The sequence below is a fragment of the Phyllostomus hastatus genome, unplaced genomic scaffold (genome assembly GCF_019186645.2).
Source record: "Phyllostomus hastatus isolate PE091 unplaced genomic scaffold, TTU_PhHast_1.1 phas_contig_1633, whole genome shotgun sequence".
Classification (NCBI taxonomy): domain Eukaryota; kingdom Metazoa; phylum Chordata; class Mammalia; order Chiroptera; family Phyllostomidae; genus Phyllostomus; species Phyllostomus hastatus.
This window is the reverse complement of record NW_025333652.1, coordinates 11,098-83,186: the sequence shown is the minus strand read 5'-3', so window position 1 is coordinate 83,186 and position 72,089 is coordinate 11,098. Positions and strand designations below refer to the sequence as shown.

General features: G+C 41.5%; 1 protein-coding gene and 1 long non-coding RNA gene across 2 annotated transcripts; both read left to right on the top strand.

The window, feature by feature from the left end:
• Positions 1–14,383: 14,383 nt before the first annotated feature.
• On the top strand, positions 14,384–42,773 carry LOC123814638 (nuclear autoantigen Sp-100-like). Its single transcript, XM_045832563.1, has 9 exons — positions 14,384–14,547; positions 15,386–15,469; positions 16,761–16,823; positions 18,587–18,730; positions 19,594–19,740; positions 20,410–20,493; positions 28,871–28,924; positions 40,783–40,887; positions 42,712–42,773. Exons 1-9 carry the CDS (start codon positions 14,400–14,402, stop codon positions 42,771–42,773), a joined length of 891 nt encoding a protein of 296 aa, XP_045688519.1. The 5' UTR covers positions 14,384–14,399.
• A 7,614-nt stretch (positions 42,774–50,387) lies between these two features.
• On the top strand, positions 50,388–52,034 carry LOC123814641. Its single transcript, XR_006784971.1, has 4 exons — positions 50,388–50,592; positions 51,285–51,390; positions 51,692–51,769; positions 51,992–52,034. It is a non-coding gene; the product is annotated as an uncharacterized LOC123814641 (long non-coding RNA).
• Positions 52,035–72,089: the final 20,055 nt, after the last annotated feature.

Here is a 72,089-nt window from a genome sequence, read left to right as displayed (position 1 = left end):
GAAAGTCACAGAGAAAAACAAAATTCTGTGCATAAACTTGCCCCAAGTATCCTGACATGTGTTCTAAAACAACTGACAGGCAGAGGTGATACAGATGGAAGTAAAAATACCAGCATTCTTCCTGATAAAAGCTGGATCAAAGGATGTGCCTTAGATGTGTGCCAAAAATAACCCCTAAACCTGAACCCTAGGAGTTGATTTATTCACAAGCCCAGCTGCTGAATCTACCACTCTTTACCCCTCACACACCCTACAGACCACTGTCCCTGTGCACTTGAGCTTGGAGGAACACAAAGCCCAGGCCTCTCCAGCAGGATGAGCCCAGAGAGACCCACCAAGGACCACACTCACCTTTCACAGAACTCCCAGTCTGAGCGTCTCCCCAGAAAGATGGGAGGGCAGGGGGGCCAGCAGTCCTGCTGGTTGATAGGCCACCTCTGAGAAGGGGACACTGGTGCAAGGCCTGAGTGTTCCTTCTGAGGTCAAGGTGCCACCGTGTCCATTCCTACATCCACAGAGGTGCTGCAGGACTCCATCCTCAGCACAGTGGCTGCTGTTGCTGCTGCTTTCTTCCTCCTGCCTGTGAATTCTCAGGTCTGGATTCCCTGCCACATCTCAGGGATAAGCTTCTGTCCCCTGAGGGTCTCCCAGGCTGGAGACTCAGCCCATTTTTTATGTGTGTTTGGAAGCTGCCCCTGGTGAACAAGAGAAGCCCATTTCCTCACTATGTCTTCTGCCCCGTGACCCTTCTTTGCTGTTTCTCCTGCTTTCCAGGTTTCTAGGCCACGTAGCTCAATGTCCTTGAAAACAGGAATCATCCCTGTTGTCATTGCTCTTTGCCACCGTGGAAAATGGAGAGAAAATGCTCTTCTCTCCTTCAAGTCAGCCAAGCAGGACTATTAGGAGTCCACTTGCTCCTGAAGATGGTCTTCTCTGATTCCCAACCTGGGTGGCTCTGACCTTGTTTCCTGGATCAAAAATGTTTGCATCTCCACAGGGGACTCCTGATCCCATAGAAACCACTGCTGTTCACTGAGTAGCATGTGTGCCCAGCTTTCTGTGGTCCCAGGAAAGAGACCCCTTTCTTTGAGCCAGGGCAGCCCCAGTATGGGAGTGTCTTCCCAGGAGGTGGGCAGCTGTGGATTTCTGTGGAGAGCAACAACAATAAAATGGCATTGGTACTATTAAGATAACATAAAATATATTAAACCAAGTGGAGTCACTTATGTTAACTAAAATGGCTGTCAGTCAGTCATGACACTTTGGTTCCAGAGGAAAATTCCCTAAGTCAGAGTAAACGCATCTGGCAAGGAGACAGGTCTGCCCATGTGGTGAGAGAAATGTGTAGCAAGGAGACATACCTACAATATCTACACACATGTTCAAAGAGCTATGTCAGCGCAGTGAGACCACCCACAGCTAGGCTCCTGGGAAATTCCACACTTGGCATTAGGAGTGCCAAGACATTTACCGAAAAGACTCAGAAGGGTGGGGTACAACATTTTCAAGGTATAACTGAGGCAGGTTCCATTCCATTGCTGAGATAGCTGAGCTCCACACACCAGAGTGCTGCTCCCCGCCACGCCGATCTCCCTTGGCAACAGTCACTGGAGGCTCTACCGTTCTGGACTGAGTACTTCTCCTGCCCTGCTGCCCTCCTGACTCTGGACATTTTTTCCTTGCAAGACAATGGCAACTCCCTTGCCCACTGTGCTGTCTCTCAGACCTGCAGACTGCGACTCTGGACTCGGGATTGTTATCCCCCTATTGATTGCCGTGTGTGTGGGTTCTATTACTCTCAGGCTGTTAGCGTGTAAGTAGGATATTAATGTATGCTGATGGTCTACTTTGAGTGAATCTGCATTCAATCAAAGATGGGTAAATAGCATAGTTACTGTGTGTGGCTCTTGTCTATTCCTTGGTGCCAGGCTGCTCAGCAGGCAGCTAATCAAACAGTTGCCTGGCTGCCTTATAGGAAAGACTACATCATGAACAAGGCGCTCATGACATTTTCCCACGCACCCAACTGCTATCTGCCTGTCATTCACATGGTGATTTGGTGACTCTAAGCAGACTCAGGGAAAAGCTGGCACAGTTATGCCAACACCCAGTGTGATGCTTGCCTAGTCTGCCTGCTGCCTGGGGACAGAGGAGAGAGAGAGGAGGGACACTGGAAACTCAGGAGTCCTCTGTGTCAGACTATGTCTGGGCCATGAGTCCCATGCAGGTTGGGAGCACAGGGCAGCTGTGTCCTCCAGAGGCTCAGCTTACCAGTCTGGAGGGTGGGGCAGATCCCTGTGTGTGCAGCACCTGAGACACATTGAGACCTTGCCCACTAATACAGAAACCATCCTCATTGTCCTGGAATCTGTCCCAGTATGATCAATATTCACTCCTTTGGGGGAAAGAAAGAACATTCATGAAGAGAGGGTAGAACCTTCCCTGTGTCTTAAATTCAGCTGGGCCAGAACCCTTAGTCCCAGCCAGAGGAAGTGAGACTCAGGGACCAAATGTGGGAAACCATTGCTCTAAGGTTGGTGCTTCTCCAGCCCTGTGTCCAAACACTGGGACTAGTGCAATTGGCTCCAGGCTCTCCAAGGGTCTGAGTGAAGATCTGAAGTTTCTGTCTTTCCCTCTCTCCCAACAGCCACCTCCACATGGACAAGGGGAACATGGGTTCATTCCCATCCATGTAAGCCCTGCACCCTCTTAGAAGGTTGGGGCAGCTGGGGACAGTGGGTTCACAGGTTGTTTTTGTGTCTTTGCACACACAAGGGGGACTACAGAGGACTGGTTCTGCACCCTCTGGCAGACCGCCTCTTTGGCCTTCCACACCCTGGTTGTCCCTCTTTGTCCTGCATTCCTCCTGCCACTGTCCTGATGGCTGAGGACCTCTATCAATACTCTATGGGGCTATAGAAGGGGAAAGGCAGCCTAGGGCAGCACAGGGGTACTTAGTTTCACTTCTCTTTTCCTCATTTGGGTGGAGTGCATTCAGGGTGAGTCTGTTACACATTTCCTGCTCAGAGCTGGGCAGTCTCACTGAAACCAGGCAGGAGAAACCAGAGGGATCAGAGGTCCTGGCAGGATCAAGGGCAGGACGATGGCCACCAAGGGCAGTGACCTCAGCACCAGGTCAGTTTCTGTCTGCCTTCCTTTAACTTTCTCTCTGGCTATGGTGCTGCTTTAGTACCTATTATTTATTAGACACTCCTCTAAACCCTGACCTTAACCTTGTTTATAGGAACACTCACGTGCAGTGTAATGGAATGCAGGAATATGCACTGAGGGAAGCGGATCTTTAAACAGCAGGGGGGGACAGCTGCAGGTGTGAGTGCAGCTGCCACAGTCCACAGGACACTTGTCTTACACCTACTGCTCTGCTGTGGAGTCATTTCGACACGGTTGTGCTTCCTGAGGTTTTGAGGCAGTGATTTGTTATTTTCTCATGACCTTTGTGCCCTCTCTTTTCCCTCAGGCCTCCTCTACTTTCACATTGGTCATTTCAAGAGGGTACTTTAGAAAATATAAAAATTCAGGTTAAACATCTGACTTTTCAATGGGTGCCATGGTCCCCTACCGGACCTGCATTGGGTCAGCACCAGGCCTACTCTGGTCTCAGGCTGGGGGTCTGGTTCTTCCTCCAGGGATCTTGGTAAGGGAGTCAAAAGAAGAGAAAGGACCAAGATACCAAAGACTAGTGCAGGTTAAGTGTTCCATTTGTACTTTCATTTTCTGCTCCCGAGAGGTTTACACATTTGGCAAAGAAAAGGCTAGAAATCCTTTCACATTAATCATCACATGGATCCATCTCATTGTTTTTAATGGCCACAAGCTACTGCATGGAATCCATGCACCATAATTCTTTACCAACGAGCTCTGAAATATAATTTTATATGTCTTCATGTTTTTTGCATATACCCCAGTGTTTGTGTAGTTTCAAAAACCGAAATGTGAAATTGTTGAGGGTAATAACACTCACTTGTTTATACTGCAGATCCTGCTAAGTTGCCTTTTTTTTTCCTATGGCTGAACCGCTGTATTCTCCCAGCACTGGCTGATGAGACATCTGTCCACACCCAGACTTCACAAAGGAGCTGGGTTAAGGGATATAGCCTGCTAATTTGCATTCTCTGATTACATGGGAAGTTGAACAGGTTTTCCTGTCTATTGTCTATTTAAATTGCCTCTTCTCTGAACTGTTGGTTTATTTTTGGCCAGTGTTATTAGTTGAGCTGATTGTCCTTCCTTTAATGACAAGGTAGAGTTTGCTGCTTAGTTTGAACTTTACAAATATACTTTTCTTGTCTTTAATTTTGTTTCTGGTGACTTCTATCATATTAAAGCTTGAAATTTGGAGTATCTACTTGTAGTATTAATTTAATAAAATGGATACACCTTGGTTATTATAAATAAATAAAAGCAATACCAAAAGTTACTGGTAAATTCCATACAGCTCTACTTAAACACAGTCCTTGTGTTCTTTAAGGTGGCAGATTCAATTTCACCTCTATTTCAGAGATGCTTCCTTCTCCAATATGGTGTAAAACTTTATTTTTCAAATTTTGTGCAAAATTATTCTTTCATTGATGCAAATTGAGCTCTCACAGCTTTATATGCCCCCTAAACTTTTATTCTTTAGTTTTTTACTTTGTGTTCATAATGGTTCTCTCAAATTTTTCTTCTGAGACAATTATTTTACTTTTAGCTCTTTCTTTGGTTTTGTATAATTTCTAATTTGAAAGAGTTAATTCTGTTTGTTTTCGAGAGTGGTCTCAATTTCCTTCCATAGCTCTGCAAGCTCAACTTTAAACCACATTTTGTTACTAAATCAAGAAATCTGCACACTGTTGCTTTATTTATATAGGTGTTTGTGTGACATTAAGTGTTTTTGGATGTCTTCCTTGACTGCTGAGTCTTCCTGAAAGTGAGCCCTGTCTGTAGCTTGGTGTCTGTGTTCCTTCACTTTCTTTCTCTCCTGCCTGCCATGGTTGTATAGCCTACCTCACTCATGTTTGACTTTTGCACCATTCTCATCTGGATGAATTTTTAAAAATATTTTCTGTCTTATCTGAGACTGAATTTCTTGGCATCTAATATACAGTTTGAAGGACTTATCATTTTTCTTGTCATTTTCTCTGAGACACCACATTTGGTTAACCATCCTGTTGCCCTCTGCTCTACTGCCCTTTTCATTACCCAGTGGCCACATGTGCAGGGTCTGCTCTGTGCTCCTCTTCCCTGTCATTGGCGTGTAATATCCTCTCCTAGTGCCACAATGACTGTCAGAGTACAACAACTTCATAAGAACTTTGACATCTGGCAGAGTGCATCTTCCTATCTTCTTTTCCTTTTCAAAATGCCTCATCCTTTTGCATATCCAAACCAGCTAGTCAAAATCTTGTTGAGATTTATATTGGGATTGTAATGAATTTGTGGAACAACTGAAGAGAATTGACATCATTATGATATTGATTTTGTATCTCATTAATATGGTATATGCATACTATTAATTTAAAAAATATTCTCTAGAAATTTCCAGCCAAGATGGAATTGTTGGTATATCACACTGTGCCTCTTCCCACAACCAAAAGGACAAGAAAAAAAACTTAAAAAAGAAAAAAGCATGCAGAACTGCCAGAAAATCAAACTATATGGAAGTTGGACAACCAAAGACTTAAAGAAATATTCATCCAGACTGGTAGGAATGGAGGAGATGGGCAGGTGGGGCAGAGAGGACTCATGGCATGGCAGTGCCTAGAGGGACTGGGGAGGGCAAGGTGGCATCTTGTGGACCAGGTGAGGTGGTAGCTGGCAGAGTGGGTGGTCTCACGTTTTCGTGCAGGTAAACCGGGAGGAACAATGGGGGAGTGAGACAGATCAAGCAAACTAGTGTTCCAGCGTGGAAAAATAAGGCATCGAAACCCCTGATGAAAAATGTTGTGGGTTTTGTTTCAGCATGGGAAGCTCCCAACTCACAGGAGAGTTCGTTCGAGAGACCCACAGGGTTCTAGAATATACACAAACCCCACCCACCTGGAAATCAGCACCAGAAGGGTCCAATTTCCTAGTAGGTAGTGGAGGAAGTGACTGAAAACCAGCCAAGAGCCCAGCAAGCCACATTGTTCCTTCTTGGACCCCCATCCCCATATTGCACCAAAATGCAGAAACATGGGTTGTCCTGCCCTGGTGAATACCTAAGGCTCCATGCCTTACTAAGTAACAGGCATGCCAACACAAAAAAGTGGCCCAAATGGAAGAACAGATCAAAGTTCTAGAAAAAATGAGCACGCAATGAAGTGATAGCTAATATATCAGATTCACCGTCCAAACACTGGTATCAAGATTCTCACAGAAATAGTTGAGTACGGTCTCAAAATAGAGGAAAGAATGCACAGGGAACTTAACAGTGATGGGATGGAAACTGGAACTCAAACCAACAGTTTGGACCAGAAGGAAGAAATGAACATTCAACAAGAACAGAATGAAAAAACAAGAATTCAAAAATGAGGACAGTCTTAGAAACCTCTGAGATAACTTTAAATGTTCCAACATTTGAATCATAGGGGTGCCAGAAGGAGAAGAGGAAGAGCAAGAAATTGAAAACTTATTTGAGAAAATAATGGAGAACTTCCCCAATCTGACCAAGGTAATAGCCTCCCAGGAAGTCCATGAAGCTCAGAGAATCCCATAGAAGTTAGACCCAAGGAAGCACACAGCAAGACACATCATAATTACATCACCCAAAATTAAAGAGAAGGAGGTGGATATAATCTTAAAAGCAGCAAGAGAAAAAAAAAGAGTTACCTACAAAGAGTTCCCATAAGACTATCTGCTGATTTCTCAAAAGAAACCTTACAGGCAAGAAGGGGCTGGAAAGAAGTATTCAAAGCCATGAAAAGATAGGACCTACATCCAAGATTTCTCTCTCCAGCAAAGCTCTCATTTAGAATGAAAGGGCAGATAAAATGCTTCCCAGGTAAGGTCAAGTTCAAGGAGTTCATCAGCACCAAGCCCTTATTATACAAAATGTTAAAGGGACTTATCTGAATAAAAGAAGATCCAAAACTATGAGCAGTAAAATGACAGCAAACTCACAACTATCAACAACCGAACCTTAAAAAACAAACACAAACTAAGTAAACAATTAGAAGAGGAACAGAATCATATAAATGGAAATAACATGGAGGGTTATAAACAGGGGAGGGGGAGGAGGGAGAATGTGGGAAAAGGTACAGAGAATAAGAAGCATAATTGGTAGGTACAAAGTAGACAGTGGAAGGTTAAGAATAGTATAGGAAATGTAGAAGCCAAAGAAGTTATATGTATGACCCATGGGCAGGAACTAAATGGAGGGGGGGAAAGCATGTTGGAGGAGGGGTAGAAGGCAGAAGGGAATAAAGGGAGGGGAATGGTACAACTGTAATAGTATAATCAATAAAATATATTTAAAATATTTTCTAATAAAATTTATAGCTTTGACTCTAGATGTTTTATACTCATTCTGCTACATTTATTTGTCCATACCTTTTTTTCTTAAATCTGCATAATTTCACATCAGCTTTCTAGCTGCCTGCTACTAAGATATAAAAATAAATTAATTTTTGCCACTTTCTAATTTAGTAACTTATATGGTGATATATATGAACTTATATAATGTATACCTAGTGACAATTTTGTTTCTTTATAATCTTTACACTTATTTTATTTTCTTTGCTTATTGTGTTGGCCAGGACTTCCAAGATTATGGTGAGCACAAGTAATGCTAGTAATCATCTGCAAATTGAGCCCAGGTCCAAAGAGAAAGCTTTTCTCATTGCCCCATTATGGTTGATGTTAGCTGTACGTTTCCTTTCTTAATATGGAAACTTGCACAGATTTTTAAAAAAGTATATCTAATGTTTTTAGTGTATGAGGTGTTTCTGGCCCTGTTTTCTACATTTTCTGCTGTTCTCACTTCCAAAGATTATTTAAATAAATTTTTTGGGGGGAATAATTTTATATTTCTGGAAAAGTTGTAAAGATACTCAAGAAATTTCTGTACACTTCACACCTAGTTTCACATCCTGTGATATTATGCTCTTACACTGCTGTGATACACTTATCAAAACAGAAAAACCCACATTGCTACATCCGTGTCACTGAACCTGCAGACTTTTTAAATTTTAATGGTTCTTCCATTAAAGTCCTTGTTGAGTTCCAGGATTGACTCCAGGATACCACGTTGCCCTCAGTCATCCTGTCACCTATTCTATGGTCTGTGACAGTTCCTCAGTTTCTCCTTGTTTTTCATGACCCTGGGGTTTGGAAAGTACTATTCAGGCATTTTGTTAAGTATTCCTCAGTTTTGGTTAATCTTGATTCTTTCAGTCTGGTGTTACGGGTTTCAGGAAAGAACTCCCTGAGGAGAAGTGCCCTTCTCATCCCTTCTGTCAGGGGAGATGTCAGCCTGACTTATCACCAGGGTTGTTCACCTTGATCACTTGGTTAAGGTGGTGATCGCCAGGCTTCTTTTGCAAACTTGTTATGTTTTCCTCTCCACACTTATTCACAGAGATCCTTTTGCTGGTCGATTTTGGCTGTATCCTCAATTGTACTTGAAAAACTTACTTATGGGTAAAATTTAGGCCTGCAGTGAAGGCATGAGCCTTTGGGCAGGATTTCTTTTGCTACATCAAGGTACCTGAGGGCACAAGCCCAAGCCCTCCATTCATTTCATCTGGATTCCCATTGGACTCTCCATCCTGTGTGGCCTGGACTTTGTTTCTGTCCCTCACATACTAAGGTTGTCAAACCCAAGGATCTGGTTCTCTAGGATCAAGAAATGCCTTGAAGTCAAATGTGGCTTCTGTGATAACTCCCTGGTTTCTCCTTCCCCTTCACCAAAGTAATAAATCCTTATACTGTTTTCATTTCCTAAATGATTAATAACATTTAAATGCTTTTGCCAACTTTCAGGTTTTATCAGCAGAAAGTGATATAGCACATGCAAGTGGAGGGTATTGAGATTTTTTAAAAACTCTCCCTACTGCACCAGCAACCTATAGTCATTGATCGATGGGGTCATTGATTTGCTCTCATTTCTCAGATTATGGCTTTATTTTTAAGTATATTTTATTGATTATGTTATTCAGTTGTCCCATTTTTTTCTTTCACTTTATTTGCCTCCAATCTGCACACCACATCTGCCTAGATTCCCACCCCTCCTTATTTAATGTCCATGGGTTGTACATATAAATTCTTTGGCTTCTCTATTTCCTATACTATTCTTAACCTTCCCCTGTATATTTTGTGCCTACCATTTATGCTTCTTATTTCCTGTACCTTTTCCCCCCTGCATTCCCTCCCCTGTCCCACTGATAATCCTCCATGTGATCTCCATTTCTGTGATTCTCTTCCTGTTCTAGTTGTTTGTTTAGTTTCTTGTTTTTGTTTTTTTTCATGTTAAGTTGTTGATAGTTGTGAATTTGCTGTCATTTTTCCTGTTCATAGTTTTGATTATCTTTTTCTTAGACAAGTCCCTTTAACATTTCATATAATGCTTGGTGATGATGAACTCCTTGAACTTGACCTTATCTAGGAAGCACTTTATCTGCCCTTCCATTCTAAATGATAGCTTTGCTGGATAGAGTAATCTAGGTGGTAGTCCTTGCGTTTCATGACTTTGAATACTTCTTTCGAGACCCTTCTAGCTTGCAAGGTTTCTTTCGAGAAATCAGCAGATAGTCTTAAGGGAACTCCTTTGTGTGTGTCTCCTTTTCTCTTGCTGCTTTTAAGATTCTCTCCTTATCTTTGATCTTGAGTGATGTAATTATGATGTGCCTTGCTTTGTGCTTCCTTGAGTCCAACTTCTTTGGGACTCTCTCAGATTCCTGGATTTCCTGGGAGTCTATTTCCTTTGCCAGATTAGGGAAGTTCTTCTTCCTTATGTTTACAAGTAAGTTTTCAATTTTTTGCTTTTCCTTTTCTCTTTCTGGCATCCACCTGATTTGGATGTTGGAGCACTTAATATTGTCCCATAGGTTCCTAAGCCTCTCCTCGTAGTTTTAAATTCTTCTGACTTTATTCTGTTCTAGTTGAATGTTTATTGCTTCCTTCTGGTAAGAACCATTGATTTGAGTTCCACTTTCCTTCCCTTCACTGTTGGTTCTCTGTACATTTACCTTTAATTCACTTTTCATAGCCTTCACTTTTTCCTCTATTATGTGACTATACTCAACAATTTCTGTGAGCATCCTGATTATCAGTGTTTTGAACTCTGCATCTGACAGGTTGTCTACCTCTTCTTTGCTTAGTTGTATTTTTTTCTGGAGCTTTGATCTCTTCTTTCATTTGAGCCATATTTTTTGTCTCAGTGTACCTGTTACTTTATAAGGGGTGGAACCTCAGGTATTTGTCAGGTCAGGGCAACCTACATCATTGTGTTGTGGCTCTGTATATGGAAGTCTCTGACTGAAGAAACCTGTGGGGGCCCTGGTTGGTGTATCTCAGTGGATTGAGCTTGGGCCTGTGAACCAAGGAATCACCAGTTCAGTTCCTAGTCAGGGCACATGCCTGGGTTGCAGACCAGATCCCCAGTAGGGGCCAATCAGGAGGCAACCACACATGGATGCTTTGCTCCCTCTCTTTCTCTTCCCCTTGCCCCCCCCAAAGTCAATAAATACAAATTTAAAAAGAATATTGAGTTTTCCAATCTAAAATATTTAATGTCTCTATTTATTTAGACGTTTAATTTTTCTGTACAATGTTTTATACTTTTCTGTGCAAGTCTTGCATTCCATTTGTTTGATTCTTTCTAAGAATTTAATTCTTTTGCCTTACTTTATTTTCAATTTGAGAACCCAATTCTTAAAATTTTATGTTTCCTGGTTGTTTTATAAAAACAATATTATTTTATAAGCTGTGAGGTATTAAATATGCTTAAAGTCTTGTTATGTTGGACCTATTATTTCTATTTCTACTGATGTTGCCAAAAAAAAGTTGAAAGAAGGTTTTGAAGGGTCCTGGGTGGAACCTGACACTTGTCACTAAGCCAGTGTTAACAGCCTTGAATGTGACATTCCACACATTTTCTAACATTTGTTTCAAAGTTTACCCATAAGATTTTAGTACTTTGATTTATATAAAAATGAGGCCATAATATATTAATCTGAACTTGATATTTTTGTTCATCTATAAAACTATGATCTTCTCCTTGATCTCACTTTTAAGTGGAATCTAATCCACAAAATGAACAAGCAAGCAAAATATAACCAGAGACATTAAAATCAAGAACAATCTGACTATAACCAGAGGGGAGGTGAAAGAGGATGATGGGAGGGGGAGGGGGATGAGATTTCAGGAACAGTTATTCCTGAAGGTGAGGAACACATGGAGAAAACCAAGGGTGGGTGGAATCAGGGGAGGGAGGTAGGGCTGCCTGGTGTGGGAGAGAGGGATGGGGGAAAAACACAGACAACTGTACTTGAACAACAATAAAATTTAAAAAAAAAGAAGTAAAAAAGGTAAGGGTGAACTATTTGAGAGTTGTTTCAGGCAGCTAACTTGTACAAATCTATGTTACTTTCAGATGTTATGGTTATAGTATTTGCCTGATTTTTAAGAATTTATAAGTTGTTGTAACTTATTATTCAAAATAAATGTTTACTCTTGTAATCAATTTTGTAAAAAAAAACCCCCATGATATCCCATCCAAATTACTAAAAGGAAATAGGTATGTAATACTCCACTAGTATGTATTTATTATAATATATTAAACCATTTATCTGAAGGAAAATCATATTGTTTTCAGGTTTGGTGGTCATATTAAGTTTTTATTGTTGGTTTTTGCTATTGAAACAATGCTTCAATAAATGCTTTTGTACCTACAGGTATCTGATAAAAAATATTTACTTGTGATATATGTGTCTAGTACTCAAGAAAATCAATGGACAAAACAAATGAAAATCTCTGTCTTAATGGCATATGTATACTTAGGAGGAAGAGTGACAGTAAGAAAATAAATTTTAAATAAAATACAGAAGTAATTAATTTAATATGTTAGGGAAGGCTAAGACATGGTAGAGAAAAAAAGAAAACGGAAGGAGCTAAATTAGGAATTGGGACTATAAGGTCAGGGTGAAGGAGCTGAAGTTTTTATTTCAAATAAATTGGTCAAAGCAGGTCCCATTGAGAAGGTGACATGGAACAAGGACCTTAAGGAGATGAGGCAGTTAGTTCACTAAATGGGTATCTGAACAAAGAACACTCTATGCAGGGGAGACAGCACTAAGTTTCTAGGGCTCACGTGTGCCTGGTGTAGTCAAGGAACAGCAGAGAGGCAGGTTTGGCCAGAGGAAGTGAGCTAGGGGACAGGGGAGAAGAGCTGGACTATTTCGGGCCCCTTGAGTACTGTAAGAACTTGTCTTTCTTCTGAGGGGGAAATAAGGTACCACTGAAAGTTCTGGAACTCTAGTTTCTGTAAGTTGCAAACTGGTGTTTTTTATTTCCATAGGCTAGGTTCCCAAAGTGGGGTGACTACTGGACCAATATGGACTCTATCTTTGAATTTATTGCAATATGTTTTCAGTAAAGTCTTTAGCAATTTCTGCTCATACCAGCAATGAACATCTGCTTCTCTGAATCTTCTCCATCGCTGCTTTGTCACTTATGAAGTTGTGTTTGCCAATTTAGTAGGCAAAAAGGGATGTTTATCTTGTATGAATACTTATGTTTATTGGACATTTTAGTTTTCCCTAAGTTGCCTGTTCAGGTCCATTTTCTTTGGCATCATAAGTCATACTTTATGAACTAACAAGCAAAAAAGATAAAGGACAGGTTGACAGCTGTTGGGTGTATGTGGCTGGGTGGAGGGTGGAGGGATTGAGCAAAAAAAGAAAAAAAAAGAGGAAGAACTCATGCCAGGGGAAGGGGGGGGGGTGGGTTATGGGGGGGGGGATGAATGGTGATGGACAGAGGCTTGACTAGGGTCGTTAACACACAATACCATGTACGGATGATGTGTTGCAGAAATGTACACCTGAATTAGGTCCAGGGGATGTAACTAATAAAACTCTCAGCTGATTTCTCAAAAAAAACCTTTTGAGGCTAGAAGGGATTGCCAAGAAATATTCAAAGTTGTGAAAAGTGGGGACCTACAGCCAAAGATTGCTCTACCATTTTGTCATGGTATCCTTTCTCTCCAGAATGTCTGCAGAGGACCAGGACATATATAACAGTGTCAAGGAGACTGCAGGCAAGCTCTTCAAAAGGCATAAGGTGGAAATTTCAACTGCAATAGAAAGACCATTTCCTTTCTTTGAAATGCTCCGGGACCATGAATTTATCACTAATGAAAAAATATAACGTAAGTGAGGTTTACTTTGTCACAATCTGGCACACAGCGCTAAACTTTGTTTTGTTCTGATATATTTGAAGTCAAATGTCAGAGAACAATCAGACAACTGAGGAGTCTCCTGTGAGTGGGGACCTTCTCATGTAGTGCTGTAAGTGTTCCTAGAGTTAAGAAGGGAGAAGAGAAACAGGCATTACTGGAAACAGTCCTGCTCCTAACTGAAGGGAATAGTGCCCTGTGGTGCCCCCAGAGTTTGGTGAATAGCCCTGGAGACAGGTTGGATCCACACATGAATAATGCCTTGTAGGATTTATGTATATAATATAGCACAAATTAGGAAAAACAGTAATTTTAATGAATGGAGGAATAAGCTTAATGATTTCATTTAATGAAATAATAATTGTCACAACATTTCATTTCAATAAATATCAATTTAAATATTTAGATTGAGAACATTAAAATCCCCAGAGAATAAATGTCTGGTGACATTTTTTCCTATTTTTTCCTTTTCTGTTGGTATTTCTGGAGTATCAGAATTCTGTTAATTTTAGCAAAAAACTTAAGCATAAATGCAGAGTACAAGTTTTGTCTTTCCCTATGAATATGCTTACTTTATGGCAAAGTTCACAGGAAGGAAAAGATCATCAGCTGGCTTGCTTGAGCCCTTCTAGGCTGAGTCTGTCCTGGGGAAGGGACAAGTGTTTTCCAGTCAAAGGAACAGCGGCACATCACCTGCTAAATCGATTCCTAAAATATTTGGCTGGGCTCTGCAAGGGATACACATCACTTAACATGAACCTATTTTTGTTCTACAAAATTGTTCCTCCTTCTATCTACTATAAATGAGGATAAGGAGATTAAATTCACAAACAGATGTTTTCTAGGGAGACAGATTTAGTTGTTCCACTTAGTAGTCATACAAACATATACAAATTCTAAACTTTTACATCAGAAGATACTATCTAGGGAAATTGTCATACATTAACAATAAAATCACTATCTGGGGGCTGTTCTGTATTTATATTTTCCGCATTCACTATTTTTTAAGGAGTATCAAGCAAAGCTTATGCGAATTTCTGCAACAGCAGCTGTATATGATATTCTTACTGAACTGCAGGAGACATTTGACTTTCCCCTTCTGCGTGATTTGTTCAGCAATACCATCATGAAGAACTATCCTGATTTACGTCGCAGTTACACAATCTTCAAAAGAGGTAATTAGGTTTATTACTAACTTTTTTGATGTCCATGGCCAATTTTTTTTCCACAAGTATATACTGAGTTCCTACCATGTGCCAAACACTGTGCTAGGTGGTGGAGCTACAGCAGTTAAGAAGCAGACATAGCATGAGCCTCTCAAAGCTTATAACATAATGGACACAGTTAAACACCCACCAGGTGGTCTGTTTAACTAGGCATTTAGACTCACAGGACATGCAGAGACACAGTGGCATCAGATTTACTTGGAAGAACAAATGACAAGAAAAATAACATCCCTAAAGGGTGGTGTCAGTCACTGCTCTTCTGTGAGACCCTTTGTAGTGGTCCACACAGCAGTCCATCAAGTGGCGTACTACCTGCCTCGAGTGACAGCTTAGGTATGAGTGTAGGGATCCACCATGTCCTAGCCACACCATGTCCATGGGAGTCGGTGTCTCATGTAACAACTCTACAATCATAACTTACCGCAACCCCAAAGGAAAGAGCTAACTTACAAGAGTCATGACATTGGAGGAAGACCAAATATGGCTTAGAGTTCATACCTAGTCCCTCCCAGGTCACAGGCAATCTCCCTACATACTGTCACTGCTCGTTTTTTACCCTAAACCCAGTGTTGGCTTAGTAACACAGAGGGAGGCCACCTTCATCAGGTTTCCAGAGTAATGAGCAAGAACATTAACTCAAAGTCAAACTTGCTTTTAAAGAAGGGGAAAAGGTTTTATTATCACATTCTCCACAACACACGTGGAAATTCTGAAACATGCAATTTGAGGTGATGTCACTATTCTGGATGGAGATCTCTAACTGTCTTCTTCTCTTGCCTTCTCTCAGAGATATCAAACATAAGCAATTACCTGGAATATGATGCAGAAGAAAATGAGGGGAGATCTGGTATTCAACTAAGCCTTGAACAAGGTGATTGCAACCAGATAAAAACCGATTCTCATCTGCTTAGAGGAAAGGAGAAAGGGAGGTGGGCTCTGAGGCCAGAGTACGGTTTGGGAATCTGGGGAGAACCATAGAGGAACCTGGAGAAGACAGCGGTGGGTATATGTGCGAGCATCGGCCCAGAGGTCAGTCTTGTAGAAGTAGCTGTGACAGGAGACCATGAGCCCAATAATCAAGACAGGAACCCAGAGTGTCAGGAAACCAGATTTAACAAGAATACTGACCTGGAAGTAATTGCAATTTAGAAAAACCCTGTAAGAGAAGATCAGTGTGAAGCTGTGGAGGACTAGGAACTGTGGGCACAAGGTCAACACCACATAGGAGATCCTTGGTGAAGACAGAAAATGGGACTGATTTAAATATAGGGGATGCTGTTCAAGAGCAGGAATGTTCAAGGACATAGGCAGGCATATGAGGAAAGAAGAGGGGAAGTGGTAAGATGTGGAGGAGAAGATGGTTATAATTTGAGGGAGAGAGAGAAGGAAGAGAAATGAAAGACAGGAAAAGGAGGTAAAGGACACAATAAAACAACCTTATTTTTAAGAGCTTACTTATTGAGCATTTACCCATGCAGTCGTGGGCTTAGTGCTCACACCTGCCCTTGGGGAGCAGTCTCACTATCTGCCCATTTCTGAAAAGGACTGAAATCTAGAGAGACTGTGTATGCAGTTGGCTTGGGGTCAAATAGGCAAGATAAACCTAGATATTCTGGACCCCGAGCCTGTGTTCCTAACCCTGTACACACCAGATAGTCTCATGGAAAAGACAGACGCCTGAGTTAAAAACAGGAAACATAAGTAGAAGGAAACACAGAAAGAAGAATACCAGGAGCTGGAGGAAGTGCAGGAAATCAGACACGGAATCTCATGAAAACGTCCAACAGTTACAGAAAAACAGGCATGCAGAGTCATGGTGTGGTGTGAAGGGAAGTGGGGAAGAGAGAACAAGATTTTGTAGAGAGTAAGGGCACCAGTCAAAGGCAGCTCTAAAAGTTCATGGTGACTTTGGGTGACATGAAAAGCCATCTACAGTTACTGAGTGGCTTGTGAGCAATCTCAGTAAGATGGCCTGGCTGAGGCCAGCAGTGTAGTGGATGGCTAGAGTCACAGGGGAACCCCGAGGTCCAGATGAGACCTTTATTAATACCTGGGGGAGGTGATCATCAAGTCTTACCTTGTAAAGGTTTACATGGGACTAGAGGAAAACAGCACAGCTCACACTTCAATTTCTGAAATAAATTTCTACTTTCTTCCCCCAGGAACTGATAGAAACTCATATCCAAACATGCCTTGGAGTGGCCCACATCCCCTGAATAATGCTGGTGTGTTTCTAGTAACTGTTTTATGATCATTTGCTATTCTTGTCTTATTCTGGCATGTGCTATGGGGGTGGGGGTAGGGCTGATTCTTTTTAGTGCTGATTGTCCAGAATAGTCATTCTTTACATCTGCATTTTCCCCAAAGATTTAGATAACAGAGTCTTCCTTTTCCTGGTTTTTGGGAGGGCTGGCTCTTCCCGTACCTCCTGCATGTGCTGCCAGCTCCTGCCATCCTTGGCCTGGACCTATTGCCCATGCACCTGGTTTCACAAGACTTCTGCCTCTGTCTCGCTTAACACTGGCTGCAGCCTTGCTTTGATGTCACACCCAGCAGTGGCCAGCACTGCCGTGAGAAGAGTGGGGTAGGGATAATGAGTGTTCCTCCTGGGCCAGGATCTCTCATGCGTTGGGTCCCTTGCACAGGACCACGGACACCATGTGAATCTGTGCAAACCCTCTCCCTTCAACTCCAGGGCTGCAGGCCTGGAGCTGCTCTAAAACACCCTGGAAGGCATATTATGTAGCCTCCACTGGGATGTGTTATTCAAGAAAGGATGTTTTAAATTAATAAGACATTTTTATTAAAAACAATTTTCAGAATGATTTTTCAGAGCACCTTTATACTTTTCACAAGTCATGTTTACTCAAAAAGTAAGTGTTTGAGAGTATAGAACATCCAACATGCATCAATCCATAGTTTAGTACTTTATCTACCAGTGAGCTGGTGGTAAGAGGAGGGGCGAGAGGAAGGAACAGTGGTGAGTAATGGGCAGAAAAGGGTTTCACTGTGTGTGTGTGTGTGTGTGTGTGTGTGTGTAGGGGGGTGTGGTGGGGAGGGAGTAATGACCCAAATATTGCAAACAAACCACCAATAAATGTGTCCAAGAGTCTGACTCATCTAGGAAGGTTGACTGTGACAAGCACAGGGCCGGAAAGGGCTGTGTCTTGTGCCCCTCCTTCCAGAGGGGGCTCCAAAGAACTATGGATATTGCATTAGAATGCACCAGGGCCCAAGTTCTATGTTAAAATTGTGAGAATTAATTTAGTAAATAATATTTTTTATAAATTACTTTGCTTAGAAAAATAGTTCTAAATGAGAAAAACCAAGCTGCAATGAAAGTAATGTTTATCCATTCATACACAATTGGGGTTGGTGGGAAGAGAGTGGGATGGGCCAATGGAGTCAATAATGCACAGAGGAGGTTCACTGTGGGGAAGGGGGTGTGCAGGTCCTGGGAGGTTTACTCAGATTCATTCCTTATCTTTTCCTGCTCTGCTCTGCCCTCTAACTCTGGCCACAGACCCCTGCAGACTTGCTTGCCAGCTCCATTGTACTGCGTCCAGCTGAGTTCCTGACCTGGTAGACAGTAGCAAGACATTAGAGGATGGGAGCAAGGGAGAAGCCGGTATATATTGCTGTCACTTTCTCGGGCCTCAAGTCTGGCAGTAGCTGCATCTTCCCCGTGACACCACTTCCCACCAAGCAGGCCAGCCATAGTCCAGCTTGTCCCTACCCAGTGACCTTGGGATATGACCTTGGCACAGACCTCAGCCTTAGTGCTTCACATACCTTGCTCTTGACCATTTTGAGAGCTGCCACATTCTTCCATTTGGGCTTCTTGGCTCTTCCATCAGCTGTATAACTAATCATCTGGACTAAATTCCCTCTGCTCTAAAGTTTAGACAGCTTCTTATTGTATTTTCTTGCTGAACCCTGATTGATGCAGGAAACAAATTAAATATCTATGAATCAAAATGTTGTCTAGGTACAGCCACATCTGATAATGGACTCTCAAATGACATGTCTGAAGAAGAGATAAGTGTGATTGTTGATACAACCACTGGCAACAACGATGCCCTAGAAAGCCGACAAGCAAATGAACAATGTGCCCAGCAGTCTGAACCAGCAGGTAAGACTGAATGTTTGGGTTGGATGAGTGTGAAGGGGAACAGGCAGGTGGAGGGACTCAGTGTGGTGGATACAGTCACAAGAGTAGAACTTCACTAATGATGAGAGTGCTTAAGATGGAGAAAACATAAAGACAAAATTGCTATAAAAAGGGCATTCACAGGTCACAAAAACAATTAAGAAATACAGTAGGAGAAAGTAAGAAACATTGTAGAGAATGGATAAACTGAAGGTTCACATAGGGCACAGCAAGGTCAGGTCTAGGGTGAGGCAGGAACCCAGAGGCTTGTGAAGAGGATCTCACTCTCAGCACCTCCTGTCCTGTAGACGACTACTTTGCTTCACCCTGGACCCTGCTGGGCCCTGGTGCACAATGATAAAATAAATATAGAGAAATAAGTATGAATAGAAGAAGATATAGAGGGAAGTAAATATCAATAAATAGTAAAAATCAGGAGACAACAACAGCACTATGTCGAGAATGAGTAAAGGAGAATGAATGGAGAACTGGTAGAGAGAGGACCAAGCTTTGTCTGATTGGAGGAGACAGTCTCCAGAAAGAAGGCACAAGGGACTGATCCTAATTCCACTGAGAAGGTAAGGTGTCCACACTGATGAAAATGGCCTGAGAACCTTCTTAGGTAAAAATAGGTCTCTCCTCTGAAAAGTAGAATCAAAAGTAAAAATAAAAAAACCAGAGTTAACAGAGGCACAAAGGAAGGACAGAGCTGAGCAGCAGGAAAGGAGAGGGTGGGGGAGCTCTCCCTGCAGTGGGATTACAGGGAGAAGGGCTTAATTGTAGTGAGGGTGCTCACTCTCTCTGCAGAAACAAGTGAAATTCTTCATTTTTGCAATTTGGTCCAGGAGCAGATCTACCAAACCATGGAATCCCAGTGAGTTCCAGCTCTATAGCTCCAATGAACATAAAGAAGGAAAAGCCATATTTTAATTCAGGAGTTGAATGGGAAGCCCAAGGAAGGAGTGACTGTAACCAGGCATCTGACATAATAGGCAAGGCTGACTGAAAGAGTGTGTGATGTGAACCACAGCACTGGGCAAGGGTCTGGGACATGTCAGAGGGCCCGTGGAGGCAGTCCTGGTGACCTGGGTTAGAGGTAGGAAGGGGAGGGAACCAGCGCCTTATGCAGCAAGTTCAGCAGAAAAGTGTCCGCAGTCGTTGGAAAAATATCAGAACAGAAATGGTTGACTTAAGCAATGATATCACACTGTTTCTATGCAAGAGAAGAAAGTGACAGATGGAGGAGTTGAGGAAAAATCAAAGAACCAAGATACTCGTTACAGGACAGAAAACGGAACACATGAAGACGACGAGAGTTTAAAGACATGCCATCGCCAGGCATGATTAGTGGAAACTGAGCCAATAGGGAAGTGGAGAATTAAAGTGAGAATGAAAGAAGAGGTAGAGTGTGGGTGGAGGTGGGACACAGGGTGACTGTGGGGTAAGAAGAGCTGCAGGATGGGCACAGCTGCCCTCTGAGCCCGAATCTCACCACCTCTTGTGTAGGACCTAGAGCAACCTGCCAGGCCCACGCTTTAGGGCACAGACCAGTGGGACCTGAGCGGGTTAACTTAGCTCCTCAGTCTTCCTAGTGCTCTTGTCATGGGTTTTCCTGTCCATGGGCTCCTTGGGCCACTAAGGGGTTTTTGTTCTCTGTACAGACATCAGCAGTGAGGACTTCGTGGAACGCAGAAACAGAGAAGAGGCCCCAGAACCTTCCACCTCAACAGTGAAAAGGAAATCTGGTAAGGAGGTGGGAGTTCAAGGCTTAGGGCTGCAGGAAGCTGAATTAACAGGTATTGTTTCCTGAGGCATTCATTCTGAGTTGATTCTGCACTAAGGATGCAGTTTATCCTGGAATCCCATTCTCTGCATTTTACTTGACCACTTTGGGATGTGCAAGACAATAAGAAATCATTTTATTTATATTTTTGAAGATGAGGCTATATATTGATGAGTCCTATTAATATATGCATGTATAAATTGATTATATAGTAGAAATAGGCTGGCAAAGTGATGAGCTTTTTTTAAAATTAATGGATATGACTATAAAGTGTTGGATTTATACAATTATTTCTAAAGAGAAGAGAAAAACAAATATTTCTTAATTGGAAGATCACATTCCCCCAGCTATCTAGTGTTAGCAGAAATGCATAAGGCATTTTGAAACCCAGAGTATGTTTTCTACAGAGTTCTTCAGCAAGTCATGAATATATAGTGACTTTTTTCAAAGGACCTTGGCAAATAGTATCTTACTTTTTCTCTTACATCTTACCCTGAGGGGTAAGCATGATGGACAGTGTTACTCTTGTTTCTAGATGAGGAAACACAATCACATAAATGTTTTTAGGTCTTCCACAAAGTCTCCTGGAGATAATAGCTTCCTGGATTCTACATTGTTTCCTTTGTAAAACTGCAGTTGAAAAATGTTACAAAAATTTTTCCCTCATCCTTGGGAAGCATGAGTGGTCATAAGCTGTGCAGCTCTTTGGTGTACAGACTGATGGTTGGTTTCCCTTCTTGCGTTCTCAGAGGATATTGGAAGCATGCTATTTAGGAAAACATGCTAGGAAAAGACCTAAAAACAAATAAAAACGTTACCTGGTCTTTAGGTTACAAATGTACAATATTTAAATCATATATTTATTGTAATACCTCACTATGACTATCCATGAAAAATGTAAGTTTGCTTCAGTTTTTAGAGAGTGCATATTCTGACTTGTGTCTTATAGTAGGCAACCTGCTCCAAATGGTGGTTTTGTAGTAGGTCCATGGCTCAGACACAAGAGACTACTGCTGAGATTTGGAAACAGTTCAAGGGGCACTTGGGGAAAGGAAGCCTTCTACGTGCGACACAAGATTTCCAAGTTCTCCCCACATGAGAAACAGCAGATGAAGAAAAAGACAGTGTAAAATGACAATAGAAGGGGTGAGAGGAGGAAGACCCATGTATCCATGCCTCTGTTTCCACTTTGTTCATCAGTTTATTTTGTTCATTAGATTCTACATGTAAGTGAGTTTATGTGGTATTTGTCTTTCTCTGACTGGCTTATTTACTTAGCAAAGTAATGTGCAGGTCCATCCATGCTGTCACAAGAGTTAAGATTTCCTTCTTTATCTGGTTTTGGAGTGTGGATAATGCCGGCTTTGTAAAGAACTTGGAAGCCTTCTCTCTTTAATTTTTTGGAATAGTTTGAGGAGGATATATGTTAGTTCTTTGAATGTTTGGCAAAATTTGCCTGTGAAGTCATCTGGTTCCAGACTTTTTTTTGCTGAAAAAAATGTTAAATTTTTTATTGTGTTTTTCCATTACCATTTAACCAACCCCCTTACCCCTCCCTCCATACCTCAATCACCACACTGTTGTCCATGTCCATGAATTGTTTTCCATTTTTGCCTGATCTCTTCACTCCCTAATCCCCCCATAACTGTCATCCTGCTTTCTGTTTATGAGTCTGTCTTTATTTTGCTTGTTAGTTCAGTCTGTTCATTAGATTCCACATGAGTGAAATCATATGGTATTTGTCTTTCTCTGACTGGCTTATTTCACTTAGCATAATGTTCTCCAGTTCCATCCATGCTGTCAAAAGGGTAAAATTTTCTTTATTTATGACTGATTAGTATTCAATTTTATAAATGTCCCACAATTGCTTTATCCATTCATCTACTGATGGAAGCTTGGGCTGTTTCCATATCTTGGCAGTTGTAAATAATGCCACAGTGAGCAGAGAGGTCCTTATGTTTTTCTGAATTAGTGTTTGGGGGATTCTTCATATATATTCCCATAAATAGGAATACTGGGTTAAAAGGCAGATTTATTTTTTAATTATTTGAGGTATTTCCATAATGCTTTCCATAGTGGCTGGGTCAATCTGCATTCCCACCAACAGTGCAGTGGGATTCCTTTTCTCCACATCCTTACTAGCACTTGTTTGTCGATTTATTGATAATAGCCATTTTGACCAGTGTGAGGTGATATTGTGGTTTTAATATACATTTCTCTAATGATTAGTGATGTTGAGCATCTTTTCATATGTCTATTGGTCATCTGTATGTCCTCTTTGAGAAGGGTCTGTTTAGGTCCTTGCCTGGGTTGAATAGTTTATTTGTTTACTTTGGTGTTGAATTTTATAAATTCTTTATAAATTTTGGATGTTAACCCCTTATCCAATGTATCAGAAAATATGCTTCCCCATTCTGTGGATTGCATTTTTATTTTGTTGATGGTTTCCATTGCTGTACAAAAACTTGTTATTTATTTTTTTCATTTTCACCAATGACTTTATATTTTAATGATTTTATTATTGTTCAGTTACAGTTGTCTGTAGTTTTTCCCCATCCCCTCCAAACCCACCTCCCTCCCTTGCCTCCACCCTCCTGAAGTTTTGTCCATGTGTCCTTTTTTAAATATATTTTATTGATTATGCTATTACAGTTGTCTCATTACTCCCCCTCCATCCCCCTCCACCCTACACACCCTCTCTCACCCACATTCCCCCTCTAGTTCATGACCATGTGTAATAAGTTCTTTAGCTTCTGCATTTCCCATACTATTCTTGCCCTCCCCCATCTATTTTCTTCCTACCATCTGTGCTACTTATTCTCCACAACTTTTCCCCCTCCCTCCTCCTCCCACTCCCCTGTTGCTAACCCTCCATCCCTCCATGTGATCTCCATTTCTGTGGTTCTGTTCCTGTTCTAGTTGTTTGCTTAGTCTGTTTTTCTTTTTGGTGTGGTTGTTAATAATTGTGAGTTTGCTGTCATTTTACTATACATGTTTTTTATCTCCTTTTTCTTAGGTAAGTCCCTTTAACATTTCATAAAATAAGGACTTGGTGATGATGAACTCCTTCAACTTGACCTTACCTGGGAAGCACTATATCTGCCCTTTCATTCTGAAAGATAGCTTTGCTGGATAGAGCAGTCTGGGATGTAGGTCCTTGCCTTTGATGACTTGGAATACTTCTTTCCATCCACTTCTTGCCTGCAAGGTCTCTTTTGTGAAATCAGCTGACAGTCTTATGGGAACTCCTTTGTAGGTAACTGTCTCCTTATCTCTTGCTGCTTCTAGGATTCTCTCCATCTTTACCTTGGCTAATGTAATTAGCCAAGGCTAATGTAATGATGTGCCTTGGTGTATTCCTCCTTGGGTCCAACTTCTTTGGGACTCTCTGAGCTCCCTGGAGTTCCTGGAAATCTATTTCCTTTGCCAGATTGGGAAATTCTCCTTTATTATTTGTTCATATAACTTTTCCATTTGTTGCTCTTCCTCTTTCCCTGCTGGTACCCCTATAATTCAAATGTTGGGGCATTTAAAGATGTCCTGGAGGTTCCTAAGCCTCTCCTCATTTTTTTGAATACTTGTTTCTTCATTCTTTTTTCTTTGGTTGTTTCTTTCTTCCTTCTGGTCCACTGCATTGATTTGAGTCCCAGTTTCCTTTTCATCACTATTGGTTCCCTGTGCCTTTTCCTTCATTTCTGTTACCATAGCCTTCACTTTTTAACCTAATTTGCAGCCAGATTGAACCAATTCTGTGAGCATCCTGATCACCAGTGCTTTGAACTGTGCATCTGATAAGTTGGCTATCTCCTGGTCACTTAAAAGTATTGGTTCTGGGTTTTTTATTTGTACTTCCTTTTGAACCATTTTTTTTTAATCTGGTCATGCCTGGTACGTAGTGAGGGGTGGAGCCTTAGGTGTTCCCCAAGGTGGGGCAACCCAGTGGCTGGGTTGTGATGCTATATGTGGGGGCGGGGTCTGAGAGGGAATAATGGTGCTTGCTCTGCTCTCTGTCAGACTTCAGTCCCTTTCGCCACTTCCCCCAAGCAAACTGGGCCTCTGTGGTGCTAATTCCCATGTGGGTGGGCTTGTGCACATTCTAGGAACCCATGGGTCTTTCCAACAAACTCTCCTGTGAGGCTGGGAGTCTCTCCCTGTGCCTCAGCCCTCACAGGTGCTTTCAATCAGTGCTCCAAGGCTCCATTTCCCGGCGCTGGGACACTGGGTTGCATGCAGTGCCTTGCTTCACAATCACCACCTTGCTGGGCCTGCCGGTTGCCACCCTGTGCCTAGGGTCTGCCAGCTGCCTGCATGTCCAGGGTCCACCTGCTCCGGTCTTGTGCACCCGGGATGCCTTACATGCCTGGTTCCACCACTCTTTGTGCTGCCACCGCTCTACTTGGCTGCCCGACTCCGCCCTTCCTAGTGGTCTGGATGAATGTGTCTATTTTAACTCCTTGGTTGTCTGATTTCCATACAGTTCAATTTTCTATCAGTTCTGGTTGTTATTTTGTTTCTAAATTGTTGTTGTCCCTATCTTGGTTGTGGGAAGAGGCACAGTGTGTCTACCTATGCCTCCATCTCAGCTGGAAACTTGTACAAAATCTTTTTAGTTTGTTGAGGTTCCGTTTGCTTATTTTTTCTTTTATTTCCCTTGTCTGGGGAGATATATCAAATATTGCTACAAGCAATGTCTGAGACTTTACTGCCTATGTTTTCTTCTAGGATTTTTTGTGGTTTCATATGCCCTGACCAGGATTAGAACACATGCCCTTTTGATTTGGACAGTGCTCCAAGAAACTGAGCCACACTGGCCAGGGCTAAGCCATTCATCGTTTAACCTCCATGTGTTTGGATATTTTTCAGGTGTATCTTTTTGTAGTTGATTTTAGTTTCATACCGTTGTGGTCAGAGTAGATGCTTGATATGATTTCAATGTTCTTGAATTTAAGACTTACTTTGTGTCCTAACATGTAGTCTATCTTTGAGACAGTTCCATGTGCACTTTGGAAGAATGTATATTCCACTGATTGGGATGCAATGTTCTGTAAATATCAAGTAAGACAATCTGATCCAGTGTGACATTTAAGGTCACTGCTGTGTTGTTGAAATTTTGTCTGGAATATCTATCCATTGAGGTGTTAAGACCCCCGACTATCACTGTATTTCTGTTGGTATCTTCCTTAATATCCTCCAAGATTTTCTTTGTATATTTAGGTGTTCCTATGTTTGATGCATATGTTTACCAAGGTTATATCCTCATGTTGGATTGATCCCTTTCATATTGTACTATGTAGTGACCTTTATTGTCTCTTGTTATGGCCTTTGTTTTAAAGTCTATTTAGTGAGGTATAAGTATAACTACCCAAGGGTTTTTGTTTTGTTTCCTTGTTTTCAGTTGCATAGAATGTTTTTCTATCACTTCACTTTCAGTCTTTGTGTATCTTTTGTTCTGAGATGAGTGTCTTGTAGACAGCATATGTATGGGTCATGTTTCTTATTCATTCAGCATTTAATCCATTTATATTTCAGGTTATTATTGTTAGATATTTACTTATTGTTATTTTATTTTTTATACTTCTGTTCTTCTCTCTATTTCTTCTTAAAGCAGACACTTTGACATTTCTTGCAATATTGATTTGGTGGTAATGAACTCATTTAGCTTTTCATAATCTTGGATATTTCATACAAATCCCTCTTTGCTGAGTGTTTCTGGTGGGAAATCAGTTGACAGCCTTTTGGAGCCCCATTTAGATAACTAAAACTAAGTGTCTCTCGATTGCTGCCTTTAAAGGTCTCTCTTTGTTTTTAACCTTTGCCATTCTTCCTTGTGATATGTCTTAGTGTAAATCCCTTGGGGTTCAATTTGATTGGGGTTCTCTGTTCTTCCTGAACTTAGGTTACTTCACCAAGTTATGGAAGTTTTCAGCCATTATTTCTTTGAAAAAGTTCTCTGTTCCCGGTCACTCTCATCTTCTGGTGCCCATATGATGCAGACATTGTTACACTTGATGTTGCCCCAAAGGTGCCTTAGAATTTCCTCATTTTTAAAAAATTCTCTTTTCTTTTTGAGAACCCATGAAGTAGACATAAACATTGTAAACATATATGCACCAAACATGGAGCACCCAATATATAAGGAAAATCTTGGAGGACTTCAAGAAAGATATAGACAGATTTCCAGCCAAGATGGAGGCATAGTTAGATATACTTTGCCTGTTTGCACAACCAAAAGAAGGACAACAATAAATTTAAGGACAAAAAGTAAGCAGAACTGCCAGAAAACTGAGGTGTATTGAAGTTTGACAACCAAAGAGTTACAAAAGAAACATTCATTCAGACTGGTAGGAGGTGTGAAGACTGGCAGCCAGGGAAGAGAGAATGTGTGGCAAGGGGTGGCTTGCAGATGGAGCAGTCCCATGTTTGCATGCAGAGAAACCTGGAAGAACAACTGGGGAGCAAGACAGACCATACAACTCAGGGTTCCAGCATGCCTTCACCTCTCAGCTGTTCTGCCTCTCCCTGAGGTTGCCTAGTCCTTCTACAGAGCCTCCAAAATAATATACAGTAGGCCCAGATTGGGTGCAAACCCCTTCCACGGGTTGCAAGCTCAGTAGGATATGGTAATTGGTGTCAGGAGAACAGCATTAGTGGGTCACCTACTTGAGGCTCACCCACTCAGGCACTCAATGAGAGGAAAAGTGGCTGCCACTCCAGAGCCAAAGCACTCAGCCTCTGCCAGAGTCTCCAACTTTAGTTTCTGCTGGAGGGGCTCACTACATGTTTAGGTTGGGTACAAAGAGCCATCCCCTCTGCAGGAGCAACTTCAGCTGCCCCAAGACCAGGGCAACAGGTAAAGAGAATATCCCAATATGGGTGATGCTGGCCCAGCCCACAGGAGGGGGCTTAGCATTGTATTCTGGTCCTAGATAATAGCCTCCAGGGGTCTCACACTTTGAATGTTCCAGCATTGAGTCACTCACCTTTCCTCCCATAGAGCTGAGTCCAGTGGGGCAGAGGATCAGGGACTTGGCAGGGCTGATCCAAAGAGACTCCCAATAGGTGTGGTGCCTACAAGCTTGAAGGATGCTCATTTCTTCCCCGTCCCGGTGTAGTGTGGGCTAAATTCATGCAGGAAATATATGTGGTCCTCCCTCCAACCCCGTGATGTCGCCACACACCCTAGTTCCTGCTCTCTGGTTCTTGGACAAAAGCTTCCCAAGGAGACACAGTCTGAAAGTCCTAGCTCTGTGTCTCACTCTGATCCCCTTATATCACTGAACTCAGCAGGATGGTGCCAACCAAGTCATTCAACATGTAGAAGGAGGTGGTGTCAGCTGTGTGCTCAAGGAGGGGGAGAAAGGAACTCTTTCCAAAGCCATACAGATAGTCACTGCCTGGGTCTCTGACAAGAACTTCCCCAGAAAAAGAAGGCCCTGAAACTCATTGCTGGCTGCAGCCTGCAAAGCCCTCAACAGAATGGGCTCTCTAACAGTCAAAGTCCATGCATTCCATTCCCCAGGACAGTGCTTCAACAGCAGGAGTGCTCATCCCAGAAAAAGTGGTGTGTGGTGTCTCCTAGGCAGACAGCATAACGTCCCCACTGATTTTCACCAGCAGATGTCCTGCAGGATCCTCTTCCTGTCTCTGTTGCTCTGGATGGAGGATGCCTGCATGGGGTTGAGACCTCACACTCCTGGGGGAGAGAGTTTAGCAACCACAATATATCTCTGGCTGCCACTGCACCTGGTTGTGGAGGCTAGCTCTTTCCACACCTCTGCACTTCTTACCAGTCTCTATGTGATTTCGTCTGTAAACCTTTGGTTATAATATTTCAGTTTGGCTAGACTTTAGTTGGCTATTCTCATTAATTTCTCTGTAATTATCTGTAAATTCAGTGTGAGCCAGGAGCAGTTTAGTGTAGCTTCCATCTACTATGCAGCCATCTTAAAATCTACCATCCCCAGCACATATTTTTGTATGGATGCCTGTCCTCCAGCATGTCACAGGTTTAACTGGGGATTTTTACAGGAACTTTTGCACAAATTTCCTCATAAAAATACTAGCCATCTAAACAGAATATGATGCCTGTTCTTACTGCTGAGTGCAATGGGATTTAAGAGAATTTTTTAAAGTGATATTGAAAAATGAAGGAAGACCTAGGGCCAATTCTGAAGTCATACTTCTCAGTGTACTAGGTTTTCAGTTCCTTTTTAAGAAAGAGAAAAACAATAAATCAAACACCCTTATAAACTCAATCCTCCTGCAGTATTAATCATGCTAATATTTGCAACTTTCATCTATTCTTTTCTGTTTTCTCACCACCACCTGTTATTTTCTAGGTACTGTGAATCCTGAAAACAACTCTATTCCAGAAAAAGCCAAGAAGAAAAGAAGTAAGAATAAGATTTTACTTGCTTTTGATATGAGAAACAAGTTTTATAATCCTAGTATTTTATAATTATTATTATTATTATTTACAATATTGTGGTTGGTAGAATGGTGGCTTCTCAAGATGTCCATGTCCTAGTCCCTGGAACCTGTAATCTGTTATCTCACATTGAACTTTACGGATGTGATTAAACTAGGGACCTTGAGATGGGGGAGGTTATCCTGGATTACCTGGATGGCCTAAATACACTCTTATAGGCTTTAAAAAGTAGAGAGCCTCTCTTGGCTGTGGGGAGAGGAAGAAGTGACTATGGAGGAACAGTCAGAGAGGTGCAATATTGCTGGTTCTGCAGATGGAGGAGGGAGGAGGGAATGTGGGTGGCCACAAGAAACAGGAGAAAATCAAGGAATCAAATCATTCCCAACAGCCTCCAGAAAGGAATGAAAATCTGCAAAAAAGTTGATTTTAGCCCTGTAAGGCAGTGCCAAAATTCTTACTGACATTATTGTAAAATAATAAATTTATGTTGTTTGAAACCACTGTTTGTAGTAAATTGTTATGGCAGCAATGTGGAAATAAACAGACTCATCCTTACCAGTGGGTTATGGCTATAAAACATTTTCTAAAAATGTGCTGATGGCTATGGATAGAGAGAAGAGGCTGGAAGAATTTTAACTTGAATGGTTAAAAAATCCTCGATTGAGCAGTGTGTAGGATGTGGGTGCTGAAGACCTGGTGAGGACTCAGAAAGGGGGGTGAACATGAGAACAACAACCTTCATTGTCTCAGAAAATACAAAATCATCCTGATCAGCACAAATATGGAGGTTTAAAGGTGTGACTGCTGAGGGCTCAGAAGTAAATAAGAACATTAGAAAACTAGAGGAAGAAAATTCTCATTATACAGTGACAAAAATTATAACCAAATCCTTTTCTGCAGATATGTGGGAAGAACTTTCTGGATATACACTGGGGAGATTTCTAGGTGATGATGATACAGCTGGTTTGTTTTTGCTGCTTACAGTAAAATGTGAGAGAAAAGAGATAAACTAAGGGTGAAATTGTGAGGCAAAATAAGTCAAGATGTGATAATTTGAAGAAGTCTCAGCCTATTCTGGTTGAAAAAGATGGTAAAATTAGAAGATTCACTGTCAGGCAAGTGTGCTCTAGAGAATGACTAAGAGTGTGGCTGTACAACTTCTTGCTAGAGCCTCAGAAGTAACAAAAAGCCGGAGTATTCAGTCACAGAAAGGTGCTTTGTTGCGATTATGTGTGTGACTCAGATCCCTTCAGCCATCTCAGCAGGAGCCAAAAATAGGTACGTGGTTACATAGGAAAGATCTGTGGAGGAGCCTTTTGTCTAATGGAGCAAATCCCCATGACATACCTGGGAGACCTATTTGGTTCTCGACTATTTCATGCCAACAGAAACAGAGCCGTCCATAATCCCTGGAACCTGGAACCTGTTTCTTTACATAGAGGTGACTTTGAAAATGTGATTAAGTAAATTATCTTGAGATGGGAAATTATCCTGAATAATCTGGGTGCCCCAGTCAAATTAGATAGGTCCTTAAAAATCAGAAAGGCTGTCCTGCTGTGCGGAGGAACATGTGCCTATGGAAGAACGATCAGAGAGCTGTGATGCGGCTGTCTTTACAGAGGAAGACAAGGGGACGATGAGCCAAAAACTGAGGGCAGACTTCAGACGCTGTAACACAATATCAATTGCATGACATATCTAAGTAAAACTATTCACATGTTATTTGTTTTACTTTAATTCAGTACATTATGCACTAGACATTATGAATATTTGACATTTTCCCAATAACTATAAAAAGTTTTATTTCATTCCTGTTTTAATTTGCGTTACTACAATTTTAGTATATTTGAACATTTTTTCATTGGTTATTAATTATTTGGTTTTTCTTCTTCTACACAAATGCCTGGATATGCCTTACCAGTGTTGCTGTTATATCAGTCATTTTTTAAAAATCAGGCTGAACAACAATAGATAGGCTAGTGTATTACATAGATTATATGTTGCATGTTTGTTAATATTTTTGTCTCATTTGTTGTCATTTTTAGGCTTGTAATGGTGTATTTTGTCCTAAAGAAGTTTAAAGTTTTTATGAAATTTAAATGTCAAAACTTTCTTTTACAGTTATAGGTTTTTATATAAACTTTATGAATATATTTTTCAAGATTTAAAACATTTGTATTTGCTTCTTTTTAATATATAAATCAGTAATTCACACAGGATTCACCTCTTTGTATATGATATGAAATAATAGTTATAAGAATTACTCCAACACTTTTTTTCATGAATTGAAATGCCCTTTCATGTGCCTTTCCTTATATTCATGGGCCTGTGAATAGTGTTCTACTCTGAAGAACTGGTCTGTGTATAATTCAGTACCATATTGGCTTGATTGCAAATGTTCAAAGTAAAATTTGCTTTTCCTACTCATTACATTTTCTGTTGCAAAAAAAGAAAAGATACATTAAGGAGAAATAGAAAAAAGTTTAGAATCAAGTTCAGTGATGCTGTCACAAAGGGTAAATTTTTTTTCTTTTTAAGGCCAAGTGTCATTCCACTGTGTAAGTGTCCCATAGTTGCTTTATCTACTCACCTACTGATGGACTCTTGGGCTTTTCCAAGTCTTGGTTAGTGTAAATAATGCTGTGATGAACATAGGGATGCTTATTTCTTTCAAATTAATATTTCAGATTTCTTCAGATAAATCCAGCAGTGGAATCACTGGATCAAAAGGCAGTTCTATTATTATTTTTTTGAGGAAATTCCATATTGTTTTCCACAGTGGCTGCACCAGTCTGCACTCCCACCAACAATACAGAAGTGTTCCATTTTTTCTACACCCTTGCCAGCACTTGTTGTTTGTTGATTTATTGATAATAGCCACCGTGACAGGTGTGAGGCTTTAATTTGCATTTCTTTGATGATTAGTGATGATGAGCATCTTTTCAACTGTCTATTGGCTACCTATATGCCCTCTTTGGAGAAGTGTCTATTCAGATCTTTGCCCATTTTCAGGATTATTTGTGTGTGTGTGTGTGTGTGTGTGTGTGTTGAGTTTTATAAATTTGCATAAATTTTTGATGTTAATACCTTATCAAAGATATTGGTGAGTGTTTTTCCATTCAGTGGCTTGTCATTTTATTTTGTTGATGGTTTCCTCTGCTGTAGAAAAAGGTTTTAGTTTGATATAGTCCCATTTGTTTATTTTTTCTTCTGTTTTTCTTGCTTAAAGAGATATCTCAGAAAGAATATTGATATGAATAATGTCTGAGATTTACTGCCTATGTTTTCTTCTCAGATTTTTATGGTTTTGGATCTAACATTCAAGTCTTTAATCCATTTGGAATTTATTATTGTGTGTAAATTAGAAATTTGTCTAGTTTCATTTTTCTGCACATTTCTGTACAATTTCACACCACCATTTATTGAATTAACTATCTTCAGTCCATTGTATGTGCTTGCTTCCTCTGTCAAATATTAATTAATATAAAGGTATAGGTTTATTTCTGGGCTCTCTATTCTGTTCCATTGTTCTGTATGTCTGTTTTTATGCAAGTACCATGCTATTTTGATTACTATGACCTTATAGTTTAGTTTCATATTAGATAGTGTGATTCCTCCAAATTTGTTCTTCTTTCTCAGGATGACTGTTGCTATGTGGGGCCTTTTGTGGCTCCATATAAATTTTTGAAATATTTGCTCTAGATCTGTGAAATACTTCACTGGAATTGTGGTAGGAATTGCAGAGTCTATAGATTGCTTTTGGTAGTATGGACATTTTAATGATGTGAATTCTTCCTATCCATAAACACAGTATGTGATTCCATTTATTCGTATCTTCTTCCATTTCTCTCTTTAGCTCCTTATAATTGTCCAGATACAGGTCTTTTTTCATCCTTGGTTAAATTTATTCTTAGGTATTTTATTTGTTTTGAAGCAATTGTAAAATGGGATTTTTTTTCTTAATTTCCCTTTCTGTTAGTGCATTACAGGCATATGAAAATGTAACTGATTTATGGATGCTAATTGTGTATCCTGCTACTTTCATGAATTCATTTTTCAGTTCTAGTAGTTTCTTGGTGGAATCTTTAGAGTTCTCTGTTTACAGTCTCATGTCTTGTGCCAATGATGACAGTTTTACTTTTTCCTTTCTGATTTGAATGCCTTTTTATTTCTTCTTGTCTGGTTGCTGTGGCAAAGACTCCCAGTATTATGCTGAATAAGAGAGGCGAGGCAAACATCCCTGTCTTGTTCCTGATCTTAATGGGAACACCTGTACTTTTTGCATATTGAGTATGATGTTGGCAGTGGGTTTTTTATATATGACCTTTATTATGTTTAGGTATGTTCCTTCTATTCCCACTTTGCTGAGAGTTTTATCACAAATGGATGTTGTTTTATCAAATACTTTTTCTGTGTCCATTGATATGATCATGTGGTTTTTATCCTTCATTTTTTTATTGATTTATGAATGTTGTACCAACATTGCCTTCCAAGAATAAATGCTACTTAGTCATGGTGTTTGGTCTTTTTGACTTATTGCTGAATGTGGTTTGCTAATATATTGTTGACAATTTTAGTGTCTATGTTCATCATGGATGTTAGCCTATAATTTTCTTTTTTATAGTGTCTTTCTCTGGTTTTACAATTAGGATAATGCTGGCCTCGTAAGCTGAGCTTGGGAGGCTTCCCTCCTCTTTAACTTTTTGAAAGAGTTTGAGAAGAAGAGGTCTTCTTTCTCAATTCTTTTTGTAATTGTTCTTTCTGAATTGTTTTGTAAAAATCACCTATGGAGCCATCCAGTTCAGGGCTTCTGCTTTTTGCAAATTTTTATTACTGTTTCAATATCACTAGATGCAATCTGTCTGTTCAGATTTTCTGATTCTTCCTGACTTGATTTTGGAAGGTTGTTTGTCTAGGAATTTATCTATTTCATCCCAGCTGTCCAATTGGTTGGCATATGGTTGTTCGTAATATTCTCTTACAATCCTTAGTATTTCTTTGGTGTCAGTTGTTACTCTCCTCTTTCCAATTTCTGATTTTATTTATTTGGGCCCTTTCTCTTTTTTTTCTTGATGAATGTGGTGAAAGGTTTTTCAATCTTGTTTATCTTTTCAACAAACCAGCTCTTGGATCCATTGATCCTTTGTAGTCTTTTTTAGACTCCAGTTTATTTAGTTCTGCTCTGTTTTTTGTTATTTCCTTCCTTCTACTCACTTTAGGCTTTGTTTATTGTACTTTTTCAAGTTCTCTTAAGGGTAAAGTTAGATTGTTTATTCGAGCTTTTTTCTTGTTTTTGTTTGTTTGTTTTGTTTTGTTTTGTTTTGTTTTAGAGAAGTCTGTAATGCTATGAATTTTCCGCTTAGGATTGCTTTCTGCGTGTCTGACATATTTTGCATTGTTGTGTTCTCATTTTCATTTGTTTCAAAGTATCTTGATTTCTTTGTTGATGTCATTGTTGACTCATTCCTTGTTTAGTGTTATTTAGCTTCCATGTCTTTGTTTATTTTTCAGTTTTATTCTTGTGATTGATTTTTAGTTTCATAGCATTATGGTCAGAGAAGATGCTTGATATGATTTCAGTTTTCTGAAATTTATTGACACTTGTTTTGTGTCCTAACATGTGCTTTCTCCTAGAAAACACCCCATGTGCACTTGAAAAGAATGTATACTCTGCTGCTGTGGGGTGAAGTTGTTTAAAGCCACTGTATCTTTGCTGAATTTCTGTCTGGAAGATCGATCCACTGAAGTCAATAGGATGTTAAAATCCCTGACTATGACTGTCTTTCTTTTGCTCTATCCCTTCATGTCCATCAAGATTTGTTTTACATATTCAGGTGCTCCTACATTAGTTGCATAAATATTTATTAAGGTTATATTTTCCTGTTGTATTGTTCCCTTTATGACTATGTAGTTTCTTTCTTTGTCTCTTGCTATAGCCTTAGTTTTAAAGTATTTTTTGGTTCTAAGTATTTCTACCCCAGCTTTTTTTTGCCTTTCCATTTGCATGAAATATCTCTTTCTATCCTATTACTTTTAGTCTGTGTGTATCTTTCTATTTGAGAGATATCTCTTGGTGCCAGCGTATATTAAGTTCTTGTTTCCGCATCCATTTAGCCATCCTATGTCTTTTGGTTGTAGCATTTAAGCCTTTTACATTTAAAATGATTATTGATAGATATGTATTTATTGCCATTTTATTTTTTTAACTAGTTTCCTCTTTTTTTTCTTTTTTCTTAAAGCAAGTTCTTTAACATTTGTTGCAATACTGCTTTGGTGTTCACAAACTCCTTTAGCTTTTTTCTTGTCCGGAAAGCTCTTTATTTCTCCTCCAATTTTAAATTGCTGGATAAAGTAGTCTCATTATAGGTCCTTGTTTTTCATTGCTTGAGTATTTCATGCCAATCCCTTATGGACTGAAATATTTTTGTTAAGAAAACATATGACAGTCTAATGGGAACTTCCTGGCAGGTAAATAATTGCTTTTCTCCAGCAGCTTTTACACTTCTCTCATTGTCTCTAAGCTTTGCCATTTTTAAGTATGTGTGTCTTGGGATGGTCTTCTGGGTTCATCATGTTTGGGACTACCTATGCTTCCTGTTAGTACAGGAAGCATAGTCTCTTTTTCCTTCACCAAGTTAAGGAAGTTTTCGGTCATTATTTCTTCAAATAGATTTTCGATCCCTTGCTCACACTCTTCTCCTTCTTGTATCCCCATGGTGTGGATGTTGTTATATTTCATGTTGCCCCAAAGGTCCCTTAAACTCTCTTTTCATTTATTTTTTTTTCTTTTGCTGCTCTGATTGGGTGTTTTTTTCTGCCTTGCCTTCCAAATCACTGATTCGACACTCTGCTTCATCTAACCTACTATTTATTCCTTCCAGTGTATTATTTATTTCAGATATCAGATTCTTTATTTTTGATTGGCCTTTTTCTGTAGTTTCCATGTCTTTTTTTTTTATGTTGTTGAGTATCCTATAATTGCTAGTTTGAACTTTATGTCTGATACTTTGCTTGCCTTCATTTCATTTTACTCTTATGGAGAATTATTTTGTTCTTTCAATTGGAGCTTGTTTCTTTGCTTCCCTTTTTTGGCTGATTTTTTTGTGTTTGTTTCTATGTATTTGAGAAATCAGTACAGACTCTGTGGTAGACCTGTGTCACACTGTCACATGCTGACTGTGACTGGCACTAGGCAATATGTTTGGAGTTATAAGCGATTTACACATCATGGCTCCTCTGCTGGACCTGGCTGACCCCGAGGACAGCTTTTACCATCATGGGACCTGTGGAATGGTCTACTAAAGTCCCAGATTTCCCAACAATCTGTCTCTTCTTGCAGGCTTTCTGTTAGGGCTTAATCACTGAAGGTGCTTCTATCTGTACTCCTCAGCAGCCCAGCTTAAGCTCCACAGTGTGGGGCAAGAGGGATTCCTGCAGGTGCGGCTATCGCTTCCCTCAGGCTGATGCCTCGTGGAAGGGAGTGCTCTGCCTGAGAAAGATGACTTCTGCAATATGGGGAATGATGCAGCACAGGGTTGCCATAGGCTCACTCTTCAGGTCTCTCTCCAGAGCCACCAAACCCAGACTCTCTTCATGAGGCTCTTGTCCACTCTGTCCTTATTCTGCCAGGACCCAGAGTAAGTGGCTGCAAACAAAATTTTGTGCATTGGCCTGTTAAGAGGCTCTCTGTGTTTCTAGCCATCTCTCCCTAGCACACAGAAACCAGGCCACTTTTCATACCCAGATGTTATTTGGGGCCTTTTCCAGGTCTGGTGCTGTAGTCTTGGTGTGCTGGCCTTGGGGACACCCTCTGGTCACTGAAATATTCCTTTGGAACTCTAGCTGCTGCCTGTGGGAGCCCAGCCAGCCCTCTTACACTGCTGGACTTCCTACCATTCTCATTGTGGTGATGTGTTTTCTTTGCTAAGTCCTTGGTTATAAGGCTTTTCTCCAGCTATTGTTCAGTTGGTTATTCATGATATTTTTCTATAATTTACTTGGAACTCCAATTTGGTCTGAGAAGGAGGTTAGTGTAGATCCCACCTCCTTTGACACCATCTGGGATTCTTTTTCATCAAGTGTTAAACTGGTGGTTCTGCCAGCTATTAGGGAAGTTATGAACTATGGTATTTTATCTGGACTATGACATCTCCAAGAATGTAGATATTAGTAAATTAGGAATGAAAAGTAGATATCTGGAATACCATATGAAGAATTGACTTCATTAAGTCTTTAAAATTTGTTGAAAGTTCTTTTGGAACCTAATGTGTGATCAATATTTGTAAATGTTTTAAGTCCTTTTAAAATAGTATACATTTGAACTATATGTTGGCAAGGGCTTCTCCCTGTATACATATTTTTTTTATGAAACCTACTATTTAAATCTATGGGATCCACAGTAATAAGTCATCCTTGATCCATCAGGCTTGTACTTAGTGATGTATTAAATTTTCCAAATGATTGAATATTTGCCAATTATTTCTTGTACTGTTGTTTTACTTTAAATACTTTGACACTATTTATGGTTGTAATCACTTACTGGATGTCTTCTTTTGTAGTTACAGAGTGTTCCTCTTCATCTTTATTAATGCTTTTTGCCTTCAAATTTCTTTTTTCACAGGGCTAATTCTGTTACATTAACTTTTATGTTTTCTGTTTTTTATCTCTTCATTAAACCTTCTTATGCAGCTTTGTTTTATTCCTCTCATAATGACACAGCTTTTTGTAATCTTCTCTGATAATCCTAATCTTGTAATAGATATGTTTTACTTGTTGCTTTAATTATGATCCCTGACATATGTGAACTAATATATCTATATTCTTGCTAACCACACCTTTTGTGTATTTTTGTGTCTCTTGTATGCTATCTGTTGATTGAGATAGAATTCTACACTTCATTTTTTTTCTGTTTTGGTGTGGAAATTGGAGACAAAACTTCTGTAATCTCTTTAAACATGCCTTAATCTCAAAGAATGTCAAGGAGTTAGCATGGATTCCCTCTAATTAAACACCCCATCTTTATCATTAGGCTATTGTAGTTTTACATTTTGTTGTTCATCTTTTAAATTATAAATTTTGAAACTATTATAATTTTGCAGTCACTATTTACTTCCATGAATCTTTCATCATTTTGTATACTCATCATTGCTTCTTTCTTTGGTGTCACCTTTGGTGTACCTGAAAAAATTGTTCATTGTTTTGGTGAGGGTGTCTAAGGTGGTACACTGCCAAGGGTGGTATGTGCAAATTGACCTTTATTTTGAAATAATTTTTATCAAGATTAAAGATTGTAGGTGAACATTTCTTTCTCCTCAATATACTGATATGATTACTGCATTGTCTTCTAAAATCTATTGTGCGGCTGACAAATATTCTCTTGTATTTTAACTGTCACTTTTTGGTTACTATGCTTTTTTCTTGCCAAAACCTCTTTATCCAACTATTGAATTATACAAATTTAAAATTTACCAAAAACTTGGGAAAATTAACAGTAAACATAGATTCACAATGAACATGTACTGTTCTTGCTCTATCACATTTCTGTCCATTTATCCATTTCTCTATTTATTAAAAAACCATCCTCAATATTGAAACATTTATAAGTAGCAAACAATAGCATACTTCCTTCCAAACACTTTAGCATGTATATTATATTAACTAGACTTCAATATTTGTATTTATTTTGTTTTTTCTGATAATATTTACAATGAGATGTACAAGTATTAAGTACATCATTCTGTCAGTTCAGATTAAATTACTCTCTTCTAAAATGCAAATCTTTATCAAGAGATGGAATGTGACCATCACCTTGGAACTTAAAAAAAACCTCCTCTGAAGAGAGAAGGGAGGCTTTATTATCCTGAGATATTTCTAAGGAGGGAGATATTCTCTGTTTTATATTGGTTGGGAAACAAATTTGCCTTCTGACCTGGAGGGCTACATTAACTCTGGCTTCTAGAACTATTTGTATTCACACATCCTTGAAAAAGATACTCTGGGGCATGTGGCAACCCATGGAGAGTTGCCTCCCAACAAAGTGACCTGACACAGCAGATCCTGGCGGTCTCCCCATGAGGATACCACTCCACCAGCCAGGACGATTACTGGGACCACTGGAGTCTAGGACCAAATTCATTCAATTGGTCTCCTTCAGTATTAAACAAATTTCCTAAACCACAATTGTTTAAGTCTCCCATAATCATCCCTTACAGTTGAAGTCACCGTGTTTGCATGAGAGACAAATGAAGGCCTGGCTTTCACACAAGAGGTACAATCCCAAGGACACACACAGTGGCCCTGAAAAAGAGGCATTTACAGTTGTTGAGGTTCCTAAGGGGAATATAGCAGCCAGGATTTGGAAAGTTCTGTTCATTGCTGATGGGGTTTGGAAAGAGGTTGGGACAGGACAGTCTCTCCAAACTGACCTCTTTGGCCATGATGTTCATATAGCATTTGTCACCACCACATCCCACCACTGAACAACTGAGAATCAGTGCGGGGACATTGTCCAGAGACACTCTGCATGAGACGAACAGATATTGGCACCAGCCCCTGATTAATCGTATCTGGTGCTGAGTGGCAGACTCAGCACCCAAGTGGTGGAAGACCTGGGCAAGGTGGTTTCTTTCTAGAAAGAATACTCAGAGCAGCTCTGGAAGACAGATATCATTAATACCTCTCCACCTCCCATACATCCTAGGTGTTTCCTCCTCAGGTGCCTGGATCTTTGCTCTTCCTTCACTGTTACAAAATGGTACAAAATGTGTACCATTTTAATGACTGCAATTTCCTCTTTCTTTCTAATAATCTCCTATTGTCACTCAGACTTTTCATCAAGAAGAATCAGATACAAGCCTGGCAAAAGCATTTCCGAAAAAATAAAATCAAAATTAAATCTGAATCACCTGGGAACTCTGAAAACTGCACCCTGCAGGCTGGTTGGGCAAAGTATGAGGCATCATTCCCAGTAAGAGTCTGAACAGAATCCAGAATTGTCAGAGTCAGCCTTTATAATAACAATGATCCCCCATCACTTTTGTTTTGGTCACAACTTATCCCCCATTTCTGTCTTCCTTGGTGAGGGATGCCTTTAGTGTCCAAAGAACCCTAACAGATAAGGGTGTGGATAGGAGGAGACAAGATCACAAAATTAGATGATCAGAGAAATGGGTTTATCTTCTGATAAAGGGCACACCATTGTCAGACTGCAAATGGTCCAGCCAACCATGCAATTTGCAGATTGCTCTAGAGCTTCCTGGGCTCCCCTTTCAGCTTTGGAGAAGGCTGATGTGGGGGGAGAAATGAGGCAAAGCAGTGAACACAAACAGCAGGCAGACACCATCTCCATTAGGTCACCCCATCACTGTCCCCTCTGCTCCAGAGTCAGAGCTCACACAGGAAGAGACAGGTACAGTCTGGGACTTTGCCTCCAGTGACCTATGACCTATGTGCAGGGAAGTAGCCCAGCTGCAGAGCTCCCTTCTACCAGGACAGCAGCTGTATGTACCACTGTCACGTAAGTATCAGGGGGCTGACTGCATGGGGAGCTAAGACAGTTGCACTGACTCCTGCTGTCTCTGCTAAAACATTCTGATTGTGGGGGGGTCTGAGAGGTGAAATCAAAGTAGACATTCTGTGGTTGTGTATCTGAAACCACAATGCCAATGAAAGAAATGTCACTGAAAGAAAGACTCTGAAACTGCAGATTTGTGGAATAAAGTTCCCCAGGTACCTCTATGACTTTATAGAAACAACAACTACATGACAGGAAGTTTTCCATGTGCAATTGTAAAATGAGACAGAATGAAGTATCTTCTCTTTCAGGGACAGGAGAGCAGCCAGGTGTGCCTGTGGATTTTCAAGATGAAATACTTCCTGTGAATTGTGGAGAGAAGAAGGGGCTGTTAATTAAGAGGAAATTGGAACGAGGTAGGTTTCAGGGTTTATTTTAATTTGCAGCCCCTCTGTGAAGGAATCACATGCAGTAATATAATTACCCATGTCAATTTCCTGTCATTCAAGGAACTGAGGCCCCATGTGGCTTGAAAGAAGAAGGAAGGGATCCCTAAGATGATGTTTTTGCACTTTAAGCAGTGCTGCATATCAAGTGCTCACCCCCACGTGGAAGTGCCCGTGAGGATGCCCAAAGACAAGTGCAGGAATGTCAGTCTCTGGGTGGAAAATATTGCACATTTTACTTTGAGTCAGATATAACAGGGAAGAGGTCCTCAGCCTCCACGTTCACGTCCTGTATCCCACCTGGATAATCACCACCAGGACAGGGTGTTAGATGCAGTGAGGAGACAACAGAGTTTAGAGTCAGAAAACCTGATCCCAGCCTCAGCTCTGCTGAGAGACAGTGTGAAGACTGGGACCTTCTGGAGCCTGAAACTTCCCATCTAAGAAATGGAAAATAATTACAAGCCTGCCTCCTGCTGTGACTTTGAGATTTTGTTTACAGATGAATGTAAAGGGTTTTGTGATTTTAACATTATAAAAGTTTTTTACTGATTGTATAGATGATGAACTTCATATCAGATTATTTTTTAATATGGCTATGAGAACACTAATATAAATAAATGTTTGTATCATAACACTTTTGAAACAGCTTCCCTGCGATATAACACACACATGTATAATTCACCATTTAGAGTATAGATTTTACTGATATTTTTATTTTGTTCATTCACAAGACTATAAAACCAACTTCACAATCTAATTTTAGAACATTTAGTCCCCACCAAAGGAAACCCGATGCCTTTCAGCTGTCAGTGCCCTTTCCCACCCAGGCTCATCGCCCACCCTAAGCACTGATTAATCTGTGTTCTGACCTATAAATGGACCTATTTAAGCATTTTATGTCAGTTGACTCACATAACATCTGCCTTTCTGTCACTGGTTCCTTCACTTAGCATGAAGTTTCAAGGTTCATACACACAGTACCATGTATTATACTTCTTTCTTTTTATTGTCCTGTGTGAGCCATAATATGGATATGCAGTATTGCATTTAGCCTTCAGTTAGGGTTTTCTCATTCTTTAGCTATCATGAATAATACTGTTTCACGTAAAGTTTTTTTGTGAACACATTTTTAAAATTCTTTTTTAGTATATACCCTGGAGTGGAATTACAGAATTATATGGTAATTCTCTGTTGATATTATTGAGAAAAAAACAAACAATTTTTAAAGGTATTGCACCAGTTTAATTCTCATCAACAAAATCTGAGGGTTCCAATTTTTCTGCATTCTCACCAACACTTGTTATTGTCTTTTTGCAGTGGCCACCCTAGTGCTTAGACTGTAGAATTTGATTGTGGTTTAATTTCCTTTTATCTAATGATAATGTCATGAAGTATATGAATATCTTTTACATTATCAGTTAAACTTTCTACTGATTAATATTTCACAATTATTTTAGTATCAGCTACCCATGATTTCAAAGATGGAAACATATCTGCTCAATAATGATGGTAAAGTCAAAGAAAATTGTTGTAATACAGGACATGGATGTTGCCTTAGTGCCATTGTGAGCTGCAGGTCCCCTATTGAGATTTTAATTGAAAGCAGCAAGTCACCTTGGAGGGAATTTACAGGCTGTGTTTAGGGGTCCTGAAGCATGAAAGGGGAGATCAAAAGCTCCTGCTATTGATCTTGAACCCAGATGGGTGACATCAGATCCAAGGTGGTGGGAGGCCAACCTCTGAGCACTGAGGACAAAGAGGGATTAGGATCAAAGTACCCTGGTCTTACAGGAGCCACAAGGAAGTGCATAAGAACTGAAGATGGAAACTGGTTCACCCCCCAAGGAGTTTGAAATCAGAGGAGGCTACGAAAAAGCAAATAACTGGAGGGACCACCTGACCTGTGGTGGAAAACGCCTAAGACTTCTGATAGAGGTACTTCACTGACGGGGGACAGAAAGTGTGACTTTCTTTGTTGTGGTCAAAGAGGAGGTCACCACTTGTTCACCAAATATATGTTGACTTGTGGATGCAGCCTTGGGGCCCCAGACTTTATCCTTTTCACAGGAAGAGGTGCCCTACACTCATACCTCAGTACAAGGGAACCCATCCATTTGTCAAAGGGGCTCTGTTGGTACGCATGAAGGGGCCTGGAGGAGGGAAAGGTCACTCTGACCCAGGTGCTTGCAGATAACTGTAGGCACTGAAAAAAAGAGGACTGTCTGCAGTCAAACAAATAGGCGGAACACACTCGAGAGAAAGAGTGTTGTAAAACCAGAACCATAATTAACATGATCTGAGTTGATATAGACAGATTATATGAGATACAGCATAATCCATCAATTGTTGGTGTTGGCAGAGAGATTTAATGTCAAGCTAAGGAGTTTAAACTCATAACATACACAGTGCAGAACCAGGGATTCTCCTGAGTTTTGATATGACACCTTTAAAACAGTATCTCAAACAACACAGGGACTTGAACTGACTTCACTGTCTTTCAGCCCAAGAAATGTATAGTCAATCTTCAAGGCTCAGCTCCCATGTCACTCCTGTCTGAATGTTCCCTGGCTGACCTGCCTGGTCACCCCTTCCCTGGGCCCCCTGAACTCTCAAGTAAGGTCCTTCTCACATTGTCTTATTCTTATTTTTCCATGGATTCCTTTTTGTCTTTCTAGACCCCTCTGAGGTTTGTCCTTTATGTGCCCAACATTGTCCAGGTGTCTGACATTCTGTAGGTGTGGGACCCAAGTGTTGGTTGAATAGTCCTGGTGTGAGGAGGCAGGTGTGAGTGGCACTGGTGGGAATGGAGAGGGGGTGAGAGGTGCCTAAGAGATTGTGAAGGAAAACCTCTGAAAAGTTATTTTTAAAAATGCACAAAAGCAAGGGATAAGTTTCCAAAGATGTATTTCTGGGTTCTGTGGATGGACCTAGAAGAACAGGTGAGGAGAGGGAGATGGTTCCTCAATGAGACACCTGGACTTTGAGATGACAGTTGGACATTTGTGCAGAAATATTTATAAGGAGGTGGGAATGCCAGACTCACAAAACTTAAACACAGGCTAAGCATCAACTTGGATCTTTTTTTCTTTCAGCTTGGATTTATCCTTCCACTTCCCACTACAAAAAGGTAATTATTATTTTATTCAAGTTCTCATTACATAACTAATTTTATATGTACTGTATCATTTTTATGGTTTCTCAGTACATAGTTAACATTGTTTCTTTTTCTCCTCTCCAGTGCCTTTATTTATTTATGTATGTACATACATACATACATACAAACGTATTTCGTGTGCCTTCAGTGTTGCTCCTTTGAACATTAGGTTGCATGCAAGGTTATCTGTGGGTTGTAAATCATTTCAGATGGGGATGATGAGGAGCCATCTAAAATAGATCTCATATAGCTGAGTTTTAGCTATACATGTAGATGTTGTAAAGTTGTCAAAGTTGTAAAAGCAAACATGATTATGGAATGCATAAAAACCTTTCTTAACAGGGTATAGGGTCATCTTCAAGTCCATCCCAGATTTTTTTGATAAAGGTTACTATTTCCTTACTTTAATGAAATCTGAAAAGGAAAAAAGTTTGCTCCTCATCATCCAGATGAACCCATCCAGTAGATAGTCTATCTTGGGACAGATACAAAACCATATACTACTTCATGACATAGGAAACTAAGAGCATATTTCTTCTCTGATTATCTACATACTCTTCCATCCTTCAGTAAAATGAACAAATAGACTTACATAATTCTTTCTTAAAGTGGAAATTATTGGCAAATTTTTTCATGAGGATGTTGCTGTTGGGGAGGGAGCTCTTGGGAGGTGGATGTAGCCTGTGTGAGGGGCTGACCTGGAAATTGTTTATTTTGATGCCCCCTTTGGCTCCACCTCAGAGGCTGAGCAGGCTTCCTTTCCATCTGTGAAGGTGGTTTCTCCCTGAGGTGGAAGAAGGTGGAAAAAAGACCATGGAGGCAACAAAAAATATGTAATATGCAGTGTAGATTCAGGACAAAGTGGTACTTTTCACAACATCTGGTATGAATGAGAACTTGAGAAGGAGAAGAAGGGGAAAGGTGCCATCTTGTACTCTTCAGGTAGAAATGGCCACCCAGGACATTCACAGAATTCTACATTAACTTACAGAGAGCTGGCCTCTGGGACTTCATCTAACACTGGGAATGTGAGGTCCAGAACTTTACATTATTTGATGTTCTGGGTCTTTCAAACACCTGGACATTGGGACATTTCACCCACTGTGTTTAGTAAAGAGAAATTACTGTTGGGTCTAGTCAATGACTACTGTAATGTCTCTACCATTCTCTATTGGTATGGAGTTACTTTATCTGGATTACTTGAAGGAGTTAGAAACTTCCAACACACAGGTCCTATCCTTATCTCTGGGTGCAACACTTTGTAGCAATCAGGTTCAATTTTTCATATATTTTCTGTCTTTTGATCAAGAACCAATGTGACTCAAACTGGCAGATCTCAGAATACACTACTACCTTGGTGGGTCCTCTGTATCTCCCAGATTTTCTCTTGTTGGTGGAGACCCTGGTTTCTGGAAATTTCAATATCGATCTTGGCACCACATGACAGCTTCCTGTCGTCAGAGGGCTACCTATACTTTCTGGTGACAACTGCTGTGTGTTGTCATGTAATCTGAAATAATCAGCCAGACCAACCATTTATTATATGCTAATGTTTGCTAAAAAGATAACAAATGTTCTCTTTTCCTAAGTGAAACCATACTCATTTATTTATTCCTTCAACATACAGTTACTGAAGTGCATAGAAATGCCCAGTGTCCATGAAGAAGATAGAAATAATATCCCTGCACTTGAGGATTGTTTCAACTTCAATGATCTATTATGTAACAATAAGTACTGGGGATCAGGGACTCTAGAGTACCCAAGAGACAGGCAGTGACATGATCATTTCTCAGGTCACTTGACAGTGGATCACACTAGTGTGTGACTTCTCTGCCCTGGGTGAGATAAAAGCTGAGGCTGCCTGACGGAAAAGAGGCCATGTCATTCTACTGAAGGTACAAAAGCACTGCAAGTGTAGTGTACTGTGGTTGGTTTCCTGTGAAAAGTCAGATAGGTTCCATCTTGCAATTTGGATGAATGGAGAGGGGTGTGATCTTCTGGAAGAAGAATTGGAATATGGAGGACCTTGAATTTATTTTATCATTAGGGTGGTGGCTTAAAAGAGCTGCAGGTGGTGGTGGATTTCTTCTCTGGGACATGTGCATGGTTCCCAGGACCCTGAATAAGAGATGGTGACCCAGAGGGTCCTGTCATACTGCCAGTAACCAACGGTCTGTGGGGAGGAGAAAACAACTGTTCCAGGAAGAGTAGCCTCACTCCTGTTAATAATAATGTTTCCTAGGATAGATATTACAGGCCAATTCAACAATGACTTACAAGATTCTCATGCATTAATAACCACAGTGGCTCAGGCTAAATCTCAATTTAGGCTGTACTAGAGTCACCTTTGGAAAATGACATTACCTGAATCCCACTCTAAACAAAAATGTTGATTTAAGTGTTCTGAATTATGACTTAAACATTAGAATTGTTAAATAGTCTCCAGATGCTTTTCATACATAAGCTACTCGTTATATGATTTAAGGAGAGTGCCAATGCCTAAGCCCCACCCAGATCAATTGATCAGAATTTCAGACATTGGAACCAGGACGTTATTACTTTACATGCTCTCCTATGACAATTCAAGTGTGCAGATGGGCTGAGAAAGAAAGAGCCAAAGGGATAAGAGTCTGGTCTTGATTAAAAGATTGGGGGTGCAAGATTCTTATGTACTGGTTATGTTTGTTATTTCCTTGTCCTTCTGGGAAGAGGGTTGCCACTTTCTGGAGAGTGAGAAGGACTGTGAGTCCCTACAGTGGAGAGAAGGAAATTGTCTCAGGCCTCCATGATGGAGCAGTCTCAGTCTCCATTGTGCATGTGATTCAAGATTCTCCCCAGAACATGGAATGGAAGCTCTTGACAAGATGTCCCTTGGTGACGCATGTACCGGCTCACAGTGTCTGCGGTGTTTGGATGAGATACGAGACAAATTCACATGGACTCCCAAGTTCTGTGGAGGAAAAGGGATGGGATGGCTACTCTCTCAAGGGGGAGAGCGTGCCAAGCCTTGCCTTGACGAGATTTTATTGGGTTCAATTTATACAAGAATACAGGTAAGGTTCATTAATCATTGTCAGGCAGTAAGGATCAAACAACAAATAGCATACAAAGATCTTCAAGGGTTTATTCTGAGTCAGGGTCTGTTAGCTAAAGGGCTACAAAACTTTGGGGAACAAAACCATTTCCTGCCTAGACAAGTATCATTTAATTGAGAACATTCTTAGCAAAGCAGGTTTCACAGGATTTTATGTATTTTTTTTTATTTTAATCATTGTTCAAGTACAGTTTTCTCCCTTTTACTCCCATTCCAGCCCACCCACCGAACCCTCCCCACTTCCTCCCATTGGATTTTATGTATTCTTTCTTAGGCTTGCTCACCTGCCCTTTCCAGCATAGGGTGGCACCACCCTGTCTCATTGTTTCAGGCATAAGTCAACCAGGGGCAAGTGAGGCAGCCAAGAGATTAGGAGTCTTCTCACAGACAGAATGAGGACTCAGGCTATGTCAAAGCCGAAGGGTAAGGGTCCATCACCAGCTTTTGCTATAGCCCCCCAAGTCCTTCCTTGGGTTCTCCCCATGATAGTGCCTGTCTTAGGTCGTTGCCCCCTTGGGAAATCTTACCCGTCATTGCCTAACCCACCAAGCATTGGGCGCCAGGCAGGGTAAAGAAAAAGGAGCAGAAGCAGGGCCCCTCCCAGGGAGATAAGCTTTGTCTCCTTAGTGGCTTATGGTCTGAAAGGTCACTCACTCAGCCTTAGCCATGGGGTGCTTACAGCTTCTGAAACCAGGCAGGGTAGTTCCCAACATCCTTGGTTCTTGCACTTTCTCATATATGGACATATTTTAAATTAAAAGAAATGACCAAAGTCCTGATTCCCCCCAAGTGAAGACTATTTATCCCAAATCCCTAAACAAGATTCAAAATACATCTTAGTGGCTTTTTATCTTTATTACTTCCTACATTAAGAGAAATAACATGGCTGTGTACCAAATTACTCTTACTCTGCCCATTGGCTTCAAGAAGGACCTTTCTGTTCTTTGTGTACTGTGGTTGTTTGGTTCATTAGGGTCTCAGCATCCCTGTTTGCCATGGACCCTGCAGAGACAATGGAACCAACACTGGAAGCTTAAAAATTACTGTGAGAAGGAGTGGGGAGTTTTTATTTGCAATAAGAAAAAGTGTATAGACCCAGGTTGGATTCTCAGGTTTTCTGTGGAAGTTGTAGTTTTATGAAATGGAAGCATCAAGAAAGAACAGGTAGTGGATGTGGGGACAAGAGAATACATTCAGTTTTGACTGCATGAGTTTGGGGGTGTGATCCAAGGGCCCAGGAGAAGATGCTGGGTGAACACAGGGATGTGCACAAAGGCAGGAGACAGGCTGGACAGCTGGGAGCTGGCGACATAGCAATAGAACTGCAGCTTTGAAAGTGATTGGATCATCTGGGGCCATTCAAATGGCCAATGATTGGAACCTGAGGGATTCTGTGTAAATGTTGGAGGAGGACAAGGATGGCAAGGGAAAGTGATACAGCAGTGAGTCTGAGGGAGTAATCCCAGGAGAAAAATGGCACAGAATGCATGTGTTTCGAGAAAGCAGAAGTAGTCAAAGTACACAAGGGTGGAAGTTGTCATCCTTGCCTCCTCCTGTTCCTCAACAGCCCACTTCCCTCCACCCAGCACTCATCAATGTGGGGGCCAGTCTCCAAACCAATCACATTTATGTCACCTCAGATGGTCACAGAAGGGGAGGAATTTCTCCACCCTGGGATAGATAGGATGTTTCTATCTGGGATAGAATAACCCTCCAGTGATTCTCAAACTACCTGGGTTTTCTCAGAAGGCAGAACCAAGAAAGCAAAAGAGGCTCGTATCATTCCTGATTGATCCACACTCATATGTAAATACTGACTTTCATTTTAAAAACATACAACAAAGTGTTTTGTTGTTGTTGTTGTAATCACCTCCTGTTCATCCTATTGATGAGGGTGGGATGTCCACCAGACATTTGAGAGATGGGAAGTAATGGCATCTGTCACTGCACAGATGGGTTGACCGGTGTTATTAGTCATGTCTACTCCCAGACCAAGGAAGAAGGGCAGAGCCAGACCCACAGGCCTCACTAAGGTTTCCCTGCATAGCTGAGTAGACAACCAGGGGCTGGGAGGGTGAGGGGGGATCCCATGTTTCCATAGGAGGCTGTGGCTGGTCTATGTGAAAAAATTCCATGGCTGACAGAGAACTGAAACCTGATGTTCCAACATGGGCAGGTCAGTGGTAGTCCCTTAACAAGGAGCATTATTTAGCTGTGGGACCCTGTCCAGGACAGCAGGGTGGGTAGAGGCACATGCACACAGGCCCTCTAAGACCATCTCAATGTTACCAGATGTCACAGCAGCACCTGACAGTGAGCTTTAATATTAGTCCTTACACTGTGCTTCCTTCATTAAGAAAGAGCTCAGCCACAGGCCAGGTCTTTGCCATGAACCCACGTGTTTGTATATAATACAGTGTATCTTCATATCTGCTCTGTAAATTTAATTGGGTTTAATGGGAAGGAGTTGTACTACAAGACTTGGATGCAAATGCTGTCAAATTTTATCTTCTCCAAATAAAATGAAATGTAGTTATTTATATTGAGACAGGTAACACTACAGTTTTAGTTGAGTACTTTAGTGGGGGAAAGAAGACCTTCACATTGTTTATGCAACAATGCAATTGTTACTGCCTGGCCACAGAGAGATGGAGCCTCCACACCTTACATGCCAAGCTGAGTCATGGGGCATCTTCCTCAGGCTTTTAGAGCCAAAGGCCTCCATCCTCCCAGGTACCACCTGGCCATGTGTCATGGTCTTTCCAACCCAAAGGCAGTGCCACAGGCCCTGGGTCCCTCTGGGCAGTGAATCTACAGTCCAGGAAGCCCTAACAGGCCATTCAACTCATGGAAGCCGACAGCCAAGAATACAGGATGCAGTGCTTTCTCAAATGTTTATTCCATCTTATTAGTTTCTCAACATACCCCTTTTTCCAACAGTAATGTTAGTCACTGTGGTGTAAGCAAATGGATTTAACACTTTATTTCAGAACCTCGTTCTATCTGCAAGGTAATGAGATGATTCAGATTCTTATGAAATCATCCTCTTGTTTTGTTGCCTGTGGTTCTGTGTTAGGATCTCTGGTTTAACAGAAAAAAACGTCTCCAGTCTGGTCACAAAAGCTTCTCTTGAACTTCACAGCAGAACAAGAATCTTTCTTCTGAAACCCCCATTTTGTGCTCTCCTTCACAGCTCAGTGAAACACAGAGGAGTCCCTGAAGGTTCGCACAAAGGCCATGAGTCCTAGATTCCCACAGTGCTGGTTGTCAGAAGCTCATGGGGATGTGGTCATTGTTTTATCTTCTAGGTGGAAAACTCAGGCAAATGTGTAATCTGCCAGGATGGAGGAAAGCTCGTTGGCTGTGGTACTTGTCCCAGAGTCTTTCATGAGGGCTGTCACCTCCCACCTGTGGAGACTAGAAGGTTTGTGAGATGCAGACCCCTTCTCTCATTTTATAGACCCTTCTTCCTGCAATGCTCACTCCCCCCTGCGGGATTCTTCCTTGTGTCCTGATGGGGACAGAGCTGGGCTGGAGGTACAGGGGTCAGCAGTATGATCCCAGGAGCTGTTGAAAGATGCTGGCAGCAGGAGGGAAACATTCTCTAGCCTCTGGGAGGCTGAGGCCAATGGCTGGGTCCTTTGCCTTCATAATGTCACTGTCCTTTCCAGAACTCTCCCAGCACAGACCCCTTTTTTACAGAAGTGGAAATGCCAGCTCTTTGTGTTTTGTGTTTATTTAGAAAAGGAAGGATACATGGTCTGGTTTCCTCATTGTGCATGTTCTCAACAGGCTAATGGAAGCCTGAGGCCTCCAGGAGTTAGGGCACAGTTTCAAGCACTCTGGTCTGGTGGGTAGTGTTCCTGGTGCTCTCAGCCGCTCAGATGGGGAAAGGAGAACCCACCACTCACCCTGACACTACCCTCCATCCACTTACCCTCTATGACTACCCTCTATGGGAGGAGGGTCATCACATAAAAAATTGTAGAGAGCCTGAGAAGTGTATCCATCCTTCTTGTTTGCCTACTGGCCATTCGTGAAAGGAGAACAGTGGTAGCCATAGTGATAGTGACAGTTTCTGGTCCTTTCCTTGCTCATTTATATCTGACATCTCAGGAATGCTTGGAAGTGCACATACTGCACAATAGGAAATCCTCCAAGCCAGCAACATGACAGTGAATCTGAAGTCCTGGTGAAGGTTATGGGGTCTGAAGAGAAGCTGGTAAGTTGAATTTGAACCTTAAGCATTCTCCTTTCTCCTCACATGTAAGAAGTCCATCAATCACAGGTTGAGGGGGTGGATGCCAAGTGGTACCTAGTTTTCTGATAGCACCTCAACCATGCTGCAAACTCACCAGACCTGTTTGCAGGAAAATACTCAGCCATTACCTGTTAGTGTCCAAGAGCAATACCAGTTTGGGGAAACTTCCAGAAGACTGGGGTAGGCATGCGTGTGTCTGGACATGCCTATGGGCTCATTCTCTCCAAGCTCTTTTTTAATTCACTGCCTTTTTCTTTTGCAGAAATGTGCGTTCCTCCTCTTAAATGTCTATGGCCCTTTAGAGAGCAAAGTTTTCCCAAATATTCCACATGAAAATTATGTGAGTAACAACAACAAATCATCAATACAGGCTACCATAATGTTATCTGACCTTGACACGGGTTCTTGTGGGATTTGTGATCTGAAGTCCCCGGGAGAGAAAACATGAGCTGCCTGTATCTTCACCTTGGATTTCTGCTGGATTTGATGGGAATATTTCATAGTGCAATAGGCAGCCATTGCACTATGTCAGTAACTCTCTTATTGATATATTTCTCACCAGGTTGAAGAGGCTTCTCGATGTCTAAAGAAACTTAGGAAGTTGGGACTGAAATCAAGGAGAAACTAAATAAGGGAGACTACCCCCGTGTGGGATATTTTGTGCTGGCCATGAATGAATTCTTTACTATCCCCAGTGTAAGTGGCTCCCCTGTTTCCATTTCATTTTCCTCCCATTAAGTCACTCTGCCTTCATTTCCTGGTGCTGGGAAATTTTAGAGTTTCTCTCATCGTATGAAAGGCCATATAAGCAAGGGTTCAGGAAGTGAGTAAGTTTTAAAATTCAGGATTTATGCTCACCAGGGAGAGTAACAGTTAGTCAGAAGGTTTCTCTGTAACCAGAACCCCAGTCCCTGAGGGTTCATTCCCCTCTGAAACGGTGTCACGTGCGCACAGAGAACAGTCACTTCCTTCTGCTCCAAACCTAAGGAGAGAATTTTGCCCTAAAGTCATTCTGTTGTTCTTGCCTCTCCCCAAATATACTCACTCAGAACTCTCAGGGATCCCAAACTGCAGAGTCCTTTGCATGTGAATGGACTATATACTTAACAGGGGACTCAAGAGGGGAATAGAAGTGACAAGGTGAAAGGAAGGTTACTGGTTGTACATAGACATCTGTGATATTTGATTGTTACTAAGATCTTAGATTACTTTTCTAATTCTCACTGAAAGAGACAACCCAAACCTAATGAGTAAGAGTCCTCCAGTGTAGTAATGATTTCCCATTTCTGTCTAGTCAGCTAGAAGTAATCATGTTCTTAGGAAACAAGTTACTCTTAGATGCATGTGTTTTTAGACTTAACCTGGTTAAGAGTCCCTGTCATTGTCAGTTGCAAGGTATCTAAGGACACTGATAATGAGTGCTATTATCTTTGTTTTTTTTTTCTAGTGCAATGATGCAGAATTCACTAAGGATGATTTTAAGAAGACTTTCAAAAAACAGTTTGCTATTCAGGAGACAAATTAGAACAGTGCACTGATGTAGTTGATGCTGTTCGCATCCTGAAAAGTCCTACTTTCAGGCAGATTTCTTTTTTTTCTTCCATTGTTGTTCAAGTACAGTTTTCTTCCTTGCCCTCACCCCTTTCCACCACCCCAGCTCCCCCACCTCCTTCCCCTGGTTCCACCCTGCCTTGTTATTGTCCATGTGTCCTTTATAGTTGTTCCTGTAAAACCTTCACCCTTTTCTCCCATTATCCCTTCCCCTGTCCCTTCTGATCACTGTCAGCCTGTTCTCAATTTCAGTGCGTTTGGTTATATTTTGCTTGCTTGTTCCTTTTGTTGATTAGGTTCCAATTAAAGGTGAGATCATACGGTATTTGTCTTTCACCATCAGGCAGATTTCTTATGCCCTGGCAACTATGTGGGTTGGCTGCCATGCCACCACCTCTCCCCAGGGTATTGCTTTGGGCAAATGAAGCCATAATCACCTGAAAGTTACATCTCTTTGGCCTGGGGGTTGGTCCCCATCCCCAAAGATGAACCAACTATGTGCAGTGATTGTGTTCCCATGCCCCCAGGGATTCAGGCTAGAGCTATTGTCCCGCTGAGAGCACATCCTTACTTAGCTTTCCCCTCCATGGTATCCAGCTTCCCTTACCCTCTTCCTCCCAAGAGAATTCTCACAATAAATTACTTATTCAAGAGACTTTATCTCAGGCTTTGCTTTTAGGGAACCCACCTTAACATAATGGTCTTAGCAAGCCAGTCCTAGGCATGGACTAGGCCAATACTTGCCCCATAGTCTGTGGATGGAAATGAGGGCAGTTCTTACAAGAAAGGAGTGTGCAGATTGTACACAGTAATAATTCCCTGAGTTCTCCAGCAAGGAGACCTATGGCAAATTATTCAAATAGCCAAATGCATGATAAAGAAAATACACAGAAATATTAAGAGTTTTTAATAGAGTGTCTCAGTTGATATCTAGGAGCCCAAAACATCATAACGGCCCCTGTTAGAAGACATTTATGAAAGTAAGGTGATGTCCATCTAACAGTGAGTCCACTCAATCCATGGAACCACCCAGCAGTCATCTCCCACGATTTCAAATGTATAATAAGGACACACATAGCAGTTGGCCAACCTGGTTTTTTACCCTATCATTTCTTAACCTAGGAAATAACAACTGTCCAAGGGAAGGCCAGATGGAAGGCTCTGAAACGGAAGTATTCTTTGGTGAAAATAGTAAGTTGAAGGCAATATCGTACCCCCTGGAAAAGGAGGGAATGATATAGGTTGGTGCCACCTGCAAAGATTTAAGGAGGCAAAGGTTGTAATCCCCATTCCATGTCCATGTGATTCAGCAGTCTGGCTTAAGCAAAAAGCTAGGTGATTTCTCGCTACTAGATGACTAATAGAAATGTGAGCAAAGGGGGAGCCTTTTAGCACCCAGAACTCAGGACTGGGTGGACTGCATCCTGCTTGTAGAAGTCCTTTAAGACAGAGCCCAATGACTGGTCTGCTCTTCTGCTCTTCAAAGCTACTCATACTGTAGCAGGAAAAGAAACCCCCCATGAAAAAGTTTCTATGCTCTGTAACACTTGCAAATAGGTAAGGAGCCGTCACCAAGGCAATGGCCAGTCATCTCAAGGTCATACACTAACTCCCATGATAAGCTCCTGTGCTCTGTAGCTTCTGCAAATTTTTCCTCCTGCATTTTGCTCCTTTGTCTCCCATATGAGGTAACTAGACCTAACTTCTGCATTTAGCTTCTGTAACTTTGCTTCACCACATAGGCAGGAAGCCTGGGACTATTTAAACCGCAGGAAAATAAAAATCGGGGCTCAGGATTTTGGGAAATTAACACCTCCCCCTTGAGCCCATGTGCATAATAAAGTTTGTGCTTCATTATCTCCCTAAGTGTGAAAGTGATTTTCTGCAACAATACCATCTGACCAGAGAGCTCAGTTGGCAGTTTTACCTGAATTGGGTCCCTAGTCACACTGTACCAACCATAGAGCCCATTCTACTACCCAGGCCAATCAGAGAAGCATATTTGCAGGCCCACTCAACTGTTGAGTATAGTTCTAGTCCTGGCCATTTTGAAGGCTTTGCCAGAGAACCCTGGCAGCCTTGACAGCAAGCCTATGGTTCAGCTGATATGTGGAGCCAGGTCTATAATTCTTTCTAGCAAGACAGCCCAGGCTATGACCCTGTCCAATTGACTAACACAGACTGTGGCCTCACCCATTCATGGAGCTAGTCAATGAGCCCACACAATCATAGAGCACAGTTTGTAACCCATCCAATGAGGGAGACAGGAGAGTGATTCTGCCCACCTGTGTAACAGTCTCTATCCCCACCCAACTGTAGGATGGAGCTGGAGGCCTCTCCCAACTAGAAAATCTTGCCAATAACCACATCCAATAGCAGAGCACCGCTAGCAATTTATGGTAACTTATTTTGTAGCCCAGCCTGTAACCTGGCCAACTTCAGGAAACACCCATTGGCCTCACCAGATCTCAGATCACATTTCAACACCCACTATGACTATGAAGCTCTCCTTGTTGCCTCAACTGAACATGAAATCCAGCTAGAGGCACCATCAAGCTAGGGAACATGGTCTGAAACTCCACCCACACAGGAGCCATTGTAAAGCCCAGCTTGTAATCCCGACCATTTTCAGAGTCCTACAAGGCACTACCATACCATGAAACAATCTGAAACGTCACCCAAATATAGGTGATTGCTAAGCCCATCTAGCCTCAGAGCACAGCTAGCAGCCTGACTTGATCAGGGGAGCCCAATCAGCAGAGCCACCAAAACACAGTTCAGCCAGCTTCCAGTCACCACCTTCAGAGCACAGGCAATGGCCTTCCCAACAAAGACCCTGATAACTTTCCCCACCTCCCTATGGATCTTATCATCTCCCTGTCCTGTGTTCCAAACTGAGCTGACTAATGAAACCATTTTTTTTGGTGAAGAAAGTCTGTAAATTTGGGAAAAGGAGACCGCTTAATTATATGCACTGATACCAACACAGGAATGAAATTTTTAGGTAAACATGGCAGTACAAAAGAAAACTAATAAACTATAATAACTACCCTAAAACATGGAAATCTATAAACTGCCTGACAAAAAATTTAGAAGAATCCTCTTAAAGAAGTTAATGAAGTACAAGATCCCACAGACAGCTAACTAAATGAAAAAATGAGAAATTTAACAAAAAAAAGAAATTACAAAAGAACACCAAAAATCCTACAATGAAGCAAACATTAAATGCACGGAAGTACTTAATAGTAAGCTGTAACAGCAGACTCAGTCAAGCAGGGGAAAGAGTCAGGGAACTAGAAGAAAGGTTATTTAAAATTATGCAGTTGGAGGAGCAAGCCGAAGAGGTAAAAAGCCTACAGGACTTATAAGACATTAATAAGAAAACTATATTAGCATTATGGGAATCCCAGAAGGAGAAGAGTAAAAGAAATGTAAAGTGTGTTTAAAACAATAATGGTGGAAAATTTACCATGCATGGAGCAAAATGGACTTTCAGTTCCATGAAGCCCAATAGACCCAATAGGGAGAAGCTGAAAAGGGCAACCCACACACACTTTGTGGGTTCAAAGTCAAAGACAGAGAGAGGATTTTAAAGGTAGCAAGACAAAAGTGACTTGTGAAAAACTCACATAAGAACATTAGTGGATTTCTCAATACAAATTTTCAGGCAGGAGAAAGAGGAATGATATATTCAATACACTGAAAGAAAAAATCCATCAACTAAATATAGTACCCAGCAAAGTTGTCCTTAGGAAATAAAGGAGAAGTAGACTTTCCCAAACAAACTGAAACTGAACGCATTCATCACCAGTAGACCTGTCTTATGAGAAAAGTTAAAGGGCTTCCTTCAAGCTAAAATAAAAGGATGTTAATTAACGTCATAAAAACATATCAGTGAATAAAACTTCCTGTGACTGTAAATATACAGTTGAAGTCAGATTCTCTGATACTGTAATGGTGTTATATAATCCATTACAACTATACTTTAAAAGTTAAAAAAAACAACTGTATTAAAAAATATCCAGAACTATAATAATTCATTATTGGGTACACAATGTTAAAAAGATGTAGCCTTGACTTGTGTGATTCAGTTGGTTGAAACATCATGCCATGAATGGAAAAAGTTGCAGGTTTGGTTCCCCCCAGGGCAGATGCCTATGTTGCAGGTTTGGTCCCAGTCAGGGTACATACGAGAGGCTACAGACTGATGTTTCTCTCTCACATCATTGTTTCTACCCCACATCTCTTTCTTTCTCTCTCTCTGCCTCTCATCACGTCAATTGACATATCCTCAGTTGAGGATAAAAAAAAGTAAATTCTGATCTCTATAATCTTAAATATAAGTGGGGAGAAGTAAAACTATAAAGTTTCTTTATGTTATCAAATTCAAGTTGTTATCAGCTTAAAATAAAAATTACAAATACATGATATTTTATTAAGCATCATGATAACCACAAAGCAAAAACCTGTAGCACATACTCCAAAGATTATGGTATATGAGACAAAGTATATTGCCACAAATGAGCAAATCACCAGAGAGGACAGTAAGAAAGCCAGGAACAATGTCTGTACAAAAAACAATAAGACAAGAATGAATAATAGTGGAGAAGTTTAATACCCCACTGTCAACAGTGGCTAGATCATTGAGAATTAATAAGAAAACCTCAGATATGAATGACACTACAGCCCAAATGAACCTAAGAGATATATACAGAAGATTTCATCCAACAGTAACAGAATACACATTTTCCTTAAGGAGACACAAACATCTTCTGGGATAAATTATATGTTAGGCAACAAATAAGTCTCAACACATTCAAGAAGACAAAAAATTATATTGTGTCTTTTCCAACCATGATGTTATAAAACTAGAAATCAGTAACAAGAGAAAAGTTGGGAAATTCACAAATACATTGAAATGCAATCCCTATCATGATTCCAATGGGTCACTTTACAGTAATAAAAAAAATCTTAAAATTCTTATGAGCCACATAAGATGCAGAATAGTCAACGGGATTTTGAGAATGGCAAGCAAAGCTGTAGGCATCACATTTCCTGAATCAAACTATATTTCAAAACTCTAGCAAGCAAAATAGTATGGTCCTGGTATTAAAACAACACATAGACAAATGCAAATGAATTGAGAACCTAGAAATTGATTCATGTATATGCAGTTAACTAATATTTGACGACAGAGCCAGAGTATTCAATGGGGATAGGACAGTCTCTTCAGTAAATGATGTGAGGAAAAGTAGATAGTCATATGAAAAAGAATGAAATTGGACTCCATCTTACACTACTAAGATAAATTAACTCAAAATGGGTTAAAGATGTAAATGTAAGACCGGAAACCATAAGACTCCTAGAAGAAAATTAGGGAAAAGGGATTTGATGTTGGTCCTGAGAGTGATTTTATATATGTGACACCAAAAGCACAAGCAATATAAGTCAAAATAATCAATTGGGATGACATCAAACTAAAAAACTTCTGAATGATGACAACAACAACAACAAGTAATCAACAAAACAAAAAGACAATCTGCAAAAAGAGAGATAATACTTGCAGACCAATGTGCCACTGATGAAGTGTTTTCCAACTGTTTTTTAACCTCTTGGCAAAGTTCACTTTTGAATCCAATGTCCCAAAAGAACCTGGCTGGCCAGGCTTGCTGAGGGGCCAGTGTCTACACTAACGTCCCCTTCACACCTCACACAAAGAGTATAAGTTGTCCACCTAAAGAAACTGGGCATATGGGGCTGGATGGCCAGAGAAAACATGACTGACTGGTGACACCCACCCAGAGGACCCCACAGGTAGTCCATGCTGTCTAATAGGAGGAATGGGACAGTCCCAGGCCAGTCAGAGGAGCTGCAGATCCTGGAGTTTTTTCAATGGAGCAGGTTGACTGTGCTCCCATTGCTCTGTGCTGTGGACATAAAGGCTGAGTGGTCATTATGTTAGAAGGGAGAGTGTCTGCCCCACCCCACTGGACAGCCAAGAACAAGACAAGGTCACTAAGTTGTCATACTTGTCTGTCCCATTTACCTAGTCTCAGATGTGGGCTGTTTGCTGAGATGTTGGGGAGCTCAGCTCTGGTATTTTCTGGGGTGGGGGGGGTAGGGGTGTGTGACTGCAGGACCTGGAGCTCCTGAGGTCCTGAGGCTCTTGGTAAGGACCCATCACCCTAACCTCCCAGAGGGGGCTCCTCTGGGTGTCAGCTCACATGCTGCTCTGCTTTGCTGGAGAGAAGCACCTTCTGTCTGAGAGGAGGGGACCTGGTATTCTCTGATTGTCTCTGTGTGAACTGGGTGGGGAGATGTCCCTGCAAGTCTTGACAAAGGCCCGCGTCAGAGTGCAGGGACTGAGTGCTGTGTCTGTGTTTCCTAATAGGCCAAAGTGTCACTTATGCACACACTTGGGTGTTTTCATTCCCTGGTTACATGCACAGGGAGTGAGAACAGAAGGAGGCAGAGGGAGGACTATGGCCTGAAACCCCTGGAAAGAGACAGCTTTATAAATAAATCCTTCAAGCTAAAACCAAATTTGATAATCCTTAATCAATCTCTTCCCTTAGCAAAGAACGCATATTGTTAGGCTTCTCAGCAGCAACTGATCTGTCTCATCCTTGGGTGGTTTTCAAGTATTCACTCCAACTGAAATTCTAGAATAAACCATGTTTTTTCACCAGACTTATCGTTTGCTGTCTTATTTTGTTTATAAAGGAGACCATTCTAAATAGTTGTGTGTTTCTGCTCCAGTGAACATAGAAGTACAAAGTGTATCTAGCCTGGCTTGCACCTCTCCTAACAAATATGTGCCTCTGATGCTCTGCACAGCAGCATCTCTCCTCCTGGTGGACCTGGGCTCTGGGGCACTGGACCCACTGGCATCTCCAGAAACCAGAATGAGGCTGAGCGTGGGAATGGGCACAGCAGATCTGCTGCTTACATGCAAGGACGAAGCTTTCTGCTTCTGATCTGTAGGAGTGAGCTCCTACTGAGCCATTCTCTTGCAGAAAACAGCTGGAAACCCTGGGTAATATTTGGAGAATAAGGCTTGAAACTCAAGAAAGTGAACAAAAACAGGACAATTCTGCAAGGAAGTCAAATCTCACAAGTAGCAAACATGTGATGTTGCTAGTGTACTATCACCAGACTCTGAGAGTAGCCTCAGGCTTGTGGGGTGGTCAACACTTTGGTAGAAAGTCCACCTTCTTCCTGGTCAGCAAAGTCAGGCAACCAGTCTGCCTGGGGGGGGGGCCAGAGGGTAATCCCAGAAATGAGAAGTTCATAGAGAAACCTCAAAATACCAGCGTTCTCCCTGGTAAAATCTCGATCAAGGGACATGGCTTAGATGTGTGCCAAAAATAACCCCTAAATCTCAACCCCAGAAGTGGGTTTATCCACATGGCCTCTGACTGCTCCAATCAACTGCTTGCACACACACCACCCCAGAGGCTGCTGTCCCTGTGCACTTGAGCTCTGAGGAGCACAGAGCCCTGGCCTCTCCAGCATGGTGAGCCCAGGGCGACCTGCCAGGGAGCAAACTCACCTTTCACAGAACTCCCAGCCTGAGAGTGTCCCCAGGAAGAAGGGAGGTCAGGGGGGGATCAGGAGCCCTGTTGGTTGATATACCACCTTGTAGAAGGGGGACATTGAGGCAGGGCCTGAGTGTTCCCACTTAAGTCCTGGTGCCCCTCCCTCTTCATTCCTACATCCACAGGGGTACAGCAGGACTTAATCCTCTGGCCCAGGTGTTGCCGTTGGTGCCACTTTGCTTCTTCGTGTCCTTGAATTTTCAGGTTGGGACTCCCTACACCATCTTGAGGACAAACCTCTATCCCCACAGGATATCATAGGCTGGAGACTCAGCCCACTACTGATTGGAAGCTGCTCCTGGTGAAGCTAAGGAAGCCCATCCCCTCCCCGAGTCCCCTACATTGCGTCCCTCCTCAGTCACTGCCTCTCCTCCTTTCCAGGTTTCCAGGACCCATAGTTCAGGGAATTTCCCTGAAAACAGGAGTGGTCCCTGTTGTCAGTGCTCCTTGCCACCCGGGAAAATGGTCCAAGTACTTCCTTTTGTCTCCTTCTCATCAATCCAGCTGGACTGTTAGGGGGGGTCCGCCTGCTTCTGAAGATGGTCTTGTCTGGGTCTTAACTTGGCCTCATGTGACCTTGTTTTCAGAATCAAAAACCTTTTCTTTATGCACAGAGCACCCCCCAATCCCACAGATACCACTGCTGTTCCCAGATTCAGGTTTGTGCCAGCTTTCTCTCTCCCCACAAATGTGTCCCATGCTCTTTGGCTAGAGCAGGCTCAGTAGAAGACTGTCCACCCAGGAGGCTGGCCACTGTGGATTTCCCACCCAGCCGACTGCTCTCCACCTCTCATTCATGTGGTGATTTGGTGACTCTAAGCAAACTCAGGGAAGAGCTGGCACATTTATGCCAACACCAAGAATGGTGGTGTCCTAGTCTGCTGGCTGCCTGCTGGGCACAGGAGAAAGAGTGTGAGGGAAGAAGGTAAAAGGCTGGTGCCATCTGTGTCAGACCTTGTTGGGTCCTATGAACCACGGAGGCCAGGAGCAGAGGACAAGAGTACCCAGCAGAATCTCAGCTTACTAATTTTTCTTTTTCCTTTTTTATCATTCTCATGCAAGGACCTGCTTATTAATTTTATTTATTTATTTTTAAAAACTATTTTATTGTTGTTCAATTATAATTGTCTGCATTTACACCCCTTCACTATTCCCCCCAATCCAGCCATCCCCACCTTCCTCCCTTGCTTCCATGCCCCCCCATGGTTTTGTCCATGTGTCCTTTATACTTGTTCCTAAAAACCCTTCCCCTCTTCCCCCATTATTCCCTCCCACCTCCCCTCCAGCTACTGTGAGATTGTTCTTAATTTCAATGCCTCTGGTTATATTTTGCTTGCTTGTTTGTTTTGTTGATTCAGCTCCAGTTAAAGGTAAGATCATATGGAACTTGTCTCTCACTTAGGGACTTGTCCCTCACTGTCCACCTGTCTTATTTCACTTAGCATAATGCTCTCCAGTTCCATCTATGCTGTTCACAAAGGGTAGGAGCTCCTTCTTTCTTTCTGCTGCATAGTATTCCATTGTGTAAATGTACCATCGTTTTTTGATCCATTCATTTACTGATAGGCACCTAGGTTGCTTCCAGCACTAGGCTATTGTAAATTGTGCTGTTATGAACATTGGGGTGCATAGATTCTTTTGGATTGGTGTTTCACATTCTTAGGGTATAATTCCAGGAGTGGAATTGCCAGGTCAAAAGGCAGTTCCATTTTTAGTTTTCTGGGGAAATTCCATACTGCTTTCCACAGTGGTTGCACTAGTCTGAAATCCCACCAACAGTGCACTAGGATTCCCTTTTCTCCACATCCTCTCCAACACTTGTTGTTTGTTGCTTTGTTTATGATGGCCATTCTGACCAGTGTGGCGTGGTATCTCATTGTGGTTTTAATTTGCATTTTTCTGATGGCTAGTGATGTTGAGCATCTTTTCATATTTCTCTGGGGCCTCTGTATGTCCTCCTTGGAGAAGTGTCTGTTCAACTCTTTTGCACATTTTTGATTGGGTTGTTCGCTTCCTGGAGTGGAGTCATGTGAATTCTTTATATATTTCGGAGATCAAACCCTTTTCCAAGGTATCATTGGCAAATATGTTTTCCCATATAGTGGTTCTCTTTTCATTTTAATGCTGTTTTCTTTAGGCATGCAGAAGTTTTTTAATTCGATGAGGCCCCATTTTTCTGTTCTTGCCTTTATGTCCCTTGCTCTAGGGGACATATTGGTGAACATATTGCTGCATTGAATGTCTGAGATTTTTCTGCCAATGTTTCTCTAGGAGTTTCATGGTATCATGACTTATAGTCAATCTGCCTTGAATACATTTTTGTGTATGGCGTAAGTTGGTGATTGAGTTTCATTTTGTTGCATGTAGCTGTCCAGATCTCCCAACTCCATTTGTTGGAGAAGCTATTTTTACTCCATTTATGCTTCTGCCCCCTTTGTCAAACATTAGTTGATCATAGAGACTTGGGTTTATTTCTGGGCTGTGTATTCTGTTTCATTGGTCTATGTGTCTGTTCTTATGCCAGTACCAATCTGTTTTGATTACAGTGGCCTTGTAATACAGTTGGATACCAGGTATTGTGATCCCTCCTACTTTGTTCTTTTTTCTCAAAATTTTAAAGAAAAGGATGACTTGAACTCTCCCCTATACACAGTTGGGTGCTCTTTCTTCCATTGTTACACACACAGGGGATCGAGAGCAGGAAGAGCTACAGGGAAGGCTGTGACCCAAATCCCTTGGAAAGATGTCTGTATAAATAAGTCCTTGAAGCAAAAGCCGAATTCAACAACCATAACTCAACCTCCTTCTTTAAGGTGGAAAAAAATTCTTAAGCTTTTCAGCAACAACTTATATGCCTCTTCTGTATAGTTGTTTGTAAGTATCCACTCCACCTTCTAGAATAAGCCATATTTTTTCCTCCAAGCATATTATTTGTTCTGTTATTTTGCTTATGAAATGAGGCCACCACTCTACATAGGCGTGTTTTTTTGCTCCTGGGTGCACAGAAGTACAAAGTGTATCTAGCCTGGCTGTGTGTCTTCTAACAAATATGTGCCTCTGATGCTCTGCACAGCAGCATCTCTTCCTTGGTGGGCAGGGAGTTCAGGGGCACTGGACCCACTGGGTCTCCAGAAGCCAGAACAAGGCTGGGCTTTGGACTGGGCAGTGCTATTCCACTATTTGCAAGCAGGAATGGAGAGTTTTGTTTCTGATCCATAGAAGTGAGTTACTACCCAACCCAATGCTTTCAGAAAACATCTAGAAATTGTGGACAATGGTCAGAGAACAACTGTCTGAGACTTCTGCAAAGTGAACAAAAGTTGGGTGAGTCTGGAGGTAAAGAGCACCAAGGAAGCAGGCAACATGAGTTGCTTCCTGTTTACTGACGCCTGACTCTGTGAGCAGCCACAGTCTGTGTGGTCAGCAGAGCCAGGAAGAACCCGTGGCAACTATGCTCTCAGGGGATGAAGGTGGAAAACCCAGAAGAAAGAAAGTCACAGAGAAAAACAAAATTCTGTGCATAAACTTGCCCCAAGTATCCTGACATGTGTTCTAAAACAACTGACAGGCAGAGGTGATACAGATGGAAGTAAAAATACCAGCATTCTTCCTGATAAAAGCTGGATCAAAGGATGTGCCTTAGATGTGTGCCAAAAATAACCCCTAAACCTGAACCCTAGGAGTTGATTTATTCACAAGCCCAGCTGCTGAATCTACCACTCTTTACCCCTCACACACCCTACAGACCACTGTCCCTGTGCACTTGAGCTTGGAGGAACACAAAGCCCAGGCCTCTCCAGCAGGATGAGCCCAGAGAGACCCACCAAGGACCACACTCACCTTTCACAGAACTCCCAGTCTGAGCGTCTCCCCAGAAAGATGGGAGGGCAGGGGGGCCAGCAGTCCTGCTGGTTGATAGGCCACCTCTGAGAAGGGGACACTGGTGCAAGGCCTGAGTGTTCCTTCTGAGGTCAAGGTGCCACCGTGTCCATTCCTACATCCACAGAGGTGCTGCAGGACTCCATCCTCAGCACAGTGGCTGCTGTTGCTGCTGCTTTCTTCCTCCTGCCTGTGAATTCTCAGGTCTGGATTCCCTGCCACATCTCAGGGATAAGCTTCTGTCCCCTGAGGGTCTCCCAGGCTGGAGACTCAGCCCATTTTTTATGTGTGTTTGGAAGCTGCCCCTGGTGAACAAGAGAAGCCCATTTCCTCACTATGTCTTCTGCCCCGTGACCCTTCTTTGCTGTTTCTCCTGCTTTCCAGGTTTCTAGGCCACGTAGCTCAATGTCCTTGAAAACAGGAATCATCCCTGTTGTCATTGCTCTTTGCCACCGTGGAAAATGGAGAGAAAATGCTCTTCTCTCCTTCAAGTCAGCCAAGCAGGACTATTAGGAGTCCACTTGCTCCTGAAGATGGTCTTCTCTGATTCCCAACCTGGGTGGCTCTGACCTTGTTTCCTGGATCAAAAATGTTTGCATCTCCACAGGGGACTCCTGATCCCATAGAAACCACTGCTGTTCACTGAGTAGCATGTGTGCCCAGCTTTCTGTGGTCCCAGGAAAGAGACCCCTTTCTTTGAGCCAGGGCAGCCCCAGTATGGGAGTGTCTTCCCAGGAGGTGGGCAGCTGTGGATTTCTGTGGAGAGCAACAACAATAAAATGGCATTGGTACTATTAAGATAACATAAAATATATTAAACCAAGTGGAGTCACTTATGTTAACTAAAATGGCTGTCAGTCAGTCATGACACTTTGGTTCCAGAGGAAAATTCCCTAAGTCAGAGTAAACGCATCTGGCAAGGAGACAGGTCTGCCCATGTGGTGAGAGAAATGTGTAGCAAGGAGACATACCTACAATATCTACACACATGTTCAAAGAGCTATGTCAGCGCAGTGAGACCACCCACAGCTAGGCTCCTGGGAAATTCCACACTTGGCATTAGGAGTGCCAAGACATTTACCGAAAAGACTCAGAAGGGTGGGGTACAACATTTTCAAGGTATAACTGAGGCAGGTTCCATTCCATTGCTGAGATAGCTGAGCTCCACACACCAGAGTGCTGCTCCCCGCCACGCCGATCTCCCTTGGCAACAGTCACTGGAGGCTCTACCCTTCTGGACTGAGTACTTCTCCTGCCCTGCTGCCCTCCTGACTCTGGACATTTTTTCCTTGCAAGACAATGGCAACTCCCTTGCCCACTGTGCTGTCTCTCAGACCTGCAGACTGCGACTCTGGACTCGGGATTGTTATCCCCCTATTGATTGCCGTGTGTGTGGGTTCTATTACTCTCAGGCTGTTAGCGTGTAAGTAGGATATTAATGTATGCTGATGGTCTACTTTGAGTGAATCTGCATTCAATCAAAGATGGGTAAATAGCATAGTTACTGTGTGTGGCTCTTGTCTATTCCTTGGTGCCAGGCTGCTCAGCAGGCAGCTAATCAAACAGTTGCCTGGCTGCCTTATAGGAAAGACTACATCATGAACAAGGCGCTCATGACATTTTCCCACGCACCCAACTGCTATCTGCCTGTCATTCACATGGTGATTTGGTGACTCTAAGCAGACTCAGGGAAAAGCTGGCACAGTTATGCCAACACCCAGTGTGATGCTTGCCTAGTCTGCCTGCTGCCTGGGGACAGAGGAGAGAGAGAGGAGGGACACTGGAAACTCAGGAGTCCTCTGTGTCAGACTATGTCTGGGCCATGAGTCCCATGCAGGTTGGGAGCACAGGGCAGCTGTGTCCTCCAGAGGCTCAGCTTACCAGTCTGGAGGGTGGGGCAGATCCCTGTGTGTGCAGCACCTGAGACACATTGAGACCTTGCCCACTAATACAGAAACCATCCTCATTGTCCTGGAATCTGTCCCAGTATGATCAATATTCACTCCTTTGGGGGAAAGAAAGAACATTCATGAAGAGAGGGTAGAACCTTCCCTGTGTCTTAAATTCAGCTGGGCCAGAACCCTTAGTCCCAGCCAGAGGAAGTGAGACTCAGGGACCAAATGTGGGAAACCATTGCTCTAAGGTTGGTGCTTCTCCAGCCCTGTGTCCAAACACTGGGACTAGTGCAATTGGCTCCAGGCTCTCCAAGGGTCTGAGTGAAGATCTGAAGTTTCTGTCTTTCCCTCTCTCCCAACAGCCACCTCCACATGGACAAGGGGAACATGGGTTCATTCCCATCCATGTAAGCCCTGCACCCTCTTAGAAGGTTGGGGCAGCTGGGGACAGTGGGTTCACAGGTTGTTTTTGTGTCTTTGCACACACAAGGGGACTACAGAGGACTGGTTCTGCACCCTCTGGCAGACCGCCTCTTTGGCCTTCCACACCCTGGTTGTCCCTCTTTGTCCTGCATTCCTCCTGCCACTGTCCTGATGGCTGAGGACCTCTATCAATACTCTATGGGGCTATAGAAGGGGAAAGGCAGCCTAGGGCAGCACAGGGGTACTTAGTTTCACTTCTCTTTTCCTCATTTGGGTGGAGTGCATTCAGGGTGAGTCTGTTACATTTCCTGCTCAGAGCTGGGCAGTCTCACTGAAACCAGGCAGGAGAAACCAGAGGGATCAGAGGTCCTGGCAGGATCAAGGGCAGGACGATGGCCACCAAGGGCAGTGACCTCAGCACCAGGTCAGTTTCTGTCTGCCTTCCTTTAACTTTCTCTCTGGCTATGGTGCTGCTTTAGTACCTATTATTTATTAGACACTCCTCTAAACCCTGACCTTAACCTTGTTTATAGGAACACTCACGTGCAGTGTAATGGAATGCAGGAATATGCACTGAGGGAAGCTGATCTTTAAACAGCAGGGGGGGACAGCTGCAGGTGTGAGTGCAGCTGCCACAGTCCACAGGACACTTGTCTTACACCTACTGCTCTGCTGTGGAGTCATTTCGACACGGTTGTGCTTCCTGAGGTTTTGAGGCAGTGATTTGTTATTTTCTCATGACCTTTGTGCCCTCTCTTTTCCCTCAGGCCTCCTCTACTTTCACATTGGTCATTTCAAGAGGGTACTTTAGAAAATATAAAAATTCAGGTTAAACATCTGACTTTTCAAATCTGGGTGCCTTGGTCTCCTCCGTGACCTGTGTTGGGTCAGCACAGGGCCTACTCTGGTCTCAGGCTGGGGGTCTGGTTCTTCCTCCAGGGATCTTGGTAAGGGAGTCAAAGAAGAGAAAGGACCAAGGTACCAAAGACTAGTGCAGGCTGAGTTCCATTTGTACTTTCATTTTCTGCTCCCGAGAGGTTTACACATTTGGCAAAGAAAAGGCTAGAAATCCTTTCACATTAATCATCACATGGATCCATCTCATTGTTTTTAATGGCCACAAGCTACTGCATGGAATCCATGCACCATAATTCTTTACCAACGAGCTCTGAAATATAATTTTATATGTCTTCATGTTTTTTGCATATACCCCAGTGTTTGTGTAGTTTCAAAAACCGAAATGTGAAATTGTTGAGGGTAATAACACTCACTTGTTTATACTGCAGATCCTGCTAAGTTGCCTTTTTTTTTCCTATGGCTGAACCGCTGTATTCTCCCAGCACTGGCTGATGAGACATCTGTCCACACCCAGACTTCACAAAGGAGCTGGGTTAAGGGATATAGCCTGCTAATTTGCATTCTCTGATTACATGGGAAGTTGAACAGGTTTTGCTGTCTATTGTCTATTTAAATTGCCTCTTCTCTGAACTGTTGGTTTATTTTTGGCCAGTGTTATTAGTTGAGCTGATTGTCCTTCCTTTAATGACAAGGTAGAGTTTGCTGCTTAGTTTGAACTTTACAAATATACTTTTCTTGTCTTTAATTTTGTTTCTGGTGACTTCTATCATATTAAAGCTTGAAATTTGGAGTATCTACTTGTAGTATTAATTTAATAAAATGGATACACCTTGGTTATTATAAATAAATAAAAGCAATACCAAAAGTTACTGGTAAATTCCATACAGCTCTACTTAAACACAGTCCTTGTGTTCTTTAAGGTGGCAGATTCAATTTCACCTCTATTTCAGAGATGCTTCCTTCTCCAATATGGTGTAAAACTTTATTTTTCAAATTTTGTGCCAAATTATTCTTTCATTGATGCAAATTGAGCTCTCACAGCTTTATATGCCCCCTAAACTTTTATTCTTTAGTTTTTTATTTTGTGTTCATAATGGTTCTCTCAAATTTTTCTTCTGAGACAATTATTTTACTTTCAGCTCTTTCTTTGGTTTTGTATAATTTCTAATTTGAAAGAGTTAATTCTGTTTGTTTTTCAGAGTGGTCTCAATTTCCTTCCATAGCTCTGCAAGCTCAACTTTAAACCACATTTTGTTACTAAATCAAGAAATCTGCACACTGTTGCTTTATTTATATAGGTGTTTGTGTGACATTAAGTGTTTTTGGATGTCTTCCTTGACTGCTGAGTCTTCCTGAAAGTGAGCCCTGTCTGTAGCTTGGTGTCTGTGTTCCTTCACTTTCTTTCTCTCCTGCCTGCCATGGTTGTATAGCCTACCTCACTCATGTTTGACTTTTGCACCATTCTCATCTGGATGAATTTTTAAAAATATTTTCTGTCTTATCTGAGACTGAATTTCTTGGCATCTAATATACAGTTTGAAGGACTTATCATTTTTCTTGTCATTTTCTCTGAGACACCACATTTGGTTAACCATCCTGTTGCCCTCTGCTCTACTGCCCTTTTCATTACCCAGTGGCCACATGTGCAGGGTCTGCTCTGTGCTCCTCTTCCCTGTCATTGGCGTGTAATATCCTCTCCTAGTGCCACAATGACTGTCAGAGTACAACAACTTCATAAGAACTTTGACATCTGGCAGAGTGCATCTTCCTATCTTCTTTTCCTTTTCAAAATGCCTCATCCTTTTGCATATCCAAACCAGCTAGTCAAAATCTTGTTGAGATTTATATTGGGATTGTAATGAATTTGTGGAACAACTGAAGAGAATTGACATCATTATGATATTGATTTTTGTATCTCATTAATATGGTATATGCATACTATTAATTTAAAAAATATTCTCTAGAAATTTCCAGCCAAGATGGAATTGTTGGTATATCACACTGTGCCTCTTCCCACAACCAAAAGGACAAGAAAAAAAACTTAAAAAAGAAAAAAGCATGCAGAACTGCCAGAAAATCAAACTATATGGAAGTTGGACAACCAAAGACTTAAAGAAATATTCATCCAGACTGGTAGGAATGGAGGAGATGGGCAGGTGGGGCAGAGAGGACTCATGGCATGGCAGTGCCTAGAGGGACTGGGGAGGGCAAGGTGGCATCTTGTGGACCAGGTGAGGTGGTAGCTGGCAGAGTGGGTGGTCTCACGTTTTCGTGCAGGTAAACCGGGAGGAACAATGGGGGAGTGAGACAGATCAAGCAAACTAGTGTTCCAGCGTGGAAAAATAAGGCATCGAAACCCCTGATGAAAAATGTTGTGGGTTTTGTTTCAGCATGGGAAGCTCCCAACTCACAGGAGAGTTCGTTCGAGAGACCCACAGGGTTCTAGAATATACACAAACCCACCCACCTGGAAATCAGCACCAGAAGGGTCCAATTTCCTAGTAGGTAGTGGAGGAAGTGACTGAAAGCCAATCAAGAGCCCAGCAAGCCACATTGTTCCTTCTTGGACCCCCATCCCCATATTGCACCAAAATGCAGAAACATGGGTTGTCCTGCCCTGGTGAATACCTAAGGCTCCATGCCTTACTAAGTAACAGGCATGCCAACACAAAAAAAGTGGCCCAAATGGAAGAACAGATCAAAGTTCTAGAAAAAATGAGCACGCAATGAAGTGATAGCTAATATATCAGATTCACCGTCCAAACACTGGTATCAAGATTCTCACAGAAATAGTTGAGTACGGTCTCAAAATAGAGGAAAGAATGCACAGGGAACTTAACAGTGATGGGATGGAAACTGGAACTCAAACCAACAGTTTGGACCAGAAGGAAGAAATGAACATTCAACAAGAACAGAATGAAAAAAACAAGAATTCAAAAATGAGGACAGTCTTAGAAACCTCTGAGATAACTTTAAATGTTGCAACATTTGAATCATAGGGGTGCCAGAAGGAGAAGAGGAAGAGCAAGAAATTGAAAACTTATTTGAGAAAATAATGGAGAACTTCCCCAATCTGACCAAGGTAATAGCCTCCCAGGAAGTCCATGAAGCTCAGAGAATCCCATAGAAGTTAGACCCAAGGAAGCACACAGCAAGACACATCATAATTACATCACCCAAAATTAAAGAGAAGGAGGTGGATATAATCTTAAAAGCAGCAAGAGAAAAAAAAAGAGTTACCTACAAAGAGTTCCCATAAGACTATCTGCTGATTTCTCAAAAGAAACCTTACAGGCAAGAAGGGGCTGGAAAGAAGTATTCAAAGCCATGAAAAGATAGGACCTACATCCAAGATTTCTCTCTCCAGCAAAGCTCTCATTTAGAATGAAAGGGCAGATAAAATGCTTCCCAGGTAAGGTCAAGTTCAAGGAGTTCATCAGCACCAAGCCCTTATTATACAAAATGTTAAAGGGACTTATCTGAATAAAAGAAGATCCAAAACTATGAGCAGTAAAATGACAGCAAACTCACAACTATCAACAACCGAACCTTAAAAAACAAACACAAACTAAGTAAACAATTAGAAGAGGAACAGAATCATATAAATGGAAATAACATGGAGGGTTATAAACAGGGAGGGGGAGGAGGGAGAATGTGGGAAAAGGTACAGAGAATAAGAAGCATAATTGGTAGGTACAAAGTAGACAGTGGAAGGTTAAGAATAGTATAGGAAATGTAGAAGCCAAAGAAGTTATATGTATGACCCATGGGCAGGAACTAAATGGAGGGGGGGGGAAAGCATGTTGGAGGAGGGGTAGAAGGCAGAAGGGAATAAAGGGAGGGGAATGGTACAACTGTAATAGTATAATCAATAAAATATATTTAAAATATTTTCTAATAAAATTTATAGCTTTGACTCTAGATGTTTTATACTCATTCTGCTACATTTATTTGTCCATACCTTTTTTTCTTAAATCTGCATAATTTCACATCAGCTTTCTAGCTGCCTGCTACTAAGATATAAAAATAAATTAATTTTTGCCACTTTCTAATTTAGTAACTTATATGGTGATATATATGAACTTATATAATGTATACCTAGTGACAATTTTGTTTCTTTATAATCTTTACACTTATTTTATTTTCTTTGCTTATTGTGTTGGCCAGGACTTCCAAGATTATGGTGAGCACAAGTAATGCTAGTAATCATCTGCAAATTGAGCCCAGGTCCAAAGAGAAAGCTTTTCTCATTGCCCCATTATGGTTGATGTTAGCTGTACGTTTCCTTTCTTAATATGGAAACTTGCACAGATTTTTAAAAAAGTATATCTAATGTTTTTAGTGTATGAGGTGTTTCTGGCCCTGTTTTCTACATTTTCTGCTGTTCTCACTTCCAAAGATTATTTAAATAAACATTTTGGGGGAATAATATTATATTTCTGGAAAAGTTGTAAAG

Excerpts from the sequence above, each read along its gene's own strand:
- LOC123814638 (XM_045832563.1), top strand. The coding sequence starts at position 14,400 with ATGCGAATTTCTGCAACAGCAGCTGTATATGATATTCTTACTGAACTG. Across the intron at positions 14,548-15,385 it reads TTACACAATCTTCAAAAGAG|AGATATCAAACATAAGCAAT; the intron begins GTAATTAGGTTT and ends GCCTTCTCTCAG. Across the intron at positions 18,731-19,593 it reads CCAGCAGTCTGAACCAGCAG|GAGCAGATCTACCAAACCAT; the intron begins GTAAGACTGAAT and ends AATTTGGTCCAG.